The sequence below is a fragment of the Herpailurus yagouaroundi genome, unplaced genomic scaffold (assembly GCF_014898765.1).
Source record: "Herpailurus yagouaroundi ecotype Mexico unplaced genomic scaffold, PumYag 28, whole genome shotgun sequence".
In the NCBI taxonomy this organism is placed as follows: domain Eukaryota; kingdom Metazoa; phylum Chordata; class Mammalia; order Carnivora; family Felidae; genus Herpailurus; species Herpailurus yagouaroundi.
Genome location: NW_024412376.1, coordinates 95,782,175 through 95,846,494, shown reverse-complemented (window position 1 = coordinate 95,846,494; position 64,320 = coordinate 95,782,175). Strand labels below are relative to the sequence as shown.

The following is a 64,320-nucleotide window of genomic DNA, read 5'->3' as shown; positions in this document are numbered from 1 at the left end:
AGCAGTGACAGCAGCAACAGCAAATCAGATAGTGATAGCAGTGACAGCAGCAACAGCGACAGCAGTGACAGCAGTGATAGTAGTGACAGTGACAACAGTGATAGCAGCGATAGCAGCGACAGCAGTGACAGTGATAGCAGCGACAGCAGTGATAGTGACAGTGACAACAGTGATAGCAGTGACAGCAGTAGCAGTGACAGCAGTAGCAGCAACAGCAGTGACAGTGACAGCAGCGACAGCAGCGACAGCAGTGACAGCAACAGCAGTGATAGCAGTGACAGCAGTGATAGCAGTGACAGTGACAGCAGTGACAGTGCATCTGATGGTAGTGATGAGAATCACAGCAAGAGCAAGGCTGGTAATGGCAACAATGGAGGTGACAGTGATAGTGACAGTGAAGGCAGTGACAGTAATCACTCAACCAGTGATGATTAGAACAAAATAAAAACCCACAAGATTTTTTTTTGAAAAGTCTAGTGAGTAATTTACAGGAAATGAAGATTTCTAAGGAAGGAAAGAAAGGGGAGACATAAACAAAAGATGTAAACATTCACAGAAACAGTGAGAGAAATAGTCAAATTGTCAGATTTGGAACCAAGTTCCCACACCCTCAGGAGAGAATCTGAATGCATGATCTTTGGTACGTGCATGTTAAAACACATTCTGAAAAGATTCTGTTAAAAGTACATATCTAAACATAAAAGAACAATTAAAATATTCTTTAATACTTTACATAGAAACCTCAAGTAATCACGTACTACATGATAACTTTAATTTAAATGCCAAGTGCTTCAGGGAATGTAGCAAGTAAACACATCTTAAAAACAACCTGTGGCATTGCTTTAATCTTTCAGGAATTATACATTCTGGATAGATGGTCTGCTTACTGCTGAGTAAAAGATGCTGTTACCATGATATTCAGCTTGGCTACGCATTCATTTGCTTGTTCTAAGGAAGAAATAAACTTGTAACATGAATAAGAAATGCAGCAACAACTGAACCTATCTGGACCATGGGAATAATCTATCTCATTATTGAATGGAATAATTACAAATTAGAAAAAATTTAAAGAGTGCTAGTCAGAAAATAATTCAGAGGCTGGTTTACATAACAAAATCTGATGTACAGTATTTCATTCCTGCAAAGCACTGGAAATTTAGCATAATGTTCCTTAAACTATTGACAAAATTGATGCAGTACTTAGAACAGTGTCTTGCCTCCAGTAGCACTCTCCAACTATTAATAAATAAATGATACATGAATGAAGGACTCTTAAGAGCGGGTTCACTTTTTGAACTCTATGTTCAGAGCTCTGTTAAGTGGAATTAGCATTTTTCTACTTCAGTCTCACCAAGTCAAACTTGGTTCACATTTCCCTTTTAAACCCCTACATGTCCAAACTCTCAGATCAGACCCTGAGACTCCCTTCTCACTGTTAATCTCTTTAATAAAGCCAACAGTTGCTGGTAGGTAATGCTTTGGAAATTACTCTTCTTTGAGAGTCATATATGCAACTATAATCTGAGCATGGATTGTTCTACTTTTGTATGAATGAGGGTAATTCTTAGTTTTGAGGTAAAGCCCAAACCCTGCAACATGAGGATCTCAAAGATGTATGCAACTAAAAGTGTGCTATTTAAGAGGATGGAGACAGAATTTATCACCCAAGCTAGGAAATGTTTGAAAGTGAAGGGGGTGCTATCAATAGTCACTTGGCAACAGGAGGTGTAAATTGAGATTGTTCAGGAATACTGGGAGATGCAATAAACATAGCCATAGACCTTTAAGGTATTCTTCAAGATTTAGTACCGATGATTTGTAACTTCCCTCTTTTTCCATTTAGGCAATTATTTTTAGATTTGTTTAATCAAAGGTAAAAATCTAGTAGCGAAGTTCTGAATGAAACTTCTTTGATGCTAATTTTCAACCAGTCATTTGACAATTTATTTCCTAATATTACGCATATTTTATAGAGTTTCAGTAGGTTTTGTTTCTACCTTCTTTCTTCTTTAATGTAAGAGTTTCTTAGGTGAGATCAGCATTACAAGGAATACTGCTGAAGGATTTAAAAATACTACTATTCATACTCATAGTACTGTAACATTTCAAGTCCCTACTATATTATAATCATGTAAATGACTCCAAACTTCGTTCCTTAAAACATGTTCTAGATTTTTAATTCCTTTAGGCTTCAGCTTTTTGTCTTTTTTTAATTTGTAAAGTGTGGCTTCTAGTACCTGTCTCACCTATTTTTAAAGGTTGTTATGAGCATTAAGCCAGGCAATTGATGTGAAACTCTTTGTAAATTATACAAGATATGTAAATTAAAGAGAATTAATTTTGGTGTTACAATAAACCTCTATTTATGTGACTATTCACAAGGAAAACTCCCTTAATCTTAATGGGTTTACAAGTCCTTACTCCTTACATCACATTTTGAAGATTTAGCTATTTTTAATTGAAAAAATAACAAGTATATGCACAAAATAAAAATTTCAAACACTATGAAAAGGTATAAATATATTAATTCTTTCTCATCCCAGATTCCTAGTCCTCTACTTCTCTTCCTTGAGGCAAGTCCCATTACTAATAACTTGTGAAACTTTCCAGAAATATTCTATGTACATATAAACACCCATGTTCCCTCCCCCCCACCTTTTTTTTTTGAGAGAGAGAGAGAGAGAGAGAGAGAGCGAGCGAGCATGTGAGTGGGGAAGATGGGCAGAGGGAGATAGAGAATCTTAAGCAGGCTCAACACTCAGTCTGATACTGAGCTCCATCCCATGACCCTGGGATCAGGACCTGAGTTGAAATCAAGAGTTAGCTGCTCATTCGATTGAGCCACCCAGGTGCGCCATGTATGTTTCCCTTTTAAAAACACATAGAAGTGGGGTGCCTGGGTGGCTCAGTCGGTTAAGCGGCCGACTTCGGCTCAGGTCACGATCTCACAGTCCGTGAGTTCGAGCCCCGCGTCAGGCTCTGGGCTGATGGCTCAGAGCCTGGAGCCTGCTTCCGATTCTGTGTCTCCCTCTCTCTCTGCCCTTCCCCCATTCATGCTCTGTCTCTGTCTGTCTCAAAAATAAAACGTTAGGGGCGCCTGGGTGGCGCAGTCGGTTAAGCGTCCGACTTCAGCCAGGTCACGATCTCGCGGTTCGTGAGTTCGAGCCCCGCGTCAGGCTCTGGGCTGATGGCGCGGAGCCTGGAGCCTGTTTCCGATTCTGTGTCTCCCTCTCTCTCTGCCCCTCCCCCGTTCATGCTCTGTCTCTCTCTGTCCCAAAAAAAATAAACGTTGAAAAAAAAAATTAAAAAAAATAAATAAAACGTTAAAAAAAATTAAAAAAAAAATAACACATGGAAGTCTATTATACACAGTGTGCTTGTATTACTCTTTTTAACCTAAGAGTATGCCTTGAATATTGGCTCATAGCACAGAGACTGACAACTTTTTTTCCCCATAGTTGTGTTGTATTTCATTTTTTGAACTGCCATAGATATTTAATCTGTCTCTTTTTTTGAATCACGTCCTAAGCATTTCTGGTACGAGAGTCCCTGCAGGTAAATAGCCTAGGTTAATAGCTCAAGCTGGATAAATTCCCAACCAGTTCTTATAAAGACTTCACCTTGAGAAGTATATGGGGGATAAAGGAGATGCTCAGAATCTAGGGCTGATGTCAAAAATAGTGAAGGAAGACTATGATCCTGATTTTCTTATATAATATCTACATTGACCTCTGGAACTTTGAGGCAAAAATAAAGGTGACCCTCTAAAAGGATGTCTCAAGAGTAGATCTTTCGAATATAAGAAGTCTGATATTAGAAAACAGTATCTGTTTTGTGTTATTTTCTGGAATAAGATTAGTAAGCTATCTGCTAATATTGCCCATGGGAGCAGTATTTTTTAAATTACTTTTCACTTAGTAGGTCATGAAATCAATTTAGTGACTCATGCCTTACATTTTGTAAAATGAAAGAATAAAAAGGAAAAATTTAAGAGCATTATAGGTAGTGTTTTATGAAACCTAACAATATTTGCCTCTACATGCATACACACACAATATGTCTAAGTATGCATATACTAAGACATGATTTAAAATATCATTCTGACTCGCTGTAGTAAAAAAAAAAAGATTTGAGAGCCATTGGTTTAGAGAAGCATTATAAAACATTATTGCTGCTAGAAGTCATTTCATATTCACTTTTCACATTCACTTTTCTCTTTACAAACCTGTAAGTTTCTTCCCCACTTTTTAAGCAGTGGTCTAATAAGAAAGAAAGAAATAGTGGTATATGTATAGGGGGGTGGGAAGAATGGTGGTAGGGGGATAGGTTTTTGGATTTATTTGTGCTACAGTAAAAGACCTGAGGTAACACTGTCATCTTTTCAACAAGAGGCTATCATGGAAGTGATGGGGACTTTGCTGAGGATTCAAGATTTCTTTTTGGTGGCATGGGTTACTTTGTATCTGACTGAAGATGAACGACCTTAAAATTGGCTCTCAGCAATCATTTTATCCTCTCCACTTAACCTAGGAATTCCTTCCACACCTGCTCACACCACAAATCAGGGAATGCAATAAGGGTTTTGTTTGTTTATAAAATATAACCTTAAAAAAGATTATAAAAAGATAACATTTAGAGAGTCATACCTACCCATATAAATACATTTTAAATTATTAACTGAAAAGGGATTTCCCAGAAGTCAAAATTGCTTTATGGTTTGTAATGGAAGTTCTGAAAAACTTTGGACCAAAATAGCTAGGAACAATTTTCCTCTCCCTAAAAGGAGCAGGAACAGAATAGAATAGTTCAGTCATAGATGAAAATATCATTGTGTTCTCACAGTGGTCCATTCACTGCTACTTGCAAGCAAATCCTCTAGAGGACGAAACAAGTCAACAACAAGATGTTCCCAACCTCCTCCCTCTGCACAGGGACCTTGGGTTCATATGCTAAAAAATAGAAGTCAATTCCTACAGGGCTCTCATATAGCTCAGAAAAACAGTCTAAAGTGTAAAGATCACAATATGTTGGACTCTGTGTGTTTTCTAGTAGTTAGCACAGTCCCAGCTCTGCTGAAACACTGTATTTACAGAGAGCTTTCTCAGAAGGTGCTTCTCTTACTCCCAAGTCCATTATTTTGGGCTTTGCCACTGGCTATATGCCTTCTTCTTTTACCCTTTCCTTCTTTTCCTCCCTAGTAGTTTTCTCTTCAAAGAGATGAAGAAATTGTGGCAAGGAAATGCTTTGTCATTTGCAGAATTTAGTTCCTGGGTGTCTCCCTGTGTGAGGCCCCAGGCAAACCCCACAGTCAGGGACTGCCAGGCTTGAGCTTATATCATGGCCCTTTCCCCCTGCTCCCACCTTTCAGTTGCAACTAGCTGGGACCCAGCTCCGATTCCCTGGTACTTTCCTCACTTGAATCCACTGAATCTTTCCTTGCTATCCCAACTTCATCTCTCTATCTTCAGACCAATCTGAACTGAAGGCAGAAAATACTTAGGCTGTAACAGACCAACACTTGGCACCAAAGCACATTTACTTCTTGTCAATATTATCCGAATATCCCAATTCCAGTAAGCAGACTCTTTTGTCGTCCCCAAATGGCAATCCCCTTTAATCCTTCTAACTGGGCTTCTGCATAGCTTTCTCCTCACATTCTAGTATACTGACCAGAACTGTCCTAGCCCAATCAGCCTAAGATCACCAGCAAACCTGTTGTCTGACACAATGAGGCTTACTGACCCCATGTGAGGAAGGACGCTGTATGTAAGAGCAACCTCCAGTATCTTGGCAAACAAAGAAAAAGAACGAACTGTTACAGGATCTTGGGAAAGGGTGAAATTTAGGTGATATTTAAATGAAACAGTGTTTAAGAGGCTCAAAGCAAAGCAGGATTGTGGCTAAAGGATTCATCATCAGGTCGGGAGTGTGAAGTAGACCCAGGCTCTGGTGTCCTTGGAAAGTGCAGGTAAGATGGATGTGGACTGCTGCATTCAGAAACCTCTTATCTGAACCTCCGCATCTAGGCTGTAAATTGAGAATGATTCTCTGTGTCCAAGGGCCTCAGACCCCTCAGACAAGAGTGTTTTTTTTTTAAATTTTATTGATATAATTTTAAACACCAGAGTCTCTAATAATCTATAATTTTAGGGAACAAAGTTTCTCAGAGATTAATAAAGCAGAAGTAACTCACAGTAGAGGGTTGTTATGTCATTTTACAGTGTCCTTGAGAGTGAGATTTTTTTTTTTCTGTTAAGTTTTCAGCTGGCTTTATCTGTGTCTACTCTTTCCAGCCCAAGCTAATGTTTACCTTCTTAGAAGGTATATTTCTGCTAAAACCAAGACTCTGCTTATCTTGCAGCCTTTTCCCTACTCTCAATGGCTGACTGCTCTTTAAATATTCCCATTCTACATCACCACCTTTGAATAAAAAAAATTTTTTTTAATGTTTTATTTATTTTTGAGAGAGACAGAGACAGAGTACAAGTGGGGGAGTGGCAGAGAGAGAGGGAGACATAGAACTCAAAGTAGGCTCCAGGCTCTGAGCTGTCAGCATGGAGACCAACGTGGGGCTTGAACTCATGAACCCTGAGATCATGACCTGAGCCAAAGTCAGACACTTAACTGACTTGGAGCCACCCAGGCACCCCTAAATCACCACCTTTGGACTTTACATCACTCCTATGATTTCTGCTTCTTTTTTGCTGATTACTCTTTGTACCCTGAACACACACTGTTATTTCCTCTTAGTCCCAGTGTTTTGCACACAAATTGCCCCGTTTAAACCCTGCAACATGGCACTTCTCCACTGCCATTTCTCACTGCCTCATGGAGACAGGGAGATCTACGCTCTGTCTCCTCCATTTACCTATTAGAGGCCTTCAATTGTTTGAGTTCTGGTAGTTAACAGTTCTCATCTCTAACTGAACTTGAGGCCTCTTCTGGAGGTCAAATCGTTGTGCGTTAACTTTGTAGATGTTTTCTTCTCAGAAATCTAACTCTAGGTTTCTGAGGTTTGAGTCTTCATTTTTTACGTATGTCTCCTCGCCTTTTTTGGTTTGTCTGAAGAACAGTTAAAAGACTGATGTTTATAACTGGTTCTGGCTTTTATCTTTTGGTACTCAAATTGTCATCAGTCATTATCTGCCAGTTGTTAGGATTGAATTTCATTTTCAAGAAAGTAGTTAAAGAAATGCAGCCATTTTGTTCAGCCAGAGAATCTTATCATAGTCCTCTTTTCCATTCTGACTAGACCCAGGATAAACAAGATAGGAAAACTCCTACAAAAACAATCAGAAAAAAAATCCACATTATGCTTCATGGCTCTACGCTTCAGAAGAAGACTGCCACCTTGAAACAAAATGGCTGTTGATAAGTAAATTTACTCTCAACTTATCAGATAGGTAAGGAATAGTTCAGTAATATTACTGTTGTGAATACATAAATTTAGATAAATGTCTTCTTCCTTACCTCTTTTACTTATCTTCAGAGGAGTGTTTGATGGAGAAATGTCCCAATCCAGGATGTCTATAGCTAGAGCTTTGGCAACACCATTGACAACTTTAACTTTTTAGAACTTTGAAATAGTCTTATCCACTTGTAGGTGTTTACAGTATCCACATCAATGCTAATCAAAACCTGGCCAGTGGAGTAGTTACAACGTGTAAACTGTTTTGTTAGACTTTAGAAGGACAGGAATTGAGAATAAGCAATTTATAGCAACGTGACATTGCCATGAAATCCAAGTGTGATCATTTTTCTAGTAATTCATTTTCACTGTATTTATATAAGCATAAATCCAGGAAATATTTGGGAATGGATATTAAGGATGTGGGATAATAGCAGAAGGAACATAAAGTTGAATCAGGCCAAAGTTATTGATATAGGCTAAGCAGAGATTCTACATTTAATATTGCAGTTCAATGAGTTAGAAAGTGCTCTAAGAGTCTGACTTGTTGGTTGATTGAAACATGGACCAAAAGGTGGCAAACCGTGAGTGAACTGGAAATGCCTGATCTCTCTTGATTTGATGTAGAGGAAGGGATTTCAGGGAGATTGAAATTTTAGAGTGGATTTGTCATTTAAGATCTACTTGCCTATACTTGGAGAATCTAGAAGACATAACTCTCATCAATACTTTGAGAAATACATTTTTTAGGGAAGCCCCAGCATCACTGAAAAGCTCCACGATTGCTCTTATCTATAAGCCAGATCTTACAGTGGGAATCTCAGCTATTCAATTTGAAGCCTAAATGCAATAAAGGTAACTGGATCCCTAAGGTGGCAGGGGCCAAATGGTGGCACTCAACTGCCAAAGGTAAGGTGGGTATGGTTACTGTATTGGGCAGCAAAGTCAAAATAGCAACTGAAATTGTCTGACTTGTATAGATGTATGGTATTGGCTAGTTAATCACGGTGCTCCTAGAAGTGAAACTGATGGTGAGCCTAATAAATTCTTTGTCTGTATAAGCAGAAAAATTCTATGTCAAAAGTCTAATTCAAATAATAAAAACAAAGATTTACAGTCCCTCAATCAATTTCCAGACTTGAAACTGTTTATAGATCTAGAACTCCTTGAGGAAGGACCTTAAATACACTACCAGAAACTTATACTGTTGATCTTTCTTCTAACCTTCCCCAAAGGGGCCTATGGCCTTTTACCAGGCCTGTACATCACTGGGGAAAATAAAGCAATGAGATATTGTGGGGACTACAGGACACTGGCTCTAAACTGACAGTAATTCTAGGAGACTCAAAATGCCACTGTGGCCCATCAGTCAGAGAAGGGGCTAATGGAGGTCAGGTGAACAATTAGCTCCGGTCCATCTCATAGTGGGTCCACTAGGTCCTCAAACTCATTCTCTGATTATATCCCCAGTTGCAAAATGAGTAACTGGAGTAAACATACTAACAGATGGCAGAATCCCCACACTGGTTTCCTAACCTGTAGAGTGAGGGCTTTTATAGTGAGAAAGTCCAGTGGAAGCATTAGAACTGACTCTACTTAGGAAAATAGTAAATCAAAAGTGATACTGAATCCCTGAAAGATTACAGAGGTTAGTGTCACCATCACAGACTTGAAAGATGCAAGGGTGGTGATTCCCACCACATCCCTATGCAACTATGAAGTTGGTGGTGACTCCAACTTCAGCTGCTATACCAGATGTGGTTTTATACCAGATGCGGTTTCATTGCTTGCGCAGATTAACACATCTGCTGGTACTTGGTATGCAGCACCAATCTGGCAAATGCCTTTATCTACATCTCTATCCATAAAAACCACCAGAAGCAGTTTACTTTCAGCTTGCAAAGCAGTAATACACCTTCACTTTTTATCTTCACTATACCTATCAACTTTCCAGCCCTATGTCATAATTTACTTTGTAGGAATTTTTATTGCTTATGCCTTCTAGAAGACTTCACATTGGTCTATTACGCTGATGCAACTCATGAGATTCTGCTGACTGGACCGAGTAAGTAGAAACGACTCTAGATTTACTGGTAATATATTTGCAGGTTAGAAAGTGAGACATAAATCTTACTAAAATTCAGGGGCCTTTTACTTCTGTGGACTTTCTGGGGGTTCAGTGGTATGAGGCATGTTGAGATATCCCTTCTAAGATGAAAGGTAAACTGTTGAATCTGGCCCTTCCTACAACTAAGAAAGAGGCACAAGGTGCAATGGGCCTTTTTGGATTTTGGAGACAATGTATTTATTTTTTGGGAGTGTTACTCTTGTCCATTTATTGAGTGACCCAAACGCTGCTTGTTTGACTGTGGTCCAAGAGAAGAGAAGGCTCTGCAACAGGTCCAGGTGCTGTGCAAGATGCTCTGCCACTTGGTCCAAATGATCCAGCAGATCCAAAGGTACGTGAAGTTTCAATGGCAGATAGGGATGATGTTTGGAGCCTTTGGGAGGCCCCTACAGGTGAGTTGCATCATAGACCTTTAGGATTTTGAAGCAAAGTCCTGACATCATCTGCAGGTAAGTACTCTCCTGCTGAGAAACAGCTCCTGGCCTGCTACTGAGCCTTTGTAGAGATTGAACACTTGACCATGCGTTACCATGTTACCACATGACATTAGCTTCCTATCATGAACTAGGTGTTACCTGACTCATGAAGCTATAAAGTTAGGCATGCACGGTGATACTTCATCATCAAATGAAAGTGGTATATATGTGACTGGCTTGATAGAGTGGTAAAATGGTCTTTTGAAGACTTAGTACAATGCCAGCCAGGTGGCAATAAGTTGCACTGGGGCAAAGTTCCACAGAAAGCTGCATGTGCTCTGAATCAGTATCCAATATATGGTGCTGTTTCTACTGTAGGATTCATGAGTCTAGGAATCATGGAAGTAGAAATTGGAGTGGCACCATTCACTATTGTCTCTAGTGATCCACTGGCAAAATTTTTGCTTCCTGTAACTGTGACTTTATGCTTTGCTGATCTGGAGGTCTTAGTTCTAGAGGGAGGAATGTTTCCACCAAAGAGACACAACAATTATTCCATTGGACTGGAAGTTAATATTTCTGCCTGGCCTCTTAGAGCTTCTCATGCCTCTGAAACAGCAGGTAACAAGAGAGTTATGGTATTGGCTGGGTGACTGATTATGATACCAAGGTGAAATTGAACTACTACCCCATAATGGAGGTAAGGGAGACTATGTCTGGAATACAGGAGATCTGTTAGGGTGTCTCTTAGTATTACCATGCCCTGTGATTAAGGTCAATGGAGAACTAGAACTACCCAATCGAGACAAACTATAAAAGACAAGTATCAGATCTTTCTTTCTCTGACATATCTCGCTTAGCATAATGTGCTCAAAGTCTATCTATGTTCTCAAAAACGGGAGGACAAGCCAGTCACATTCCTTTTTCATGGCTGAATAATATTTCATTGTGTATATGGAATCTTTTCCACATCTTTTTTATCCATTCATTCACGATGGGCATTTGGGTTGTTTCCATATCTTAGCTATTATGAATAATGCTGTGATAAACATGGAAGTGCATATATCTTTTCAAAATCCTGTTTTGAATTCCTCTGGGTATATACCCAGAAGAGGAATTGCTGGATAGTACGGTAGGTCTGTTTTTAATTTTTTGAGAAATCTCCATATTATTTTCCATAGTGGTTGGGCCAACTTACATTCCCATTAACAATGTATAGGGGTTAACTTTTCACCACATTCTTGCCAGCACCTGTTATCTCTTGTCTTATTAGATGGTGTCAGTGAAGGTTTTCACACATTTCTATCATGACTGCTACTGGTCTGTCATTGACAATAAGATGCATCTTAAAAGGCTTATTTTCAGATTCAGCTACTCTTTTCCAGGAAAACCTTTTTCCTTTTGCAAACTAAGAGTTGACTCTTTTGCAGTTTTTTCATTGGTTGGCTCGTGGAGAGTTGTAAAAAGGAAGTCCCAAGTAGGACAACTTGGAGAACTGATGCTATGGTCTATTCTAAGCATCATTTAAGATTGGCAAAGAAAAATGAGGGACATGATGTACTCAGTGCTATCCGTTTTTATTCTACTAGCAATTTTCTCCAAGATCAGAACATTCTGAGGTCTCCAGATTGGAAAAGAATCAATTTCTGCAGCAGACTAAAATCAACCTTTTTCAAATAACTAAGTTGTGGTATTGTTAAATTCCCAAAGTCTCCAAATAGCAAGATGCAATTTTCAACTGTTCTCACAAATAGGAAAATTAAATTTTTTTTATCCACTCCCAAACCTCAATACAAAGAATTAATTTAACTACCATTATGGAGAAGAGAAGTATTTTTAAAAACTCAAAAAATTCTGGTGTAAAAATATTACAAGCACTTGTTTACTTAAGATTAGAATGGCGAAACTGCATCAGGAACTCAGAGGAGCTGACCTTAACGATCACATTCAATATTAATTTTCTAAAAAAAGAATATTTATCTAAAAGACTATATACACACACACACACACACACTTACATATATATACATATGTATATATATACGCACTTACCTAAAGACATAAAACAAATGTACAACTTTAACAAAATTTACAAAGCAAATGTGTATGTAGCTACCAAGTTACAAAACAATACTGCTTAGCTCCTCAGGAGCTTCTCCCACACCTCTTCCCCACCTCTATCCCCTCCCTGCTCCCAAAGGCAGCTCTCATCCTAATTATGTAATCACTTCCCTGCTTTTATGCATTCTAAAATACTATCATTATAGTTTTGCCTACTTTCAAACATTATATAAATGATATCGTACAATATGGCTTCTTCCGTTTTTGTATTCTTTAACTCAACATTGTTTTTCATTATACATATTGGTATATATCTTGTTTTTGTTTTTTTATCCCCCCCCACCCCAAACCCCTCCAGCAACCCTCAGTTTGTTCTCTGTATTTAAGAGTTTCTTATGGTTTGTCCCTCTCCCTGTTTTTATATTATTTTTCTTTCCCTTTCCTTATGTTCATATGTGTTGTATCTTAAATTCCACATATGAGTGAAATCATATATTTGTCTTTTTCTGACTAATTTTGCTTAGCATAATACACTTTAGTTCCATCCATGTTGTTGCAAATGCTAAGATTTCATTCTTTTTGATCTCTGAATAATATTCCACTGTATGTATATACCACATCTTCTTTATCCATTCATCAGTCAATGGACATTTGGGCTCTTTCCATACTTTGGCTATTGTTGATAGCACAGCTATAAATATTGGAGTGCATGTGCCCCTTTGAAACAGCACTCCTGTATCCTTTGGATAAATACCTAGTAGTGCAATTGCTGGGTCGTAGGGTAGTTCTATGTTTAATTTTTTGAGGAACATCCATACTGTTTTCCAGAGTGGCTGCACCAGTTTGCATTCCCATCAGCAGTGCAAAAAGTTCCTCTTTCTCTGCATCCTTGCCAATATCTGTTGTTGCCTGAGGTGTCAATGTTAGCCATTCTGACAGGGGTGAGCTGGTATCTCATTGTGGTTTTGATTTGAAAGAATTGCCTACTCTTCCTCTAAATCTGTGCTGCACCATGTGGTAGCCACTAGCCATGTGTTAACTGAGCACATTTAAAGTTAAATTAATTAAAATTAAATAAGAGTAAACACTCAGTTCCACACTTCCTTTGGCCACATTTTAAGCTCAGTAGCTATGTACAGCTACTGGGTACCACACTGAACCATCTAAATATAGAACATTTCCATGATCCCAGAAAGTTCCTCCAGAGCCCAAACTATAACTTATTCATTTTATGTCTCATGCCCACCACAGTACTTGACACAACAGGCTTTTGACAAATGTTTCCTGAACTAGAGGAGGTTTACAGTCCAGTGGTGAAAACAGAAAACACAACATGCTATTAAATGAGGTTTCAAAGGCTGAGAACATTACAATAGGGGCTGATATAATAGTTCCCTAACATCCTAAAGATGTGAAGAGGCAGCTCATCTATGTAATGCAGACCTAGAGACTATGAAACAAGATGACCCACTTCCAGCTTATAAGGGAGAGAGAGGAGAGGAAAGGAGAGATTTTTTTCTGGAGAGAGTTGCAATACACTTGCATTACCCCCACTCCCTAATCACAAGGTAAAGGGGGGATAAGGAGACAGTTGCTTTCTCCTCAAAATATCCAAGTGAGAAAAGTATTAAGAAGACCATTTAAACAGCTTGCTGGTGGAAACTAAAGACTTCAAAAGTACATAAAATCCCTGCTCTGTCATTTGTTGACTATGGGATACTGGGCAAGCTACCTAACCTCTTGAAATTTCAGTTTCTTCATTTGTAATTTTGAATAATGAGAGTGCTTATTTCATAGGGTTAATGTAAGAATTAAATGAGTAAACCAATGCAAGGACCCATAATAACAGCTTATTTAATTTTATTTGAGTTGGATGTTCTGGTTGACAAATTCCTTTTACTGCATATCTTTCAACATATTTTTTTTCAATGTTTATTTATTTTTGACAGGGGTGGGGTGGGGAGGGAGACAGAGCATGAGTAGGGGAGGGGCAGAGAGAGAGGGAGACACAGAATCTGAAGCAGGCTCCAGGCTCCGAGCTGTCAGCAGAGCCTGACGTGGGGCTCGAACTCACAGACCACAAGATCATGACCTGAGCTGAAGATGGATGCTCAGCCAACTGAGTCACCCAGGTGCCCCTCTTTGAACATATTCTTAAGCTCAGAAGCTTTTAGCAGACAAGCAGAAAATCTAGCTATCCACTAACCATGTGTGCTCTTTCTTCTACAATGGGGAGAGTTGTCTCTGGGAGGCACTTGTCCAGCTCAAGACCACATCCTCTGCACTTTTGCATTCAGATATGGCCATATCATTCATTATCATGAATGGAGTAAATTCCATTGATGGAATGTGAGTGAAAATGATATGTAATAATTCTAGGCAGTATTTTCCTTTTTTCTTCCTTTACATATTCTACCTTATCCACTGCTGTTTTGCCTTAGGTAGCAGACAACTGAGTTATTAATTATTTTAAGCTAATGGTAGGCTATTATTTTATTATTTTTTTTCCTTTTAGCTTCAATCCCCACACTCTATCTCTTCTCCATTCCTCATATTCTGCAGGCAGCTGAAATCTCATATTTTGCTGTATGTCTTTTAACGTAAGGATAACTTAGAAAACTCTGTTGTGTTGTTTTGGGTATGTGTTTTTTGAATTCATACAAAAAATATGGTGCTAGAAGTCTTTTTAATACATATGTATAGATTAAGGAACTGTATTATCTATCAGAGCCTATTAATTCTTTAAGATGTGATGTTATATTGTATTAATACTTTGCATGTGTTTTTTTTATTGGTAGAATCTAAGGTAGTTGCCAGTGCCTAAAACAGTTTCTAACACAAAGAAAATATAAAAATCAACAGCTGAGCAAATGTTTGACAAATATACAAATGCAAACTTAAAAAACGTAATTGTTTCAAAGAGCAAAACACTAATGTGAAAAGATATATGCACCCCTATGTTTACCGCAGCATTATTTATAATTGTCAAATTATGGAAGAAGCCCAAGTGTCCACTGATAGATGAATGGATAAAGAAGCTGTGGTGTATATGGACACATACATACAGACACATAGATGCATGATGGAATACTACTCACCCATAAAAAAGAATGAAATCTTGTTATTTGCAATAATATGGATGGATCTAGAGAAGAAATGCTAAGTTGAAATAAGTCAGTCAGAGAAAGACAAATGCCATTATATTTCACTCATACATGGAATTTAAGAAACAAAAGAAATGAACAAAGAAAAAAAGAGACCATCCAAAAAACAGACTCTTAACTATAGAGAACAAACTGATGGTACCAGAGGGGAAGTGGGTTGGGGGATGGGTGAAATAGGTGAAGAGGATTAAGAGTACACTTACCATGATGAGCACTGAGTAATGGATAAAATGTTGAATCACTATATTGTACACTTAAAACTAATATAACACTGAATGTTAACTATATTGGAATTTTAAAAAAGTTTCATTTTTTCCCCAGAAAATAACCTTACTTTACCTAAATTACATGTTTTAAAATGAAAACAAGACACTAATTCATAAGAATATTGCCTGGAGAAAGATGCCACACTATTTAGTGTGTTTTATTTCACCCATTTAAATTCAAAACTATAATATCACATGAGTAAGGAAGAAGCGATAATTGTAATCTTTAATTTATGTATCTTATCAGGACATCTTATTGAATGCTCATTGTGTTGAGTTTGCATTTTAATAAATATAATTCACATACAATAAAATGATCTATTCCATCTGCACTTCATACACTTAAATTGTATAGACTGTCCTTTAAATTCTATTTTTATTTTTATTTTAGAGAAAGAGAGACACAGTGTGAGCAGGGGAGAGGGCAAAGAGAGAGAATCTTAAGCAGGGTCTACGTTCAGCACAGAGCCCAATGTGGGCTCACTCCCATGAACCTAGGATCATGATCTGAGCCAAAATCAAGGGTCAGATTCTCAACTGACTGAGCCACCCAGGAGCCCTCTACTTTAAATTATTAAGTAATGTTTCTAATAATCATAATTTTGTAATTTTTATAATGTTACCCTTTAATTATAAAAAATCTGAGTTTAGTATTGATAACATAAAATAAGGAAACAGATTTCCTAGACAATAAAACATTTGATAACCCTATGCATGCTGGAGGCCTGGTTAAGTATCAGGCATAATTTTTTCCATAACTTTTTAGAATGGAAAATTTCAAAATATATAAAATTAGAGAAATAGTATAATATAATTATTGTCCATACTTAGCTTCAGGGGTGATTAATTCATGGAAAAGTTGGTTTCATCTGTTTCCCTACCCACTTATCATCTTTCACTTATTTTGAAGCAAATTCTAGACATCATAGTATCTCAGTATCTTTAAGTTAAGAATGCTTAAATACAATAGTCCCATTATCATGCTAATAATAATAGTTCTTTAAAATCATAACATTTCAAGTCAGTGTTCACATCTCCAATTTTTTAATAAATTTCATATTTTCCAGCATGTTTTTTGGAATTAGGATACAAATAAAATTAATACATTATTACACATGGTGGTTGCTATGTCTCTTAGGTCTATTTGAATCTATAGGTTTCTCTCTCTTGCTCTCTTACTTGAATTTAGTTGTTGATGAAATCAGGGTGTTTGTCCTATAAATGTTCCCAGTCTGGGTTCTGCTGACTGAGTCTGCAATTTCATTTGGGTTTGCAAAGTGATGGTGTTCTAATTATATCCTTCCTTCTTCATTCATGTCTATAAAGAGAAACTTCCTTATCTGTTACTCAGTGGCATAGTTCATAAAGAAACACAGAATAAATGTTTAATTATCTTCTTTTATATAAAGTTTTAAAATAATGAATTTTGTAGTGATCAGGATGAGAAATTAAGAAAACAATGCCTCTCACAATTGCATCAAAATGATTAAAACACCTAGGAATAAATTTAAGCAAAAGGGTGAAAGACCTGTAGTTGAAAACTATAGAATGTTTATGAAAGAAATTGAAGATGACACAAATAAATGGAAAGACACACTATATTCATGAAATGAAATAATTAATATTGTTAAAATGTCCATGGTGCTCAAAACAAATCTACAGATTCAATGCAAACCCTATCAAAATATTGATGGCATTTTTCACAGAACTAGAACAAATGACTTAAAATTTGTATGGAACCAAAAATACCCTGAATAGCCAAAGTAATCTTGAGAAAGAAGAACAAAGCTGGGGTTATCATATGTCTCTCTGATGTCAAACTATATTACAAAGTTATAGCAATTAAAACAGTATGGTACTTGCACAAAACCAAACACATAGATCAATGGAACAGAATAGAATTTAGAAATAAACCCCATGCTTATGCAGTCAATTAATCTTCAACGGAACAGCTAAAATACGAAAGAATGAAACCTTCTTATACCATATAAAAAATAAACTCAAAGTGGATTAAATACATGCAAGACTAGAAATCATAAAAATCCAAGAAAACATAGGTAGTACGAGACATCAGTCTTAGCAATATTTTTTGGATCTGTCTCCTTATACAAGGGCAAGAAAAACAAAAGTAAACAAGTGGGACTACATAAAACTAAAAAAAAAAAAACAAAAAAAACTTTTGCATAGAGAAGGAAAGCAATAAAACATAAGGCTTCCCTCTGAATGGGAGGAGATATTTGCAAATAATGTAACTATTAAGGGTTAATATCCAAAATATGTAAAGATATACGAACAATTATTTTCACTGCAGCATTATTTATAATAGCCAAGTATGGAAGCAACCTTAGTGTTCATCAATAGATGAATGGATAAAGATGTATATACACAATGGAAGATGTATATACACAATGGAATATTACTCAGCAATAAAAAACAATGAAATCTTGTCATTTCCCCGAACATGGATGCAGCTAGAGGGAATTATGCTAAGTGAAAAGAATCAAAGAAAGGCAAATATATTATTTCACTTATATGTGACTCTAAAAAATAAAACAAACAAAACAGAAATAGACTCATAGATACAGAGAACAATCTGGAAGTTACCAGGGGGAATGGGTTACAGGGACAAAATAGAGGAAGGGGACTAAAAGACACACACTTCCAGTTATAAAAGATAGGACATGGAGAAACAATGTATAACATAGGGAATATAATTAATAATACGTAGTAATTTTGTATGGGGGCCAATGGTAGCTAGATTATAGCGATCACTTCATAATGTATATAAATGTTGAATTACTATACTGTACACCTGAAACTAATATAATATTGTATGTCAACTACACTTCTGTTAAAAAAATAATGAATTTGTTAGCATCTTCCAGTGTTGGGCAATTAGGAGTTTTTTGTATTGCTTTGATTTTGGTATTGTTACGAATGCTTCCTTCTGCTTACTCATGCATAGGGCTTGCTTTGGCAGAACATATACTGCTTACTCCTGCATAGATAACGTAGGTCTTGTGGTAGTTGGCAGTTTGTCCTCAGCCACTTTGTTTGGAGTTTGTGGGTATAACCTATCATGTAGTGTTGTAACCGGTCTCCAAAATGGCCTGAACCTTTCCTCTGTTCCCTGCACATTCATTCTGATCCTCACACCAAAAGGCACAGACTTTTTCTCCTTCTGAATCTGGGATGGCCCTGTGACTGATCTGACCATAGAATATAGAGAGTGATATTTTGGGCAGCTCTTGGACCCCAGCCACCATGTGAGAAGGCCAAGCCACAAAAAGAGGCCATGTAAAGGAGAACTGAAGTGTTCAGAGTAAGAGTTTCAGCTGAACTCCCGGAAGACAACCATATGAGCGAGTTATCTTGAATTCTAAAACAATGTCCTATAACATCCTCCACCAAAATCTTCCCAGGATCAACTCTGACATATGATTAAAAGGTTCTTATATGATAGACCTCAGTCAAGACCCATGAAACCACCTGGGAGTGTAACTGAGAACCAGAACAGAACATTGGGAATTTATAGCTTCCTCATATTAAGTCTGGTCTTCTAATCAACCTTATATCAAAGTAGACTCCTTTCTCCTCATTTTCTGCCCCCTCCCACCTCACTGAGTTCACAATGAATAAGTTGAGAATTCATATATTTGACATTTGTTTTCTGGATAAAGTTGCATACCCCAATTCTCTAGAACCAGCTTGGTAGGAGTATCAACTAACACTTCCAACAGCCAGGGGTGTCTGAGTGGTTCAGTCAGTTAAAGCGTCTGACTTTGCTCAGGTCATGATCTCACTCAGGTCATGTTCTTGCAGTTCGTAAGTTTGAGCCCTACATCGGGCTCTCTGCTGTCAGCGCAGAACCTGCTTCAGATCCTCTATCCCCCTCTCTCTCTGCCCCTCCCTGCTCATTCTCTCTCTCTCTCTCTCACTCAAAAATTAACATTAAAGAAAACTTCCAAAAGTCATCAACATGTTCAAAAAATTAGAGTGAGTCACGCAAACTAATAGATTGGCCCATTTTAAAGCAATCTATTAAGTTATTCATAAAAGTCTTTATTGAGTATTTATTATGACTCAGGAACCTAGGTATTAGGGTCCTGGATATACACCAGTAAACAAAGCAAATATCTCCACTCTTGAGGAAGTTAAATTTTGGTAACTTATATTCTTTAAATAGTTGTTCAGTGATCATCCCATTGTTACTTAAGCATTCTCTTTGGGAGGTGCCAACTCACTTCCAGCTCCCTCCAACAATCTTCAGTACTCCCCTGAAGAGTCCTGGCAATTACTATTTTATCCGTTTCACTACATTTCCAGTAATGGCAGAGTCTCCTGGAACTTGATTTTTCCATATGCCACCCATCTAGGCTTCCCCTTTATCCAATTCTGATTTCAAAGAGTCACCAGAGTTATTTTTTATAACCATTTTTTAATGTTTATTTTTGAGAGAGACAGAGACAGAGAGAGAGCGAGCGAGCGAGCAGGGGAGGGGCAGAAGGAGAGGGAGACAGAAAATCCAAAGAAGGCTCCAGGCTCAGAGCTGTCAGCACAGAGCCCAATGCAGGGCTCGAACTCATGAACTGCGAACTGCGAGATCATGACCTCAAAGTCGGATGCTTAACTGATTGAGCCACGAAGGAGCCCCAGAGTCACCGGAGTTAAATCCAAAATGTGGCAAGAAGTTGGAGGGAATAATGAAGTGTTAGATTTAAATTATTTTTGGTTAAAAACAAAAATTACTTAGGGTGGTAACTTAACATTTCCAATCACCACAGAATTCTGTAAGTAATGCTTCATTAGATTACCAAGAATTTTGGACTTTTGTGTGTATATAGGGGTTAGGGAGATGGGAGGAAAAGGAGGTAAGCAGTAGAGGTTGTTAAAAGATAAGAAGGGAGAGGATAAAAGCTTATATTCTCAACACCATCAATTTAGGCAAATCTAGTATTTTAGAAGTTTCCTCATGTACAACCTGGAAATGTACATCAACAGGAAACTTTCTGCCCACTCCTTGCCTCTCCTTTTCCCATCCATGTGTCTGCTGGGATCTGTCAGTAGGTGGAAAACATTGTCATTGTTTATAATGCTCATAAGCCTTCATGGATGTGAATGACATATATTTAGAAATCAAAATAAAGCTTTAGGAAGATCTTCAATTTAATGGAAACTAGTCTAGTCATTTGGGAACCACAAGAGCTTTTTAGGGAAAATCTGCCTCTGCAAGTTGGAGGAAGTGTGGGTGTATTGGAGTCCCGGTGACACCTTGTGATGTCAGTCACCCCCTGCCTGAGGTTGATTGGCTATGAAAAGCTGAAGCAGAGTTTAAATTCCTGCACCATCAGAGAAGTGAACATCAGAACATCAACACAAGAGTGGCTTCATTGGGCATAGATTTCCTCTGTGAGAACTTCAGACTCATTGTTGAGACTTTTGGGGAAAAGTCTTTGCGAACTGAAGAGGGTAAGAAATTTTCATTTTTGAAAAATTTTAAAATGACTTCTGCTATGTTTGGAAAATATTAAACATGTATACATGTTGAGAGGCATTATGCCATGCAGAAGAAAGATGGGGAGAGCTGAGCCTTGGGTTAAAATGATTCCCAGTTTTGTGCCTGATGTTTATGCCACAGCAAATAATGATATTCAAGTGACATGTTAAGTCAATAGAACCAGATGTTCTCTATATTACTCTAATTAGACCTCTGCATTCAGGAGGCCTATGGAGAGTCATTTTGAAGATTAGCTTTAATTAGCAAAACAAAATTTTACATTTAGGTTTTATGGATATAATGACATTCATGGCCTACAAAACATTATGAAAGAATCTAAAGTAGACTAGCAGGACTTCCAAAATATAGTCTTTTAAATTAAAATCATTTAATGCTATTCATCTAGATAGTATCCAATAATATTCATTATGAACTGAGTAACTGAAAGAAGATGTTAAGACTACTGAAATAAACCAAGGATGTGATAATTACAATGCTTTTGTATTGTCTACTTAGGTATTTGTGTTAGCATGATGCCTTGCAAACAGAATGCAATAAAATGTTGAGTATAACTATCTTTTAAAAACATTTTCTAGCGTAGAAGACTTAAGAAATATATATTCCAATCCATGTGTATTTTTATTTACTGCATTTATTCCACTTCATCTATATCAGAAGTGTCTGTCCTCCATAATAGAAAATGGGAATTGTGGTCAGGCAATGCATTCTCTGTTACATCTAGAAAATCCCACATGTAATAGCAGTACTTCAAGCAACCTGTCTTTTCTTTAGGAGCAATAGCTTCTAGTGAACCATACTTTCTGTTTACCTGAGGGCCAAATGCACTATCCTACTTTGATGTGGTTGGTTGGTTAAAATGTGTGAACAGTTTTCTAAGGGCATTAGTCCACTTACCTACCCCAAAATGGTAATGTGGACCAATGTGCCTCAAATGCTTAGACACCTTCCAAATTTGAATTTGAATTTTAGGGCACCTTGGAGTTATTTTATTGTGGTTGAAGGCATATGATGGTGGGATTGTAACTGACCTCAAGACAAATATAATTGGAAGGATTTGATATTTTTATTGCCTTATTTGTTTGGTTCTCTGAAATCCTGATAATCATATCCTGGCCAAATTCCATTTTATTTTAAAAAAGTAATAATGAGGGGCACCTGGGTGGCTCAGTCAGTTAAACGTCCAGCTCTTGACTTTGGCTCAGGTCATGATCTCATGGTCTGTGAGTTCAAGCCCCATGTTAGGCTCCAGTGCAGAGCCTGGTTGGGATTCTCTCTCTCTCCTTCTCTTTCTCTTCCCCTCCCCCACTTGTGCTTTCTCTCTCAAAATAAATAAATAAACTTAAAAAAATAAAATAAAAAATAAAAACACTAATTGAAAGCCTAAATTAGGGTTAAAGATCTGACTTCTTTTAATGCTTGATGGCAGACTATATATTCTATGAGAGGCAACTTCAGCTCTTACAGGACCCCAGGCTGTCTTTTATTTTTGTTCAGGAAATTATTGCTTTAGGTCAGGGTGCTAAATGGTATTTCTAGAAGCACAAGCAAGTTACTGCATCTTTCTTATGTTTCATAATATTCTATCCCTAAGAAACCTGAACACTGGAAACACATACTTTCTTTGCAAAAATACATAACATTCATTAGTTTAGGGCATCCCTTAAGTTTTTTTTCCTATTTAGATAAAAGAGAATCAACAAAACAAAACAAAAACAAGAGGAGAACTCTATTGGCCTTTATCAAGTCTGGAATATTGCTAGCTTTCAGAAGAATATCAGAGATTATCACCCTACTCAAATTTCACTTTGAAAATTAAAATGGTGAACAATCTAATTTTCATTCGACCTGTGACACCAAAACCATTAGCATGTAGTTATTTTGAGAATATCACATTTAAGGGAAATGTTCTTTAAAAAATGAACCTATGAACTTAAAAAAACAAATCAAAAAACAAAAAAACTTTGATTGTGGGAACTAAGGGGAAATAGAGTGGAGGAAAAATTGTCCTGTACTCTTGTAGGGTCTCCAGCTGGGTTTAAGAATTAAACTGACATAAATCAGATTAGCTGAGGAAAGCAAACATGTTTCATTAACATTTTTACATCTCCATGAGAGCCTTCATAAGAGAATGAAGACCTGAAGGAGTGATCACAGAAGGCTTAGAAAAGTAGAAACCTTTTAGATAAAGGAACAATACACCTGTAAAGAACTGACAAGACAAGGGGCTTTGGGCTGGGATGTACATTACAGGGAAGTGATTAGGAAGACAGGATTAGTTTAACAAGGTTTGTACAGATTTCTCTCAGCCTTAACCTTTCTTCTCTCAGGATGAGAATGTCTTCTTTCCTCTTGGTATAGTGAAGCCAACTTTCACGTGGGAGTTTCTTGCTTTCAGGAAGATAAAGGAGGATCAGAGCATCTTTCTTGCATTTGCTGTTTCCCAAAGGCCTTTAGCTCAAAATAATTTTTATGTCAAGGAAGCATATTTGGGGATGCAAGATATTCCGGTTTCCTTCAGAAGTAATATCTTTTTGAATTAGGTTTGTTTTTGATGGAGTTGAGCATTTTCATATGTTTTTCTGTTAATTTTAGGTAGAGGATTTGAAAAAGAACTAAAAATATCAAAACACAAAGACTAATATGAACTATGCTGAATTAGAATAAAGAAAATAACACAAATGAAGAACAACTATGTTGAAGTGAGATAATGCTCATGATATAAAATGGGAGAATCTATTGGACCATTTGAGCTGAAAGTAGAAATGAGCAACATTCTCAGTTTCCTTCGGATTTCTACTGTTTTCTTGAATAAATTAAAAAATAAGATTAGAGGACTTCTAGAGCTCAATGTTACAGACATTATTCAGCATATCCAGACATTAGTCAGCAATGTATTCTTATTTCTTAGATCGGAGATTAAAATCATTCAGAGTATCTTAAAAACAAAAGTGAAGTCTGAAATAAACCTGCAGGATTTTGCACAAAATGTATGGAAATCCATCTGACTAATTTATTAGGGCAACTACAAGGCTAACAAGTGCCGGGCAAATAATTTTTCCTTTAGATCATTTCAATAACCTTTTGCATTAGCATGTAGTACATCTATTTTTAGATACAGAACAAGTTGTTTTCCAAACCACCAGCTCTTGAGGTGTGAAATGAAGCCACCCTTCAGGAAAATACAGTTTGATTTGGCATGTTTCTCTCAGCGTAATTCACAAGTACATCCCAAAGCTCTAATCTTCCTGAGATCCTTCAGTAATGCAAATGACTGAATTTAGTCATTTAAATGAAAGAATTTAGTATAATCTATGTATAATATATGACCAATTGTAGCACAGTAGATATTAAGAGCTTTCTGGAGCTGTACTATGTAAGCTGCCATAGTAAACCTCTGCAGATCAGGAAGACAAAAGGCAAAAACAATCTATGTTGTCTCAATATTATTTTGAAGTTATAAATGTGACTGAGAAGCAATGTGTGTATGTATATATGTGTGTATATAGACAAATGCTGATGACCCATCGATGGTATCAGTACATTTTGGTTTAGGTGTATATTTGCCAGGTTGCTGTGCCACAATAATGTGCATAATTATCATAAAAGTGAATTGATCAGAAATTTCTCGATTCCTCTTTCTGTACTTGTTCCTCTATTTGTCCTATTTTGTGTGTTAGGGAAGAAGCATTTATAGACCTTCTCACTGAAGTATTTCCAATTTGTCTCTTAGAAGTGAGGTTTCTTTTTAACCGGTTTACTGAGATATAATTCAATATATACTTTACACACTTGAAGTGTACAGTTCATTAACTTTTAGCCATTGCATAGAGCTGTACAACCTTCAGCAAAATCAGTTTTAGAACATTTTCATCACCTCCAAAATTCATTCCTTAACCTATCACTCTCAAACTCTCCTCCAGTCCTGGGCAAACACATCCTTTCTATCTCTATAGATTTGCTAATTTGGGACAGTTCATACAAAAGGAATCATACAATATTGTGCCTGGCTTCTTTCACTCAGTATAATGTTTTCAAGGTTCCTCTGCTTTGTAGCATGTATCAGTACTTCATTCCTTTTTATGGGTGAATAATATTCCATTGTATAGATACAGTACTTTTTATTTATCTATTCATCAGTTGATGGACATTTGGATGAGTTGTGCTTTTCAATAGGAAGAAAATGTCAAAAAGTTAAAGCTATATTTCTTTAGCATTAAGAAAAACATCTTCTGTCCTTCATCACAGGCAGAGTTGCCACTGCCGGCTATGAAGACCAGCATCCTGCTTTTGTTCCTTTGGGGGTTGTCCTGTGCTCTCCCAGTAAGTATCATGGCAGAGATATATGAAAAAAGGCCATTTATACCTAAGATTCCACAATTTGCATTGGCTATAAGCCAGATGGCTGGCTCTAGATGAAAACAGTAGTTTCTTAGGAAGCTGTTTTCTTTAAAATATCATCTGAATTATTCCTTATGCTGTTTATTCACATAGCTAGGATTCTCATTTTTCTTCATCATCAATGGTTCTCAAAGTGTCATCCCCTGAGCAGCAGCAGCATCAAGTAGGATTTTGTTAGAAATATAAATTCTCAGGTCCTGCCTCAGACCTACTGAGCTGTACTCTCTAAGGATGTGGCAATTTTTGGTTTAACATGGCATCTAGGTGATTCTGATTCATGCTAAAATTTGACTATCACTGCTCCTAAGTGTCCATAGCTACTGCCTTGTAAATTTCTCTGTGGGCTAACCATGTATACTAAATTTTCCAGGTAGCCAGGTATCATAATACTGAATCTGAGAGCTCTGAAGAATGGACGGTGAGTAGAAATAAGATTAAAAAATATTTTTAATTTAATATAATAGTATAACCAAATTGGCTCCACTGCAAATGTTGAAACTGCTAATGATTTAATGAATACCTTAATCTAAGATATAGGGCTATAATTTCTAGTTCATATGAAAAAAATTAGTTCATATAATGCTTCGACTTCAACTTAATAGTATAATTTGGTAAGGAGGCATTTTTTCCATTTAGCTTTATTTTCATAATGGATGTGTGCAGTAGCAGAAGGGGATGGATGACAGTGAACCAAGGCTGCTCTTTGGAGTGCCAGCTGGCTCAGCTGGTTAAGCGTCTGACCCTTGATTTCAGCTCAGGTCATGATCTCACCGTTGAGAGACTGAGCCCCATGTCATGCTCTGCACTGGGCATGCAGCCTGCTCAAGATTCTCTCTCTCCCCCTCCCTCCCCTGCTCATGCTCTCTCCAAAAAAAAAAAAAAAAAGACTGCTCTTAAAGGATTAGGATGAGAGATCTGTTTTACCAGGAGTTGTCTGGAAGGCAAGAGGTCAAGTCTTAGAAAGTGAGAAGAGAAAGAAGAATGAGAGGATACCAGAGTCTCTGGAATAACACCTAAATGTTGATTGCGTGTTGACTCTGAATGGCTCAAGAACCACTGCCAGGCTGTTCTGTGCTTTACATGAAAACACTGAGACACAGGGAGTAACCTAGTCTGTCTAGGCTACACTGTTAGTAAGTGTTAGAGCCAGACTTTAAACCCAGGTCACCCTGGCTCCAGAACCCACATTCTCTATCAGGGTGTTATATCCCTCTCAGGAAGGGGCCAAGTCTAGAAGGCCAGTAGGTTCTCAAGATTGAAACTACAAATAATGCTTAAAATTTTATGCTAAGTCAGAGTGTTTTGCTCATAACCTTGTTTCCTGCTGGCTCTTGCACATGACGCAGCTTGGGCACAACACTATTAGTGGTGGCCAGATAATGTCAGAGGCTTGAGATGGGGTCCTGCCCCTGCCTGAGATTAGAATAGACATTGCAGGATTTCTTATATGAACTTTCATCAGAGATGTCTTACTGCTGGTTAATTGAAAAGTAGCCACTGCAGATCCTCCCTCTTATTCAACCAAACACTCTAGAGTACCGCAAACATTTGGCATGAGAAAAATACCAATGTCTTGCTCCCTTTCATCCCTTAATTCCAAATGATAACTGACAGAGTTATCTCTGAGAGCCTGCCATTGTGCCTGCCTGCAGAGTCACAGGGCAAAGACTTAAGAGTGATTATATCTCCTTCCTCTGGGGAGATACCCCTGCCTAGCATAGCTGAGAGGCTTGTTAAAGACATGTTGATAGCAGCTCCAGCGCTGTACTCTGCAGCTCATAACCATCACTTAGCAGCTTGGAACCAGGAGGGATTTGAGGATTTTGCTGTGCTTGAGGGAAAGGGGGAGTGTAGATGAGGAGAAGGCACCAGGATTAAAAAAAGTGAAATAAATCAGAACTATGCCCTGATTAAGTTTCAGACTTAGGTTTTTGGTTGTTTTTTTTTTCTTTTTTTTTCCTCATGGAGGTGATCTTATGTGATTCAAGAAGTGTTTAGTGGCTTTCTCAATTCAGTTTTATCTACTACTGAATTTTATGAAGTGATGTTCTCAAAATGCATTGTTTCTTTATATCATACTGAAAAATTCTCAAGATGTTTCCAATTTCATCCTCACAGCAAGTCTGTGGAGTATGCACAGTTGTTGCTAATATTCTTAATTTATAAATAAGAAATTGACATTGGACAGGTGAAGGGAATTGCTCAAATTCACAGAGTGACCAAACATTGCAGTTTACCCAAGACTTAGGGGTTTCCTGGAATATGTGAATTTCAGCACTAACATCAGATAGTTTGTTTTCAGGGATAAAACCAAAACCAAGGAGCTAATTGAGACTTATATCTAGGTTCTAAGCTTCAATGCTGTTTTTCTTTCCTATGTTACATTTCATCCAGGTTGTATGAACAAACAGCTTCAAAGAAAGTATATTTTTTCTCTAAGTGAAGTATCAGAAACACAAAAACCTTCCCACAAGATCTTTTCCAGGCCATTGGGTCACCTCACATTCACTTTTTTTTTTTTTTTGCCATTTCACCATAAAATGTCATACCTCATGTAAATGTAAAATATATGACAAGAAACTGAAAAAAAAATCCCTTAAAATGACTTTAAATATTTGCAAGACATGGTCCATCTGTGAAGGAGTAACTTGTTTTTCTTCCTTTTTTTACAGGGTCATTTGGCTCAGACACCACCACCACCCTTGGTAACTATCTTGTTCATTTTTTTGGTCATAAACATCTCATAAAGTAAATTTACTTTAACACTCTTCTCATCACCTTAGGCCATTTGGACAGCAGTAAATCCAAACCGCAAGCAACTGATGTATATCATATATTTTTCTTTCCTTGGGAATTACTAACAGAAAAAATAAACAACTTCTTTTTCCTTTTAGGAGAGCAGTGAGTCATCTGAAGAAAGTAAAGTTAGCTCAGAGGAACAGGTAATTAAACAGACCTTTCTTAACTTTTCAGACTACTTAGGAGTTGAAGGAAATGATGTTAGATTAAATTACCTGGCAACAATTCTAAATGTAATATTTTCTAACCTTTGGTTATGCTAGCTAAATAGTCCCAGAAAATAAGAAAAGAAAAATGAGTGGGAGAATTCAGATGTTCATTCCATATATATCACTGGGGCCAGAATGTAGACATTGTGGCTCATAGTTAAAAAGAATACACATACAAACAACCACACACATACACACACACACACAAATGGTCATAAACCATGATAGACAAGTAATTGTTCATTTATCACTCTAAAATGTTGCTTTTATAATTGGAGTAGTTCAGATCAGGCAGAGAAAGCCTTCTGGCTCACATGAAGCACTTGCTGGGTCTAGAGACCTCCTCCATGTTAAGTATCTTGTTGGAGGAGAGAATAGGAAATCCCTGAAGAAAGTTTAATAAAACAGCTTCTTTAGTAATGACTTGTCTGAACAGTCTCAATGGTGATTCTGGGAATGAGAAAAGCTGACTTAGTTTATAATTATATCCCTTTAATAAAAAGCTGGCTTTCTTTCTCTTGTGTGCACACTTTTTTTTTTTTCATTTTTCTAAGACTAAATGTCATTACTTTTTTGGCTCTTCTATTATTTTGACTAAACTCAAACCTGTGGGGCTCCAGAGATTCCAGGAACCAGGTTTCTCCCTGAAGCTTTGACTCATGTTGCACTCTACCTTCAACCAGTTAGAGGATGAATTATTTGGGTTTTTTTTTTTTTTTTTTTTACCATTATTTACTAAAGGTTTGTCAAAGCAACAGTCTAGAAATTTACAGGCATAGAATTGGGGCTGTTTTCTGGAGATGTGATTTATTGCCTCCATATTCTCTGAGCTCTCAAATGAAAGTAATAGTCCCAGTTTGAGAAGTGTGCAATATGTGCCATTGAATTATGGGAACTAAAAAGATGCTTAGTTCCAGCACACCAGTGTAAATCTAGCAATGGGAAGACATATCATATAATTGTACTCCCAATGTACTCCCAAATGGAAAGTCAGACATTGATCAGTAAGGGCAGGTGGAAAAATAAAAAAACAAAATTGGCAAGGATGCTCTGCTATGGGGTATGGTAGAGAGAACAGATTTTTCTAGAGCATAATGAATGAAGACTATCTTTCCTTGTCTGTGTAGAGCATACAATTGTTCGACTTATGGGGATAATCTCTCTGAGCTCACACTTAGAATAAGCTTCCCTGGTGGTCTCACTAGTTGCAGTCTTTTAGCTAAGCCTTCTACGGGCAACTCTGCCTGTGTGGGTGAAGTATAAATACGGTTTGGGTGAGATGTATATCTTACTATAATATTTTACTATCATTTTAGCTAAAGGTTTCATTATACTGCCCTAGTAAATTTTTCCCCCCAGAGTTGAGAAAAAAATATTTGGGTCTTTTAAAAATCACCCAATATTTTTTAAAACTCTGTTTTAAACCAAACAATTTGATGAGTATTACAAACCATCTCTTTAATGTACAAAAAAAATTCTGAGAGTTTCTTCCCGGGATCAGACTTACAATATGATTTGAGTTTCATAAATGTGATTTCTATAAAGGTTTTTGAGAAAATTTCTACAGCATTGAGTGAACTGTGTCTATATAAAATGGAATGACTTGAGTTTCAACTCCTCTTCCTTCCTCTTTAACCTCTGGTAGAGATGTTATTGAGCAGTAAAACTGATCATGGGCTAGAAGGAGGGACATAAGAAGAAGAAAGTAGGAAGAGCCTAGATAATACCCTCTGTATCAGCTCCTGGAGTACTGACATGTTTGTTAACCCCAAACTCCAGGCCAATGAAGACCCTAGTGACAGTGTTGAATCAGAGGAGGGCCTTGATGATCATCAACATGTGCATAGACCAGCTGGTGGCCTCTCTAGGAATGGAGGAAAAGAAGGAGATGATAAAGATGATGATGAAGATGACAGTGGAGATGACACTTTTGGTGATGATGACAATGGGCCAGGACCTGAAGAGACACAAGAAGGAAACTCCAGACTCAAAAGTAATGAAGACTCGGCTGACATCACACAATCCAGGGAAGACAGTGCACCGCGAGGGGAAGACAGTGCCCAAGATACTACCAGTGACAGCAGGGACCTTGACAGTGAGAATGAGGTGAAGAGCAGGTCTGAGGGAGGTGGCTTTGCTCAAGATAGTGAGAGTGAGGAACACTGGGTGGGAGGTGGCAGTGAAGGGGATAGTAGCCATGGGGATGGCTCTGAGTTTGATGATGAGGAAATGCAGAATGATGATCCAGACACTATCAGGAGTGAGAAAGGCAACCTCAGAATGAGCAGTGCTAGTGTCGAATCAAAAGGAAAGAGCGATGAGCAAGCAAGCACTCAGGATTCAGTTGACAGCCAATCAATGGAGTATCCAAGGAGGAAAATTTTTAGAAAGTCCCGCATTTCTGAGGAGGATGACATAGGTGACCTTGATGATAGCAACATAATGGAAGATGTCAAGAGTGACTCCACAGAAAACACCAATTCCAAAGATGCTGGCCTCAGCCAATCCAGGGAAAACAGCAAAAGTGAATCTCTAGAAGACAGTGAGGAGAATCAGTCTCAAGAAGACAGTCAAAATGTACAAGACCCCAGCAGTGAATCTAGTCAAGAGGTTGATCTGCCATCCCAAGAAAATAGTAGTGAATCTCAGGAAGATGTAGTGAGTGAGTCCAGGGGTGACAACCCAGATAATACCACCAGTTACTCAGAAGATCAGGAAGATAGTGACTCCAGTGAAGAGAACAGCTTGAACAATCCCTCTAGTTCAGAAAGTGAATCAAGAGAGGAGCAAGCTGACAGTGAATCCAATGAAAGCCTCAATGACAGTGAATCCAAGGAAAGCCCAGAGTCCACTGAGGACGAGAACAGTTCTAGCCAGGAAGGCCTCCAGTCTCACAGTGCCTCAGCAGAGAGCGAAAGTAAAGAAAGCCAGTCCGAGCAGGACAGCCAGTCTGAAGAAGATGAGGTCAGTGATTCTCAGGACAGCAGCAAATCAAAAGAAGACAGCAACTCTACTGAGAGCAAATCAAGCAGTGAGGAAGATGGTCAGTCAAAAAACACTGAGATAGAAAGCAGAAAATTAACAGTTGATGCTTATCACAACAAACCCATTGGGGATCAAGATGACAATGACTGCCAAGATGGCTATTAGCATCAGCATCAGCATCACTAGCTTTCCTAAGAAGTGGCTCTCACATACAGGAGTCTCGGGGGTTGGGGAATAGGGAAATCATTATAACTATAATTTATTGATGTTTTTATCAGAAGGACAACCAGAGGCCATTTCTTTCTGAAAGGAAATGCTGGATATTATATTTGTTTCTAGAGTGTCACCAATTTATAGGGGTTTAAATACTGTCAAATGATACCAGAACACACTCAATGAGACTGGAAGCAAGGAAAGATGTACAGCTTCACAACTGAAATAGTTACTAACTCATTAACATAACAGTTATTGAGGTTCTATTACGTACCAGGTACTGTGCTAGGTGCTGGGATATAATGAAGCTTAAGCCTTGTTTCTTGCTCCTGAGGAGCTTATAGAGGGATAAATAAAGTTCAAAAGCTAAAGAGGGATACATATGAGGGAAACAAGAATTATAACAATGCAATGTGGTGAGTGCTGTAAGAGGCATGATCAAAATACATGGAAGCACAGAACATGGGACTGCCTTGGATAATCAGGGAGGGCTTCAAAATAGGACACTAGAGTTGGAGCACTGCATAAGATTTCTCCATTGAAGACAAGAGAATTCTGTTTATCCTTGGGATAAGCAACAGTGAATCCTATATGATGAAATATTTAGTTTGTGAAAACACTTTCAAATTACAGCACAGGAGGTATTTTGGATAAACAAAACTTTGTTTTGATGTTTTTTGCGGAATTCCCATGAACACTGCCTCACTCACAACTGGTGATATGATATGGAAGGCTGGGTGGGAAGTAGTAGAAAGAGATCCCTCTTTGAATAGATAGATAACTTTTAGCTTTATTTTTTCCCTAAAGTTAGTCTATGTGCAATGCTGGAAAACTGTTCTCTGAGTCTTTTACATATGTTGCACATAGCGAAATTGTGTACATAGAATTCAATTGATTTTTGCCAAATATCTTTTGAAATGTTACCTCAACATAAAATATGTTTTGTAATAAAGACAATAATATCTAGAAGAAATGTGTGCTTATTTTATAGTGATATTAATTATTAGGAAACATCGGTATTAAACAACTCTTCCTTTAAAACATTAAAGAGTACTTTCCTTTCTTCCATTAAAATAAATGATTTTCCTAAATTATTTCATGAAAATTTTATTTATAATTCAGGTAGAATTTTGATAAAATTACTTTATGTGTTGCTTATATTTTATTAAATATACCTGTTAGAGATAAGGAAAAAAGAAAATGAAGCAAGCTCTCAACATTGCTTAAGGCCATGCCAAAAGTTCATAATGTTTGGGTTTAACATTAGTTCTTGCTGGTATCCCAGACTGTTATTTGTGTAAACTCTGGAATCTACAGGGAAACATATTTCTTTTATTTTTTAATTATTTGAAAGAAACTACTGTACATCAGCACTTTTACTTTTCAAATGTGTCCATTGGAATACATCAGAATTTCCCTACAAATTTATTAAGAGAATCAGGAAGATTTTCTAACCTTCAGTCTGACCCTCCCCATCCTTCCATAAGCTCAATTCCCTTACAATGTCAAAGCTGAGAATATTAGAATATTCTCTAATCCTATCTCCTGAGATTTTAATTTAGTAGGTCTAAAGTGAAACCCAGAATTCTGTTTTTAAAAGGATCCCAGGAGTTCTGATGCAAGCCCATCCACATACTTGTATTTGAGTTCTCTAGCTCAATGGATTAATTAACTGGTTCTAATTAAATTTCCAAGGGTGTACATGCGAGGAAGTAATTAACCTCTTTAGAGAGTTTAAGAAGTTTTGGGACAACTGAGGTAAACTTTGGGGAGTGACTAAGAAAACAGGGGACAAGCACATTCCAAGCACAGGGAACAAAAGAGTAGATGTACAAAATTGTTCATGGCATGTTAATGTATGACAAAAATATCCACTGTTACCAAAGCATTGGGAAGAGAGAAGGAGAAAGGGGAAGTGATAAGATAAGAGATTGCTGGAAAGGTGAGCTGGGATCCAACATGAAGGTCTCTGAATGCCAGATTAAGGAGAACAGCCTCATTAGTGAGTACCTGCCTAGAGCTAGGTTTTCATATATGATATACATATCAAAAACATCTTTGACATCGATATTATAATTTCTCTACTCACTTTAAAAATATATATATAACAAATAGGAGCAGATGAAACACAGAAAAGCTAAGTTAAGTATCCTACTCCAAAATCCAAGAAATAGCAGAGTCTGATTCCATTTCCGTTCAATGATGAACCACTGAAAATTTTAAGCAGTGAGCATTCATGAATATATGAATATGGTCTTATCTGCTTGAAAAATGAGCAAAGAAATGCTATATTCTCTAGTTTCTCTCAGCATGTAAAGAACCTAAGAAAGTGACTGAGAAAGTCACTTTCTAATGGCTTGTTTCCCTAAACCTGTTATTTTGAGAGTCACATTAGTGGATAATTCATTCTTACTTTCCCTAAAGATTCCCATTAAAAATTTATATGTATATATATGTATATATATATAAAATATATGTGTATTTTCAGACCGAAGATTACTATTGAAGATTTTGTAAAAAGAAATGCCATGGTATGTTGGAGAAACTAGCAATACTGATGTCCAAAAAAGGAAGCTTATACTGAGCTCTTTAGCAAGCATGGCTTAATGTGAAGAACTCATTCAGCCTGGAAGCCACTGATTGCCACAAGGCACTAGACACTGGCTTGTATTGCTGATATCACTGGCAATGACTCTAGATGCTGCTAATAATACTGGTACTACTGATTCCAGCTGTCACTGCTGCCAGAGACCATTCTCCATGAGCCCTGCTTCACTGTATCACAATGAAGTTCTCAATTCAAAGTCCATGATAGATGCATAAAATTGTCAGATCCTACACTAAATGCTTATGTACTAGTAAAGGGACCCTAGAAAGAAAGTATCTTCATTTTCAGTTTCTACAACATAAGATGAATTTTATCTTTTAACCAGACATGTAAGGTGGGAACGTATGTGCCATATGTAAGAGGAGGTTCAGATGCTGGGTGAGCAAAAAGAATGAAAGATGTCCTACTGATGGGGAGAAGATCCATGTCTACACCCAAAGGGAAGTAAGTAACATTAATGCCATGGGAATGACCAAGTCAACTTTCATGGCTGTGCGTGAGATCCACATTGGTGAACATAAGAGAAATAACACTAATACCAAAGGGAATGTATGGAACACCAAGGGAATTTCTCATGAAATACAGGGGAACTAACATTTATTGAGCAGACACTATGCTCTAACTCTGCACTAGGTGTCTTACTTTGGATCAGAGCTATAAGAATTCCAATGATGGGCTGGACTGGAGGCTATCCTCCTATATATAGTAAACGAACTCTAAAACTGAACTTCATGGAGGTTATATCCCTAAACCCCCTAAAATTATTTGAAATGCTGATACATGTGGGTAGAAGATCCACAATTTTCATCAGATTCTTAAAAGAGTTTATGACTAACCTGCTAGAATCCAGTCAAACAAATAAAAGAAATAACACTGACATTCATAAGATCTGCCTGGATTTTGTTTTGTGAAACTATTGTTTCCTGTAAAAATCTAAGTCAGTGCTGAGGAAAAGCTGGGAGTAGAGCTTGATTCATGTTATATGCATTACTTGCTATGGTTAGCAGCTAAAGCTATGTAAGAAGGAAGATTATGTACCATAAAATATCTTTTTGTTCAAGAAATATTTTTTTAGAGAGAGTGTGTGCACATGCACATGCATGTGAGCAGTGGGGGAGGGGTACAGGGAGAGGGAGAGAGAGAGAATTTTAAGCAGGTTCCACGCTCAGTGTGGAGCCCAACACAGGGCTCAATCTCACAACCCTGAGATCATTACCTGAGCTGAAATCAAGTTGGACGCTTAACTGACTGAACCACCTAGGCACCCCAACAAATACAATTTTTAATGGAAGTATAACTGACATGTAACATACTAGTTTCAGGTATAGAACATAACAGTTCAACATTTGTATACACTGTAGAATGATCAGTAAGTCTAGTTACCATCTGTCTCCATGCAAAGTTACAATTTGTTTTCTTGTGATCAAACTTTTATTTATTTATTTATTTTGTTAAATGTTTATTTTTGAGGGAGAGATTGACAGAGCACAAGTGGGGAAGGGGCAGAGAGAGGAGAGACAGAATCCAAAGCAGGCTCCAGGTTCTGAGCTGTCAGCACAGAGCTCCATGCGGGGCCTGAACTCACAAACTGGGAGATCATGACCTGAGCTGAAGTGATGCTTAACTGACTGAGCCACCACATGCCCCATGAGAACTTTTAAGACTTACTCTTTTGGCAACTTTCAAATGCGCACCACAATGCTGTTTATTACATTACAGGACTTATTTTAAAACTAGAAGTCTGTACCTCTTGACCCCCTTCACCTATTTTGCCCATTGTACAAAACAGTGCCCTTCTGGCCACCACCACTCTGTTCTATGTATGTATGTATGTATGTACATACTTATTTATTTATTTTTAAGATTCCACATAGAAGTAAAATCATATGGTATTTGTTTTTATCTGTCTGACTTACTTCATTTAATACCCTCTAGATCAATCCATGTTGTTGCAAATGGCAAGATTTCATTCTTTTTTTAATGTCTGAGTAGTATTCCATTGTATATATACACCACATCTTCTTAATCCAGTCATCCATTGATGGAGATTTATGTTATTTCAATATCCATGCTATTATAAACAATGCTGTGATGAGCATAGGGATGCATATATCTTTTTTAATTACTATTTTCATTTTCTTCAGATAAATACCCAGAAAAGGAATTAATCATATGGCAGTTCTATTTTTAAGTTTTTGAGGAACGTCTATACTTTTTTCCATAGTGGCTGCACCAATTTACATTCCTACAGTTTATGAGGGTTGCCTTTTTTCCATATCCTTGTCGACACTTATAATTTCTTGCCTTATTGATCACAGCCATTCTAACTGATACGAGGTGATATCTCACTGTGGTTTTGATTTGCATTTCCCTAATGATTAGTGATGTTGAGCATCTTTTCATGTCTCTGTTAGCCATCTGAAAAATGTCTGTTCAGGTCCTTTGCTCATTTAAAAAATTTTTTTTAAATGTTTATTTATTTTTGAGAGAGAGAGACAGAGCTTGGGTGGGGGAGGGGCAGAGAGAAGGGGAGACACAGCATCCAAAGCAGGCTCCAGGCTCTGAGCTGTCAGCACAGAGCCTGATGCAAGGCTCGAACCCACTAACTGTGAGATCATGACCTGAGCTGAAGTGGGATGCTTAACCAACTGAGCCACCCAGGCACCTCTAGATCTTCTGCCCATTAATCAATTTTTTGCTTGTTTGCTACAGAGTTGTAAGTGTTCTTTATATATTTTGGGTATTAACCCCTTACTAAATATGTAATTTGCAAATAATTTATTACATTCAGTTAAGTTGCTTTTTCATTTTCTTGTTAGTTTCCTTTGCTGTGCAGAAACTTTTTAGTTTGATGTAAACCCACTTGTTTATTTTTGCTTTTGTTGCCCTTGCTTTTAGAGTCAGAATCAAAAACTCATTGTCAAGACCCATGTCAAGGAGCTTACTCCCTATGTTTTCTTCTAGGAGTTTTATAGTTTCAGGTCCTACCTTCAAATCTTTAATTCATTTTGAGTTAAATTTGTGTATGGTGTAACACAGTAGTCTAGATTCATCCTTTTGTATGTGGTTGTCCAATTCCCCAACACCATTTACTGAACAGACTGTCCTTCCCTAATTGTATATTTTTTTCTGGCATTAATTAATTGAACATCTGTGCCTGGATTTATTTCTGGTCTTTCTATTCTGTTTCATTAATCCATGTGTCTATTTTTTATGCTAATACCATACTGTTTTGATTGCTCTAGCTTTGTAATATAGTTTGAAATCAGAGAGACATATGATAATTCCAGCTTCGCTCTTCTTTCTCAAGACTGCTTTGGCTATTCAGGATCTTTCATGGTTCCATACAGATTTTAGGATTTTTTTGTTCTATTCTTCTGAAAAATGCCATTGGTATTTTGATAAAGATTGTACTGAATTGAGGTGGCTGGGTGGCTCAGTTGGTTTAGCGTCTGACTTCTGCTTGGGTCATGATACCATGGTTTGTGAGTTTGAGCCTTGCATCAGGCTCCTTGCTGTCAGCACAGAGCCCACTTCAGATCCTCTGTCCCCTTTTCACTGTCCCCCCCCATTTAAAAAATAAGTATTAAAAAATGAAAAAAAAATAGATTGTACTGAATATGTAGACTGCTTTGGGTACTATAGACATTTTAACACTAATTCTTTGAATCCATGAATACAAACTATCTTTCCATTTATTTGTATCTTTTTCAATTTCCTTTTAATTTTTGTTTTTACATTTATTTATTTCTGATAGAGAGAGACAGAGTCCAAGTGGAGGAGGGGCAGAGACAGAAGGAGACACAGATTCTAAAGCAGCCTCCAGGCTCCGAGCTGTCAGCACAGAGCCCGACAAGGGGCTTGAACCCACAAACCGTGAGATCATGACCTGAGCCGAAGTCGGACGTTTAACCGACTGAGCCACCCAGGTGCCCCTTTTTCAATTTCTTTCATCAATGTCTTATAGTTTTCAGAGTATAAGCCTTTCACCTCCCTGATTAAATTTAGTCCTAGGTATTTTATTCTTTTTGATATAATTTTAAACAAAACTGTTGTCTTAATTTCTCTTATAGTTTTAGTATATAGAAACACAACAGACTTTTGTATATTGATTTTGTGCCCTGCAATTTTACTGAATTTATTGGTTCTAATAGTTTTTTTGGTGGAGTCTTTAGAACTTTCCATATATAATATCATGTCATCTACAAATAGTAACAGTTTTACTTCTTCCTAATTTGAGTGACTTTTTTTTTCCTTGTCCATTTCTCTGGCTAGGACTTCCACTACTATGTGTAATAAAAGTGGCAAGAGTGAGCATCCTTGTCTTGTTCCTGATCTTAGAGGGAAAGCTTTCAGCTTTCACCATTGAGTATGATGTTAGCTGTGGGCTTGTCATATATGGCCTTTAATATGTTGTGGTACATTCCCTCTATACCTACTTTGTTGAGGGCTTTTGTCATAAATAGATGTTGAATTCTCTCAAATGCTTTTTCTACTCTATTGGAATGATCATATGATTTTTACCTGTCATTTTGTTAATGTGGTATATCATGTTGATTGATTTGTAGATGTTGAACCATCCTTGCATCTTTGGAATAAATCCCACTTTATTATAACACATGATCCTTTTAATGTATTGTTGAATTTGGTTTGCTAATGTTTCGTTGAGGATTTTTGCCTCTGTGTTCATCAGGGATATCTGGCTGTAATTTTTGCGTGTGATGGCCTTGTCCAGTTTTGGTATTAGGATAATGCTGTGTCATGAAATGAGTTTGGCAGTATTACCGCCTCTTCAATTATTTGGAAGTTTGAGAAGGACAGGTATTACAGCATCTTTGAATGTTTAGTTGAACTTACCAGTGAAGCCATCTGGTCCCAGGCTTTTGTCTGATGGGAGGTTTTTTATTACTGACTCAATTTCCTTACTAGTAATCAATCTATTCAGATCTTCTGTTTCTTTATGATACAGTCTTAGAAGATTGTATGTTTCTATAGATTTATCTATTTCTTCTCGGTTGTCCAATTTATTGGTATATAATTGTTCACAATAGTCTCTTGTGATCTTTTGTATTTCTGTGGTATCAGTTGTTAACTTTTATTTGACTCCTCTCTTTTTTTTCTTGGTGAATTTTTCAAGGAACTAGCTCTTAGTTTCATTTATCTTCCCTACTGTCTTTTTGGTCTCTGGTTTATTTCCACTCTGATCTTTATTATTTCCTTCCTTCTACTAACTGTGGGCAACCAGAGCCATGTGATCAAGGACTGTTCTCTGTGTGGACTGTGTGTGTCTGCCAACTTAGTGGGGTAGTGGAAGAGCATAGGGCTGGGGTGCTCCCACTGGCTTTAGCAGAGTAGCAGGAAAATGCAGTGACTGTGCATGTCCCAAGAGCCAACAAGGAAGAAGGATTGTGCAAAAATGGCACTGACCAGCACCTTTGCCCCTAAAGAGAGTCCTAACAGACCCTTGCCCATCCAGTAGACACTTTAACATTATCAAATGAATCTCCTTCACATATAATATAGGTGCTTTTTAAACTGCTGCTTTTGCACTGGGCGCAGGGCTAGTGAATCTTCAATGCAAGCCCTTTAAGAACAGTATCTCAGTACCTCAGAGCTCTCTGGGTCTCCTGGACATAAGCCTCATTGCTTTTCAAACTCACATGTCTTTCTGGTGAGGTTCCAAGAATGGAGGTGCCTGATGTGGGGCACGAATCCCACACTTGTCAGCGAAAAGCTATGGGTTTGTTCGATCCCTCTTAATTGTGATCAGAGGTGGGGTTTTTGGTGAGACTGCATCTTTGCCTCTCCTACCCATCTCAATGTGGCTCTTTTATTCTTTGTTGTGAAGGAGGTTTCAGCTACTTTTCAGGTCTTTTTCAGAGGGACTTGTTTCATATGTAGCTGTAGATTTGGTGTGTCTGTGGGAGGAGGTGTTTCAGGACCTTCCTATGCCACCATCTTGGACAATATTCCCTCAAAGAGATACAATTTTTTAAACTTAAAAAAAAATTAAGTTAGCTAACATACAGGATAGTATTGGTTTCAGGAGTAAAACCCAGTAATTCATCACTTACATATAACACTCAGTACTCATCCCAACAAGTGCCCTTGTTAATGCCCATCACCCAGTTAGTTCATCCTCCCATCCACCTCCCTTCTAGCAACCCCCAGTTTGTTCTCTGTATTTAAGAGTCTCTTATGGTTTGCCTCCCATTCCACCTTTATCTTATTTTTCCTTCCCTTCCCCTATGTTCATCTGTTGTGTTTCTTAAATTCCACGTATGAGTGAAATCATATGGTATTTATCTTCCTCTGTCTGACTTATTTCACTAAGCATGACATACTCTAGGTCCATCCACATTGTTGCAAATGGCAAGATTTCACTCTTTTTGATCGCTGAGTAGTATTCCATTGAATATATGTATGTGTGTGTATACACACACACACACACACACACACACACACACACACCACATCTTCTTTATCCATTCATTCATCAATGGACATCATTGGGCTCTTTCCACAATTTGGCTATTGTTTATAGTGCTGCTATAAATATTGGGGTGCATGTGCCCCTTCAAATCAACATTTTTGTATCCTTTGGATAAATAATACCTAGTAGTGCAATTGCTGCGTCGTAGGGTAGCTCTATTTTTAATTTTTTGAGGAACCTCCATACTGTTTACCAGTGTGACTGCACCAGTTAGCAAGGAATAAAAATTTTACATTTCTTAAATGTTAATAGGAAACATAATAAAAATAAATATTCTCTAAATACAATTTTAAACCATATAGTTCCTATGTATTCCAATTATATTTAGATTCTGTGTAGTATGCAGATACTGTAGAGATTGAGAATTATCCCAGTGCCCATTCTCCTCTTCTTTGTGTTAGTAACAGAAATCTTTGGTTTTCAATTAGGTACATAGGTGTTCCGTTCTCCTTCTCAGCGTCCTTGCAGCTAGGCACGCACATGTGGCTGAGTTGTGAACAACAGAACATTAACAGAAGTGGTGTGCTTTGCCTCCTTCCTTTCCTCTCTTCCCACTGACTGGAAACTGGCAGCTGTTGAAATAGCCTCTTTGTAACAAAAGGCACCCTCATCTTAGTTGTTTCACGAGAAAGAAATGAAGTTCAATCTTATTTATTTATTTATTTATTTTAATATATGAAATTTATTGTCAAATTGGTTTCCATACAACACCCAGTGCTCATCCCAAAAGGTGCCCTCCTCAATACCCACCCTCCCCTCCCTCCAACCCCCCATCAACCCTCAGTTTGTTCTCAGTTTTTAACAGTCTCTTATGCTTTGGCTCTCTCCCACTCTGACCTTTTTTTTTTTTTTCCCCTTCCCCTCCCCCATGGGTTCCTGTTAAGTTTCTCAGGATCCACATAAGAGTGAAACCATATGGTATCTGTCTTTCTCTGTATGGCTTATTTCACTTAGCATCACACTCTCCAGTTCCATCCACGTTGCTACAAAAGGCCATATTTCATTTTTTCTCATTGCCACGTAGTATTCCATTGTGTATATAAACCACAATTTCTTTATCCATTCATCAGTTGATGGACATTTAGGCTCTTTCCATAATTTGGCTATTGTTGAGAGTGCTGCTATAAACGCTGGGGTACAAGTGCCCCTATGTATCAGTACTCCTGTATCCCTTGGATAAATTCCTAGCAGTGCTATTGCTGGGTCATAGGGTAGGTCTATTTTTAATTTTCTGAGGAACTTCCACACTGCTTTCCAGAGCGGCTGCACCAATTTGCATTCCCACCAACAGTGCAAGAGGGTTCCCGTTTCTCCACATCCTCTCCAGCATCTATAGTCTCCTGATTTCTTCATTTTGGCCACTCTGACTGGCGTGAGGTGATATCTGAATGTGGTTTTGATTTGTATTTCCCTGATAAGGAGCGACGTTGAAGTTCAATCTTATTTAATCCACTGTATTTGGGGATCTCCTAATTATAGTAGCTTAATCTATATTCTCACTAACATGTACGTAGCAGTGTATAATCAGAGACTATGTGAATATAATTTTAAGTGCATAGTATTTTAGATTTCTTACCAGAAACACTGGGTAATCTTTCCTTTACTTAACTGAAAAAAATGTGTTCTTTAATTGTGCTCTCATGATATTTTTATGTGTACTCCATAGGCTTTTATATTATTTAGATAAAATTAACTTTTAGACTATAAATTATTAATTTGATATAGAAAAAATACACAATAGAGTCAGTTAAAATAAATAAAATATTTAGCCTTTGCCAACATGGGTAATGAAGAAAATGCCACAGTGCATAAACTATTCCTTGAGAACAAATGGTATTATACCAATGTTTCATGAAACTGCTAGAAACCATTTGGTAAATTTCCACATCAAGGACTAAAATTATTGGTCAAATTTTCAGTTTGAGACATTGATTATTCAAGTACAATTTGCAAATCCGGCTATTGTGAATGAGTGTAATGAAAATGAGGTAAGGATGTAGATCTGCTTCTATTTCATTGTAAGCTGTCTACTGGTTCTCAGCCCTGGTTGCACATCACCTGACTAGTTAAAAAAAAAAAAAAAAAAAAAAAGGCTTTACTTAGACTCCATACCAGAGATTCTGACTTAAGAACTGGTCTAAGTTTGGGCTTTGACACTGGTAGTTTTTGAAGTCCAACATAATTCTAAAGTACAGCCAGCACTGAAAACTCCTGTGGTAATATAATAGCTAATATAATATAATCGTAACTGGGCCATTCTTGGGACCCATTTGTAGGTCTAATATTGGAAACAAAGCACTAAACAAACTCCAATCCCATTTTATATAATGAGTTGAATTCTTACATCAGTTACACAGACTTCTCTGCTTCCTCTGTCAACACATAAATAGGCCCAACAGTTGAGTAACTGGAGCATATAGTTATCACCAACTTACAGATGGGAACTGCTCAAGACAATAAGTTATCATAAAATATGTAAGGATATTTTTGCTTTTTGGTCAACTGCCCATTCCAAGGCCAGTCAGAATATAATATCTCTTGAGTTTCACTCTCATTGGCTTTCTATCAACATTTGTCTTGTCATCAAAATTAATCTTGCTTAAGTTCATGAATGGTTTCCCCCTGTGCTTGCACTGCAATACATATTGCAGATATATAAACAGATACAACAGATGGAAGAAATCAGAGCAGGAGAAATATCTACAGACTATATAGATCTCATGGTGAGACACACAAAGCATAAATCCTGGCTTTCCCTTTTTGGCACAGATTATAACTATTATTTTAAGGAACTGAATATAAATGTAGTGTTTGGTCAAAGACTTTACTTTGTAACTGACATGAAAGAGACCATTACCATTCTGTTCTGTAACACAAGCTATCCTTTATAAATTTTAAGTGTGGTAGATTTCCTGGAAGTCCCCCATGGGAAAGAAGGAAATTAACAGAAGGGAGGGTGCAGGAAGCCTAACTGGGATATTGTTGGGTCCATATCCACGTCCACCTCAAACAGAACTTCAGAGTTCTCTCATCTTCTTGGCGTGGTTGTTTCTCTACCCCATCTTGTCCCTCCACAAGTCGATATAAAGCTAGGGTAAGGAGTTTACATAGGAAGAGAAAGGATAAACTTTGCTATGCTTTAAAATGGTGACAATATTAGTAAAAGAAAGTTTTGCCCTTAAATGTTTCACTCCAAGGATGGACCTCAAAGTATCATTTGTCCTTTTTCCTGCCCTACACAGGACTTGAAGAATATGAATTACTCTCTCCACTTACCGTGGCTTCAGCTTCACTAAAGGGAAAGCTTGAAGGAATCAAATGACCCCAAGGGATAAGAACGGAGGTGATAAAATAATGGAGGTTATAAAAGGTGAGAAGAGGAGAAAGAACAGGACAGAAAAGAGGCAGCTGAGAGAAAGGACCTTCTTACGTCCATGAGAATTGGATTCCCTATGGGTTGGTAACTGTTGTGAGGGGCAGAGTAAAGAACTGTTTTCACTGTCTCCTAGAAACTGTGTACTTGAAAGGCAATGTCAAAATTTTCTTTCTGAGACTAGACTGTACCTTCCTGACTTTTCAAATATTAAGGAAAAGAGTAAAGGGATTGAAGCAATTCTGAGGGATTATGGCAAATTGAAGTCTGACCCACATAAGGTCAGAGGCCAAGGAAAGGCTGTATTCAAGAAAGTGGGACATGGGGCACCTAGGTGGCTCATTCGGCTGAGCATCGGACTCTTGATTTCGGTTCAGGTCATGATCTCATGGTTCATGAGTTCAAGCACTGCATCAGGCTCTGTACTGACAGTGCCCTTCTCCCACTTGCATGCTTTCTTTCTCTCTCTCTCTTAAAATAAATAAACTTAAAAAAAAAAAAAAGAAAGTGGGACAGAATGCCTCACAGGTTGGCCAAAACTACATTCATGTTGTTCATAATCAGATACAGAACAGGAGTACCACAGAGAAAATGCAAGCATTTCACCCTACCATGACTTGACATGAAGAGTTCCATCAGTGGATACATAGCTTGATATCCTGGCCACCACTCTGTAAGTATGCATATTTTCCATAGTTACAATTATAGTGATTTATAACTTTCTCATTTAATGTATGTCTTTTTAATGTTTTATAGTTTTCAAGTTATCATAAATTACTTATATATCTTCCTTTCTTATATATCTTACATATATATAAATTACTTATATATCTTCCTTTCTTCTTTTTGCCTTTTATTAAGGGAAATGAAGCACTGAAGAAGTTCATGCAAATACCATTTTGCTACTTATCAACCTTAGATTATCCACTCTCAATTTATTAAAGACCAATCCTTACCAAAAGCAGAAGTGAAAAATCTTTCTGGCTAGATACCTTTTAATTTAACTACATATACTTCTCCTCCCAGTCTGAATGGAGAACCACATGTATCTTTTTAACCTCCTTCTACTGCAATAAACATATACCAAGGCTGTAAGTTGCTTAATTTAATGGCACCAACTAGAATAAAAATGTAAATTACTCAACAAGAACAGCAATTCCTAATATGCATCATTCCAGAGTTCAGATCTGAGAGTCATAACTGAACAATAGCACTGTGACCTAGAAGATAAGAATTATTATTAAATACAACTGGAATTTATGTTTAAATTTCTTAAAACAAACAAACAAACAAACAAAAAAGGATTCTTTAAGGTAGTTTCAAACCCTGGAGTTCAAGAATATTTCAATAGATAACCCAGCTCTGCAAATTCTCTAACTCCCAGCAGGTGGCAATGTTGCTCGTTGTTGTGGTCCCTGAGAAGCTGAAGAGTGGAATTCAGAGCATAGGTGAATGCATCAAGCTCAGACAGAAATGTGGGCAGTTCTTGCATTACAGAGATGCAATCCCTTGTTTGCCACTAATAACGTTTCAAACTATTTCTTATACTGTAGTTAGCTTTACCTTCGAAAAATGTAACTATCCGCGCCCCCCCCCCCAACCTCTCCAGTGGAACTGCACATTAAGAACAGGGAGAGACAGGAAGCAGGAAGAATAATTAGGGGACTCCCACAATGTTTAGTTAGGGCTATTTAAATTACTAAAGAAATTTAAAAAGGAATTCATTAGAAGAAAGTCAAAGGACCGGAATGCAGCAGGCCTAAGCAACTATGTTAAGCAGGAAGGTGGCCACGGCCAGACTTCTGTCTCTGACTTTTGTCTCTCCTGTGAATTTGATTCTGTCTCTCCCTCTTGAAGACAGGGGCTCTCTCTGTGGGGGCACAGCCCAAACTTATATTTTCTGCCACCACAGAAACTTACTTTTTGTCAGCCACAGGGAAAAGATTTATTGGCCTAGTCTAGACCAAGCACCTGAGCCCAGTGGAAAAGGATCAAATTGTTTAAAACGGATGTGCCCTAATGCAGACAAAAGAAGCAGGTCAGTTTCTGGGAGATAGGGGTTGAGCTGCACAGACCTAATAATGCATCTAGTACATAGTGAGACCTAGGCTTAAGGTAATGGTAGAGAGTAACCATGGTAATGTTGAAGGAATAATGAAAAGGCACATGGATAAGGAATAATCTGTAGAACATGGAGAATGATTAGAGAAGGTGAAAGGATACATCAAAAACAAACAAAAAACAAAACCCAAAACACCTCAAATGCAACAGTTCCACACAAGAAAATAGAGAAGTAGGATACTGGGGAAGATACTGATGATGACAGTGACTTGACACAGACCATCTGAACTGGCTGGAAAGTCCACTGGTATCACTGTAGCAGATTAGAATATAGGTCAAGAAAGGATTTAAATTTAGTTTTTTATTTTCATATAATGGTTACATTATTTTTGAGAGAAAGAGAGACAGAGCGCAGGCAGGGGAGGGACAGAGAGAGAGAGAGAGGGAGACACAGAATATGAAGCAGGCTCCAGGCTCCAAGCTGTCAGAATAGAGCCTGACATGGGTCTTGAACTCAACGAACCGTGAGATCATGACCTGAGCCAAAGTCTGATGCTCAACTGAGCCACCCAGGTGCTCTAAATTTAGTTTTTATATACTCAGATTAATAGCTTGCGAAACTGCTTTAAATTTCAAAACTTAATTTTCTTTTTTTTTCTTTTAATATATGCTTATTTTTTGAAATATGAAATTTATTGTCTAATTGGTTTCCATACAACACCCAGTGCTCATCCCAAAAGGTGCCCTCCTCAACGCACATCACACACTCTCCCCTCTCTTCCACCCCACAACAACCCTCAGTTTATTCTCACTTTTTAACAGTCTCTTATGCTTTGGCTCTCTCCCTCTCTAAACTCTTTTTTTTTTCCTTCCCCTTCCTCATGGACTTCTGTTAAGTTTCTTAGGATCCACCTAAGAATGAAGACATATGGTATCTGTCTTTCTCTGTATGACTTATTTCACTTGGCATAACACTCTCTAGTTCCATCCACGTTGCTACAAAAGGCCATATTTCATTCTTTCTCATTGCCACATAGTATTTATTCCATTGTGTATATAAACCACAATTTCTTTATCCATTCATCAGTTGATGGACATTTAGGCTCTTTCCATAATTTGGCTATTGTTGAGAGTGCTGCTATAAACATTGGGGTACAATGGCCCTATGCATCAGCACTCCTGTATCCCTCGGGCAAATTCCTAGCAGTGCTATTGCTGGGTCATAGGGTAGGTCTATTTTGAACTTTTTGAGGAACCTCCACACTGTTTTCCAGAGTGGCTGCACCAGTTTGCATTCCCACCAACAGTGCAAGAGGGTTCCCGTTTCTCCACATGCTCGCCAGCATCTATAGTCTCCTGATTTGTCCATTTTAGCTACTCTGACCGGCGTGAGGTGATATCTGAGTGTGGTTTTGATTTATATTTCCCTGATGAGGAGCGGCGCTGAGCATCTTTTCATATGCCTGTCGGCCTACTGAATGTCTTCTTTAGAGAAGTGTCTATTCATGTCTTCTGCCCATTTCTTCACTGGATTATTTGTTTTTCAAGTGTGGAGTTTGGTGAGTTCTTTACAGATTTTGGATACTAGTCCTTTGTCTGATATGTCATTTGCAAATATCTTTTCCCATTCCGTTGGTTGCCTTTTAGTTTTGTTGATGGTTTCCTTTGCTGTGCAGAAGCTTTTTATCTTCATGAGGTCCCAATAGTTCACTTTTGCTTTTAATTCCCTTGCCTTTGGGGATGTGTCAAGTAAGAAATTGCTGCGGCTGAGGTCAGAGAGGTCTTTTCCTGCTTTCTCCTCTAGGGTTTTGATGGTTTCCTGTCTCACATTCAGGTCCTTCATCCATTTTGAGTTTATTTTTGTGTATGGTGTAAGAAAGGGGTCTAGTTTCATCCTTCTGCATGTTGCTGTCCAGTTCTCCCAGCACCATTTGCTAAAGAGGCTATCTTTTTTCCATTGGATATTCTTTCCTGCTTTGTCAAAGATTAGTTGGCCATACTTCTGTGGGTCTAATTGTGGGATTTCTATTCTACTCCATTGGTCTATGTGTCTGTTTTTGTGCCAATACCATACTGTCTTGATGATTACAGCTTTGTAGTAGAGGCTAAAGTCTGGGATTGTGATGCCTCCCACTTTGGTCGTCTTCTTCAATATTACTTGGGCCATTCGGGGTCTTTTGTGGTTCCATACAAATTTTAGGACTGCTTGTTCTAGCTTCAAGAAGAATACTGGTGCAATTTTGATTGGGATGGCATTGAATGTGTAGATAGCTTTGTGTAGTATTGACACTTTAACAATATTTATTCTTCCAATCCATGAGCACAGAATGTTTTTCCATTTCTTTGTATCTTCTTCAACTTCCTTCATAGGATTTCTATAGTTTTCAGCATACAGGTCTTTTATATCTTTGGTTAGGTTTATTCCTAGGTATTTTGTGATTCTTGGTGCAATTGTGAATGGAATAAGTTTCTTTATTTGTCTTTCTGTTGCTTCATTATTAGTGTATAAGAATACAGCTGATTTCTGGACATTAATTTTGTATCCTGCAACTTTGCTGAATTCATGTATCAGTTCTAGCAGACTTTTGATGGAGTGTATCGGGTTTTCCATGTATAGTATCATGTCATCTGCAAAACGTGAAAGGTTGACTTCATCTTTGCCAATTTTGATGCCTTTGATTTGCTTTTGTTGTCTGACTGCTGATGCTAGGACTTCCAATACTGTGTTAAACAACAGTGGTGAGAGTGGACATCCCTGTCACATTCCTGACCTTAAGGGGAAAGCTCCCAGTTTTTCCCCATTGAGGAGGATATTAGCTGTGCGCTTTTCATAAATGGCTTTTATGATGTTTAAGTATGTTCCTTCCATCCCGACTTTCTCAAGGGTTTTTATTAAGGATGCTGAATTTTGTCAAATGCTTTTTCTGCATTGATTGACAGGATCATATGGTTCTTATCTTTTCTTTTATTAATGTGATGTATCACATTGATTGATTTGCGAATGTTGAACCAGCCCTGCAGCCCAGGAATGAATCCCACTTGATCATGGTGAATAATTCTTTTTATGTGCTGTTGAATTCGATTTGCTAGTATCTTGTTGAGAATTTTTGCATCCGTATTCATCAGGGATATTGGTCTGTAGTTCTCTTTTTTTGCTGGGTATCTGTCTGGTTTGGGAATCAAAGTAATGCTGGCTTCATAGAATGAGTCTGGAAGTTTTCCTTCCCTTTCTATTTTTTGGAATAGGTTGAGAAGGATAGGTATTAACTCTGCTTTAAATGTCTGGTAGAATTCCCCAGGGAAGCCATCTGGTCCTGGACTCTTATTTGTTGGGAGATTTTTGATAACTGGTTCGATTTCTTCACTGGTTATGGGTCTGTTCAAATTCTCTACTTCTTCCCACTTGAGTTTTGGTAGTGTGTGGGTGCTTAGGAATTTGTCCATTTCTTCCAGGTTGTCCAGTTTGTTGGCATATAATTTTTCATAGTATTCCCTGATAATTGCTTGTATCTCTGAGGGATTGGTTGTCATAATTCCATTTTCATTCATGATTTTGTCTATGTGGGCCATCTCCCTTTTCTTTTTGAGAAGCCTGGCTAGAGGTTTATCAATTTTGTTTATTTTTTCAAAAAACCAACTCTTGGTTTCATTGATCTGCTCTACAGTTTTTTTTAGATTCTATATTGTTTATTTCTGCTCTGATCTTTATTATTTCTCTTCTTATGCTGGGTTTGGGGTGTCTTTGGTGTTCTGCTTCTGTTTCCTTTAGGTGTGCTGTTAGATTTTCTCTTTGGGATTTTTCTTGTTTCTTGAGATAGGCCTGGATTGCAATGTATTTTCCTCTCAGGACTGCCTTTGCTGTATCCCAAAGCATTTGGATGGTTGTATTTTCATTTTAATTTGTTTCCATATATTTTTAAATTTCTTCTCTAATTGCTTGGTTGACGCACTCATTCTTTAGTAGGGTGTTCTTTAACCTCCATGCTTTTGGAGGTTTTCCAGACATTTTCCTGTGGTTGATTTCAAGCTTCATAGCTTTGTGGTCTGAAAGTATGCATGGTATGATCTCAATTCTTCTACACTTATGAAGGGCTGTTTTGTGACCCAGTATGTGATCTATCTTGGAGAAGGTTCCATGTGCACTCGAGAAGAAAGTATATTCTGTTGCTTTGGGATACAGAGTTCTAAATATATCTGTCAAGTCCATCTGATCCAATGTATTATTCAGGGCCCTTGTTTCTTTATTTATTTTCTGTCTAGATGTTCTATCCATTGTTGTAAGTGGAGTATTAAAGTCTCCTGCAATTACCACATTCTTATCAATAAGGTTGCTTATGTTTGTGATTGTTTTATATATTTGGGGGCTCCCATATTCGGCGCAAAGGCATTTATAATTGTTAGGTCTTCCTGATGGATAGACCCTGTAATTATTATATAGTGCCCTTCTTCACCTCTTGTTACAGCCTTTAACTTAAAGTCTAGTTTGTCTGATATAACTATGGCTACTCCAGCTTTCTTTTGACTTCCAGTAGCATGATAGTTCTCCTTCCCCTCACTTTCAATCTGAAGGTGTCCTCAGGTCTAAAATGAGTCTCTTGTAGACAACAAATAAATGGGTCTTGTTTTTTTTTTTTATCCATTCTGATACCCTATGTCTTTTGGTTGGAGCATTTAGTCCTTTTACATTCAGTGTTATTATTGAAAGATATGGGTTTAGAGTCATTGTGATACCTGTAGGTTTCATGCTTGTAGTGGTGTCTCTGGTCCTTTGTGGTCCTTGCAACATTTCACTCACAGAATCCCCCTTAGGATCTCTTGTAGGGCTGGTTTAATGGTGATGAATTCCTTCAGTTTTTGTTTGTTTGGGAAAACCTTTATCTCTCCTTCTATTCTGAATGACAGACTTGCTGGATAAAGGATTCTTGGCTGCATATTTTTTCTGTTCGTCACATTGAAGATTTCCTTTTATTCCTTTCTGGCTTGCCAAGTTTCAGTAGATAGGTCTGCTACTACCCTTATGTGTCTACCTTTGTATGTTACAGCCCGTTTATCCCTAGCTGCTTTCAGAATTCTCTCTTTATCCTTGTATTTTGCCAGTTTCACTATGATATGTCATACAGAAGTCGATTCAAGGTATATCTGAAGGGAGTTCTCTGTGCCTGCTGGATTTCAGTGTCTGTTTCCTTCCCCAGATCAGGGAAGTTCTCAGCTATGATTTGTTCAAGTACACCTTCAGCACCTTTCTCTATCTCCTCCTCCTCTGGAATCCCAAATATGCATATTTAATTGTGTTTCATAGTATCACTTAGTTCTCTACTTCTCCCCTGATACTTCTGGACTTTTTTATCTCTCTTTTTCTCAGCTTCCTCTTTTGCCATAATTTTATCTTCTAATTCATGTATTCTCTCCTCTGACTCTTCAATCTGTGCTATGGCCGCCTCCATTTTATTTTGCAGCTCATTTATAGCATTTTTTAATTCCTCATGACTATTTTTTAGTCCCTTGATCTCTGTAGCAGTAGAGTCTCTGCTGTCCTCTATGCTTTTTTCAAGCCCAGCGATTCATTTTATGACTATTATTCTAAATTCTTATTCTGTTATATTGCTTAAATTGGCTTTGATCAATTTGTTAGCTGTCGCTACTTCCTGGAGTTTCTTTTGAGGAGAATTCTTCTGTTTCATTATTTTGACTAGTCCCTGCGGTAGCTCCACACTGCAGGGCACTTCCCATGTGCTGTCTGGAGAAACTTGTGCTGGTGGGCAGGGCCACAGTCCACCCCGATGTCTGCCCCCAGGCCACTGCTGGGGCCACAGTCAGACTGCTGTGTACCTTATCTTCCTGTCTCCCAGGGGCAGGACTCACTGTGGAGTGGTGTGGCCCCTGTCTGTGCTACTTGCACACTGCCAGGCTTGTGGTGCTGCTTTGATGGGATTTGACCAAAGGCATATTAGAGGGGTGGATCCGCAAGGTGCCCAGGGGTGGGAGGGGCAAGCTTAGCTAGCTTTGCTGTGGGTGGTCCCCTGTGGGAGGGGCCCTGCAGCACAGGGAGGGAGGCAGGCCTGTCGGAGGGATGGATCCACAGAAGCACAGCATTGGGCGTTTGAGCAGTACAAACAAGATTGGTGATGGGAGCTGGTTCCCTTTGGAATTTCCACTGGGGGATGGGAGAGGAAATGGCTCTTGCCAGTGCCTTTGTTCCCCCACTGAGCTCTGTCTTTCGGAGACTCAACAACTCTCCCTCCTGGTATCCTCTCGCCCTCACTGCTCTCCAAGAGCAGAGCTGTTGACTTTTAAAATGACAGATGTTGAGTCCTGCTGGCTGTCAGAACTCACACAGTCCAGTCCCTCCACTTTTGCAAGCCAGACTTTGGGGGCTCTGCCTTGCCGGGTGGGCTGCCCCTCCACCACCCCGGCTCCCTCCCGCCAGTCTGTGTAGCATGCACCACCTCTCTGCCCTTTCTATCCTCTTCCATGGGCCTCTTGTCTATGCTTGGCTCCAGAGAGTCCATTCTGCTAGTCTTCCGGCGGGTTTCTGGGTTATTTAGGCAGATGTGGGTGGAATCTAAGCAATCAGCAGGACAAGGTGAGCCCAGGGTCCTCCTACGCCACCATCGTCCCTCCTAAAACTTAATTTTCTTAAAGCCAGATATGAACTGGCTTCCTTTTTCTGGCAGAAGCACAACAGTGAATCATATAACCTTAAAAAAGAACCAAAGAGTGGCTATTTTCTTTCCAGGAGCATTAGCTCTATTGCTAGTAGGCAATTTTTCCTACACCCAGTGTCACAAACTATAACATGAATCATAAAGATATGTAATACTCAAAAAGGAGATTAAAAGGGTCCCTTTAAGTAGTGAAAATATAATGAAGCCAGGATTTCAGTCCAATATTCTGCCCTTTTCTTTGTAAAAGTACAGACAGCATGGAGGACTAAATCAAGGAGTTCCTGATTCAAGTCTAATTTGGCTCCCTTGAACTCTTCACCTCTGTATTTAACTTTTTTAAGAACATTACCTTGATAAATGGATGAAGAAGCTGTGGCATATATATACAACGGAATGCTATTCAGCCATAAAAAACCAGGAAACTCTACCATCTGCAATTATACAGATGCACCTTGAAGACATTACACTAAGTGAAATAAGTCAGAGAAAAACAAATGCTACATGATCTTGCTTATATGTGGAATCTCAAGAACAGAACAAAATAGCAAACACAGAAAGAGAGATTAGATGTGTGGTTACCAGAGCCAAGAGGCAAGAGGTAGGAGGAGGGCGAACTGGAGGAAGGTGGTCAAAAGGTCAAAAGTTTTTCCTTCCAGTTATGAGATAAATAAATACTAGGGATGTGATATACAATATGATGGCTACAGCTAACACTACTGTATGACATACAGGAAAGTTGTTAAGAGAGTAGATTCCAAGAGTTCTCATCATATGGATAATTTTTTTTCTTTTTGTTGCATCTATGTGATATGATAGTTGTTAACTAAACCTACTGTGGTAATCATCTCACAATAACTGTAAATCAAACCATCATGCTGTACACCTTAAACATATACAGTGATATATGTGAATTATTTCTCAATAAAACTAGAATAAAAGGAAATAAAAACAATAAATATTACCAATATTATTCAGACTAAGAAATAAGAGATAGAAAGGAATCATCACTGTATGCAATGTGAAGATATACTAAATGTCCTATATATTCTATTAAAATTGAAAGAATTGATGTATCGTTATTGTTGCACTAAAAGATCTTGCGGTTTAGTAGAACGAAGGCACTAAAGAACTTGATCCAATGCTCTATTCCAACAGAAAGGCACTATGCTATCTTGAGCATTGACTTGCTTCTACATCACAATTTACTATTGCTGCATGCATTGTGAAGTCTCACCTGGTATGTGGTAAGCATTACTCATTCAGCCCTTCCTTCAAAAAGCATTAAGTACCTAGCTTAATGCTAGGGAGGGTTTGGTCCCATCTGCCTACATTTCTTTTGTTCAAAACCATTCTATTTTTCTCCTTTACTCTTTTGCTCTTATGCGTTAATTTTATATCCTAAATTGGTTCCCACAAAGGTGAGTTTACCGATTTGTACCACCCACTTTTCCTTTAACTCTTTTAATGTCTATTTATTTTTTGAGAGAAAGAGAGCATGAGCTGGGGAGGGGCAGAGAGAGAGGGAGACACAGAATCAAAGCAGGCTCCAGGCTCTGAGCTGTCAGCACAGAGCCTGACATGGGGCTCGAACTCACAGACCACGAGATTGTGACCTGAGCCAAAGTCGGACGCTTAACTGACTGAGCCACCCAGGCACCCCTACTTTAAATTTCTCTTCCATTTCCTACTCTGTCCTTGACCATCCTAAACATGTATTTATTTTGTTGTCACTACAGAAAATATTTCAGAACATGGGATAATGTTTTATTATTTGAAGGTGCCTTTAGACTTTAGAAGCAGAAATTTAAAACCTCTAATATTATCTATTGCTGAGTAACAAATCACCCCAAATGTACAGGCTCACAATAAAAATATTATCTTATAGTTTCTGTTGGTCAGGAACCTGGGCTTGCCTGAGCTGAGTCCTCTGCTTTAGGTTAGGGGTCTCACACATCATGACAAAGGTATGAAGCAGTCACCTCAAGTCTGAACTGGGGAAGGATCCACTTCCAATCTCACTTGTGTGCTTGTGTGGTAGCATTCAGTCCCTCACAGGTTGTTGCTCTGAAGGTCTTAGTTCCTTGCTGGCTATTGGCTGGAGGCAACGCTCAGTCCTTAGTCTTTCCTTACCTGTCCTTATATATCTTCTTTGCTGAATTACCTGCTATTGCCCAAATTTACCATGCATTTTCTTTTTTTAAATTAAAAAAAAATTAATGTTTATTTTTGACAGACAGAGCATGAGCAGGCAAGAGGCAGAGAGAGAGGGAGACACAGAATCTGAACCAGGCTCTAGGCTCTGAGCTGTCAGCACAGAGCCCAGTGCGTGGCTTGAACTAACGAACTGCGAGATCATGACTGGAGCTGAAGTCAGACGCTTAACTGACTGAGTCACCCAGGAGCTCTGGCCATGCATTCCTCAATTTTGTGCCTTTCCACAGGATATGTTCTGTATTTGAAGAACTGTGTTCTCACTTTGTGCTTTTCCATGGGTTATTTTCTGTACTCTGTACTCCCTCTACCTCTTCACTCAGCAAACTCTCACCTACCTTTCAAAATTCATCTTAGTCATCTTTTCTATGAAGTTTCCTCTGAATTTCTTTTGCAAGAAAAGTGTTCTTTTGTTGGCTGGTGTAGTATCATAGACTATAATGAAATAGCTATTTACATGTCTGTCTGTCTAACCAGGTTTTTTTGGGCACTAATTATGTCTTCCTCATCATTGTATTCCTACTACTCAACACAGTGTTTGGCTTATAATACGTGATTAATTAATGTCAGAATAAAGAAGAAAGGAAACATGCATACTCTGGAAGCCTATTGTGTCAGTTTAGCCTCTACTCAAAAAGCTTCTTAAAAGGTGTAAGTTAGAAATAAAGGGAAAGAGCAATAGGATATTTGTAGAAATTCAATGGAAATTGAGTGGAAATTCAAATAGAAAGATTTGTTGTGTTGAATTTGTCTCTTTCTTATAAATCCTCAGTTGATCTCTTATGAAGGCAGGATGGCAGTTAGTCAACCACATGCCTTGGTTTGGGCTTAACATTCACAGATGCTGGAAAATCTATTTGCCATCATTTAATTGATAATCAAAGCATATGGCTTAGTTCAGCAACATCAAATCTCTACCCCTCTAGGTTATTAAATTAGATCATAAGAATACTAACTTGAGGGGCACCTGGGTAGGGCACTTGGGCACCTTGGTTGAGTGTCTGAGTTGACTGCTGCTCAGGTTGTGATCTCACAGTTTGTGAGGTTGAGCCCAGCGCTGGGCTCTGTGCTGACCACGCAGAGCCTGCTTGGGATTCTCTCTCCCCTTCTCTGTCTGCCTCTCTCTCACACACAAAATAAATAAAATTTTTTTAAAAAGAATACTAACTTGAATTCTTTGCTAATTCTTAAGGGTGGATATGTATTACATTTCTTTTTTCTAGGTGTTCTAATTTTGTTCTACTACCAAACAAGACCACACATACCCTATGAACATTGACTATATCATTTGACCTTCATAGAATAACTTACTGAATGTATACAGGAAAGTTACATGCAATAATTACATGAGATGAAACTCACTCTCATAATTATTGTAAGGAATGCTGTGAAAGATAAAATTTCCTGTAGTCCACCTTATGTTGATTCATAGACAAATTGCTCTCAGTTTTCATTAATGGGAAATGCTATGCCTCCTGCACAACTGATTTATTTTAAACCTATCCACTTTGTGAATCCTGTAACCAGTAATGTTTCTCTCTCTTTTCAGCTATCAGAAAGTTTAGAGAAATACTTAGGGCCCAATGTTAATAAGTGCAGAGTAATTTATGACTTAGATTTTTAAATACACTAACTTTTCCCTTGGCTTTATTTTATTTTCCTCTTTTGTAGTGTCAGGGAAGAGCTAAACTAAATTAAATAAAAATGTAACTATCTTATTGGGCTTTTGTGGTTCTTTAGGGGGTAAATAATCCTCTACATACATCAAAGTGAGTATAGATTTTATCAGCAGCCAGCCAATTGCAAAGCACACGAGGTAGAAACTTGTTTATCTGGAGTGTCAAGGACCCACCTCTTCCCAATTAGTTATTGCCACAATTTTCATATTTTAACTACAAGAAGAATGATCAAAAAATGACTTGGTAAAACATGTAAAAGAACAAACATGTTCTTTATAAACTCTCTCATATGTCATGCTTTATAGCCAGATAACCAAGATATCACTGACTTCATCCACTGTGATTTCCACCATACTGTGAGGATAGCGTGGATTGTAATACTGGATGGCCCTTTGCAGTCTGGTAGAAATTCACCATTACCATGAGAGATGTGCCATAGCAACTTCTTCAGTTATTAGACTGCTGTGATTTTTTTTTTAAATGAGTGATCATAAAGCAAATGCTTTGACAAAGATTCCATAGTTTGAATGTTTCCAGTGTTTAGATCCCTGGATAAATGATCCTCTACTGTTCTTCTATAGGTAATGAAATAAAATTTATTACATACACAGTATTCTAGGTGCCTTATATATTATTACACATTGTTTAATTTAATCAGCTCAATGACTTAATGAGATACTATTATTTTCTTCATTACAGAGTAATAAGTTGAGGTATAAACAGGAAAGGAATTTACCCAAAGTCAAATAATGACTCTGGGTGTTAGATTTTAGAATATGTAATTCCAGAGATCATCTCCTTCCCACAAGAGCACATTATTTCTCTCAACTCATCCAGCTCCTTTCCTTCCTGTGGCATAAATAATCTTGGATAAGGGGAATACTCTGTGTGTGTGTGTGTGTGTGTGTGTGTGTGTGTGTGTGTGTGACTGTGTATGAGAACTCACATGCTCATGCTTATGTATGTATTTTGTGCAGTGACTCGATCAGAGTCCCAGCAAGTAGCAGATGTACTCACTCAAAAGAATTTAACTGAAGAGAATGTAGTAAAGAAATTACCTACAAAGGTACAAGCAGGGCTAAGGATCCCAAAAGGCTGGTGAGGTATACAGGGACTAGCAATAGTGGGACATCATTGTCATTCTTAGGTCTGAAGGCTCCAAGGGAGAGTGTTTTGTTACCAGAACCTACTGAGATCCTGAGCCACCTGCTTATGGAATTTCTTTGTTCTTTATGCATACCTGGTCTCATATACCATTTCCATGTAATAAGAGGACAATGTTCTACAAATCCAACTTTATGTTTTCTGGAGCAGATAACATCAGTTCATGACAGGAAGATCAGGTTACATAGTTGCCTCGTGTGCCAGGCATTTGATATCTTCCAGTCCTAGTGGCAAACCAGACCTCCTGCTCTTCAAATATGCTAGTGCTACCTTTACTAATGAAGGTCTTAGTGCAGAAGGGTCTCCTAAACCTTCTGGACAATATCATTAGAGAGTGGGTGAGCAGATTGAACATAATAGGTACCTTCCGATATTCTCATATCTTTAAGTCTTATCTTACACTCCTTTCTCTAAAGTATGTCAGAGAAATTCTGGCATCTCAGCCATATTATCTATAGCCATTGAGTCAAGGATTAATTTAAAAACATAAAACTACAGGCATCATTGCCAAATGCTTGCAGCAACACATTAAATTCCAAATCTCAGATGTGTGCATCCATATTGATAAATTTGGTTCAATCCAATGTATATTTCATTCTCCTTGTTCTAAAACCCTAGGAATCCATTTCTATGCAAGGCCTCGGGAATTGCCACCACAAATTAGTAGACCCTACAAATTTCCTACAAAAGACCCTATGATTCCTTTAGTGTCTGTGCTATCTCCTCTGGGAGAAGATCTTCTCTACCTGGACTACACTGGTTTCTACTATGGATCTGGAAGCAAAGCAGGTGGTAGGAGGACCCTGAAGAGAATCAGTACCCCTTCTTGAAAGAAAAAGCTATCATTAAATTCTTTGAATTATTTTATGCAGGGGAGGTCTGTTCCCATAAAGAGAGTGAAAATCTGCTTCAGTTGGTAAGGAAGATTCAGAGAGATCAGGTTTCTGAGTTCTCGGTATGGTCTGTTTCTGCCCAAATGTTCCCATTCTGTTTCAGAGTTCCACTTCTTCCCAGCCAAGGCCCTCACCTAGTATCATTTGATAAAATTGCTTATATAACTGTTTTTACAACTCTGCAGCCTATACAGTCAGGTCTTGGGTAGGATCCTTAGCAATGTTTTTCTTACAGCTACATGGAATAAGGAATTTTTTAAAAAGACATCATAGAGGCATTGTGATGCACCCCTCAAACCTTTCCTGGGATTATGCCTAGTACCACACTTTGTCAGTCTGTGGTCAAGGAGGAAACAGATGGCACCCTTAAAAAGATGTAACTGAAAATAATGAAAAGATTTTTTTAAAGTTTATTTGTTTATTTTGAGAGAATAAGAGCATGCAGGGGAGGGGCAGAGAGAGAGGGAGGAGCAGAGACAGGGAGAGAGAAAATCCCAAACAGGCTCTGCACTGTCAGCATGCAGCCTGACGTGGGGCTTGCTCCCACAAACCATGAGATCATGACCTGAGCCGAAATCAAGAGTCAAATGCTTAACTGACTGAGTCACCCAGGTGCCCCTTAATGAAAAGATTTTTTTACAGAGGTAGGGACATGGGTAAAATACAGAGATGGTGAGGTAGTCACGTTTTTGCAACAGTGAGAAATTGTTACCATTCATAGACTTGAAGGGTCCACAGGAGGGAATAGTGTTGCCGAACCTGGGAAGAGATTAAACTGTCTGAGGCTCTCTGACCAGGGGCTGCCTGGTAGGCTTTGGCAATAACAACAAGACATGGGGCAGGGAGAGGGGGCAGATTAATACCCTGACCTCTCCTCTCACCATTTGATCTCCTGATATGCTGCTTCCCATTGGTCAAAACCAGATGGTAATAGAGCAAGGATGATGCCGAGACTATCAATTATAGACAACTTATTGCTCTTCCATTTCTAGGTAAGACAAAATGGAGAATATGGCTACTTGAAAATATTTTGCTAAGGCAAAAGCCTTCCATTCTGTATGTGGAACATATTTTAGGTACACTCTTAAATTATTAAACCTGATATATTTTCATCAAAGTCTATTAAAGTTCTTAAAAATCTGCAATATTGATAGATTAATATAATCTTTCTTTGATAGATTAATATAATCTTGAAGGACAATATAGAATAGAGAAGCAGGAGAACGTAAATAAACCTCTAGGGAAAAATCTATTTTAAAATGAGATCTGACCAAGTTACAACTCTGAATTAAATAATCTTACTAGAACTTTGATCTTTTTACCATTACTTCCTTAAGGGGGAAAGCTTAGGAGAAAATATGCATTTGAATATAAACATGAAAGGCTTCATATTGCACTTAAAATGCTCATGTATTTAAGGGAGTTAAGATATACAAGTTGGGAGAAAACATGTTTTGAATTTGATTCATGTTTGAAAAACACTTCAAGAAGGTCACCCTCTATAATCCAACGAAACCACTTGTAACAATAGTAATTATAATAGGTTATTGCAAGTACCTCTTTTAAGTCTCTCATCTAAATATAGATCTATGCTGTTTTTCTTTAACCTTGACTGACAGACACATTTTGATGAGGTGGAGAGAAAAACTGATTTGGAAAAGATTAAAGAGAAAATGTACATCTGGGGTACATCTCCTCAGACAGATGAGGAGAGTATATTTCCACTTGGTACTTCTGCTTTATAAATAAAATATTACACTTATTAGCAAAGTAATATGTATTAAAAGGATAGGATAAATTAATTTGGAAACTCAAATTACATTTTATTATTCAATATTCTAATATTTGTGACTCTACTTAAAACAGTGATCTTGGGGGCGCCTGGGTGGCACAGTTGGTTAAGTGACTGACTCTTGATCTCAACAGAAATAAGCAGTTGTGAGTATGGAAGCATAGGGTTTCTATCCCAGATCTGTTTTATACTAAACACAGGAGTAATATTTCCATTCTTGCCTGCAAAATGGGGCTAATACAGTCTAGCATGTTGTGTCTCACTCATACAATTGTTCAAAGGGTTAAGAAATACAATATTTTTAAATTTAGAATTCTAGGTAAATAAGAAAATAAAAAAATAAAAATAAAAAATAAAAAATAAAAATATAAATTAATTTTTATAAAATAAAAAATAAATAAAAATAAAATAAATAATAAATAAATAAAAAGTAAAATAAAAATAAAAAATAAAATAAATAAAAATAAAAATAAAAAAATAAAAATAAAATATAAAAAAATAAAAAAACAAATAAAATAAAATAAAATAAAAGATAATAAAAATAAAAAAAATAAAAAAATAAAATTTAAAAAAACAAAATAAAATAAAATAAAATAAATAAAAATATAAAAAATAAAAAATAAAAATAAATAAAAAAATAAAAAAACAACAAACTGAGAGGGCCAAGATGGCAGAATAGCATGGAAATTTTTTTTGCATCCCTCATCCCTGAAATGCAGCCAGATCAACACTAAACCATCATGCATACCTAGAAAACTGCTTTGAGGATTAACACAACAATCTGCACAACCTGAACCACAGAACCTGGCAGTTATGTTGCGTGGAGAGGTGAACTGGAGGAGAGAGAAGGCACAGAGGGCAGGGAGCTGTTTCTGCTTACAGACAGAGGACGAAGATGGGGGGTGAATACGGGAAAAACACCTCCCCTCCAAAGCAGCTAGAGAGAAAAAGGAAAAGTAGAAACAGCTATGAGGGACTGAACAAAGAAAGGGAGAAAGGAGAAAGGAGAGGGTTTAAATTCCATTAAGACTCTATAAACAGGGAAGTGCAGAGTCTGAAACTCGGCAGCTTGCTACCTGGCAGTGCTCTGGTGGGAAGGGCAAATCCCCAAGATCAGATGGCCAGAGGCAGTTCCCCCGCTGGGAGGACATTTGGTAGAGGCAGTGCAACCACCCCACAGGCAAAGGTCCCAGCGGATTCCATAGAACTGCCACATTCGCTGGTGTTGGAGAAAGGATGTTAAGGGGGAAGCCGGGCACCAGACGTGTGTTGTGATTTGCCATAATCCCTGAACTGCTGCTGTTACACCACTGTGTGAAGTTTTTCTGGGGTGGTTTGGTGCCCAGCTGCAGTCTCTGGGAATCAGTAGCAGCATGGTCTCGTAAACATTCCCGGGGGTGGCCAGCACCTGGCCATTGCTCAGCAAGACCCTTCCCCACAGGGTCAGAATGGGTCAAAGCTGCAGTCCCTCAGATGTGAGGGGTTGGCAAACAGCCACATCTGAGATAAAACTCTGGAGGAAGGAGCTGCCTAGCAGACTGACAGCTTGGTCACGGACAGTGTAGAAGCAGGGAATGGACGGAAGTCAGAGACAAAGGAGGGGTGCTTGACTGCAGGTTAGGGACAGCCCAGGGTTCTGCTACTAAAGACTGGGTAGCTGAGTGATACCATTTTTACCCCTCCCACACATGTGCATACATGCCTACAAGTGCCACACCAATCCACCCCAGTAAGCTAAGCAGCACAATCTAGTGGAGAACAGAGTTGTTACACTAAGCCCCATCCAACTGGGCCAACCATGCTCTTGAGGAACACCACAAGTCTCTCTTCCTGCACAGTTTATGGACTATAAAGTACTTCATAGTTTGACTTCTAGGGGAAACTGATGTAATTTCAATCATATTTCAATCTGTTCACTGGTCCATCTATTCATTTTTTTTCTTTTTCTTGTCTTATTCTTGAATACAGAAAGAACATTTATTTTCATTACCCATTTTTATTAAAAAGATTTTCCTTTAATTTTTTCTACTCTATTTTTACTTTTTTGTAATTTTTAAAAATTCTATTTTACTTCCATCATTTCATTTTATTCTATTTTATTGTATCCATTTTTTCAAAATTTCAAATGTTTTCCTTTTTTTTTCCTTTTCTTATCTTTCCCATTTCCTCTAATCTATCAAGCTTCTTTCTTTTTTTTTTTTTAAATTTTTTTTTTCAACGTTTATTTATTTTTGGGACAGAGAGAGACAGAGCATGAACGGGGGAGGGGCAGAGAGAGAGGGAGACACAGAACCGGAAACAGGCTCCAGGCTCTGAGCCATCAGCCCAGAGCCTGACGCGGGGCTCGAACTCACGGACCGCGAGATCGTGACCTGGCTGAAGTCGGACGCTCAACCGACTGCGCCACCCAGGCGCCCCTATCAAGCTTCTTTCAACAACCAGACCAAACACACCTAGGACCTAGCATCCTTTATTTGATTTTTTTGCATTGTTCTTAATTTTTTAATTTTTATTTTTTTTACTTTAATTCCTTTCCTTCCTTCAAAATGATGAAATGAAGGAATTCACCCCAAAAGAAATAACAGGAAGAAATGACAGCCAGGGACTTAATCAACAAAGATACAAGCAAGATGTCTGAACCAGAATTTAGAATCACAATAATAAGAATAATAGCTGGGGTTGAAAATAGATTAGAATCCCTTTCTGTGGAGAATAAGAACTAAAAGCTAGTCAGGATGAAATTAAAAAACGCTATAGCTGAGCTGCAATCTCAAATGGATGCCACAGCAGAAGTGGAGCGACAAATCAGCGATATAGAGGACAAACTTATAGAGAATAATGAAGCAGAAAAAAAGAGGGAGACTATGGCAAAAGAGCACAAAATGAGAATTAAAGAGCTCAGTGACTCATTAAAAAGGAATAACATCAGAATCATAGGGGTCCCAGAAGATGAAGAGAGAGATAAAGGGGTATAAGGTTTATGTGAGCAAATCATAGCAGAAAATTTTCTTAACCTGGGGAAAGACACAGACATCAAAATCCCGGAAGCACAGAGAACTCCCATTAGATCAACAAAAACTGACCATCAACAAGGCATATCATAGTCAAATTCAAAAAATACTCAGGCAAGGAAAGAATTATGAAAGCAGCCAGAGGAAAAAAGTCCTTAACCTACAAGAGAAGAAAGATCAGGTTCACAGCAGACCTTTCCACAGAAACCTGGCAGGCCAGAAAGGAGTGGCAGGATATATTTAATGTGCTGAATTGGAAAAATATGCAGCCAAGAATTCTTTATCCAGCAAGGCTGTCATTAAAACTAGGAGGAGATAAGAAGTTTCCCAAACAAAAATTAAAGGAGTTCGTGACCATTAAAGCAGCTCTGCAAGAAATTTTAAGGGGGACTCTCTGAGGGGAGAAAAGATGAAAAAAACAAAACAAAAACACAAAAAGATCAAAAGCAACAAAGAATAGCAAGGACCAGGGAACACCACCAGAAACCCCAACTCTACAGGAGACATAATGGCAATAAATTCATATCTTTCAGTACTCACTGTAAACGTCAATGGACTAAATGCTCCAATCAAAAGACACGGGGTAACAGAATGGATAAGAAAACAAGATCCATTTATATGCTGTTTACAAGAGACCCATTTTAGACTTAAAGACACCTTCAGATTGAAAATAAGGGGATGGAGAACTATCTATCATGCTAATGATCGCCAACAGAAAGCCAGAATAGTCATACTTATATCAGACAATCTAGATTTTAAAATAAATACTGTAAAAAGAGATAAAGAAGGGCATTATATCATACTT

General features: G+C 37.9%; 2 protein-coding genes across 3 annotated transcripts in view; both read left to right on the top strand.

The window, feature by feature from the left end:
- The window catches only part of DSPP (dentin sialophosphoprotein), a 4,874-nt gene extending 4,439 nt beyond the window's left edge, over window positions 1-435 (top strand). The window contains exon 4 of the mRNA XM_040488627.1: window positions 1-435. This exon is cut by the window's left edge and continues 1,062 nt beyond it. Coding sequence (XP_040344561.1) covers window positions 1-435 — 435 coding nt within the window.
- Window positions 436-9,382: 8,947 nt separating this feature from the next.
- Window positions 9,383-32,600, top strand: DMP1 (dentin matrix acidic phosphoprotein 1). 2 transcript variants are annotated; one of them, XM_040478688.1, is made up of 6 exons: window positions 9,383-9,473; window positions 25,207-25,281; window positions 25,730-25,777; window positions 28,032-28,064; window positions 28,254-28,301; window positions 30,147-32,600. In XM_040478688.1, exons 2-6 carry the CDS (start codon window positions 25,228-25,230, stop codon window positions 31,515-31,517), a joined length of 1,554 nt encoding a protein of 517 aa, XP_040334622.1. In that variant the 5' UTR covers window positions 9,383-9,473; window positions 25,207-25,227; the 3' UTR covers window positions 31,518-32,600. The 2 variants fall into 2 exon arrangements, with proteins under 2 accessions (XP_040334622.1, XP_040334614.1); XM_040478680.1 differs by lacking the exon at window positions 9,383-9,473 and adding an exon at window positions 20,708-20,912.
- The last annotated feature ends 31,720 nt before the right edge of the window (window positions 32,601-64,320 follow it).

Coding starts and splice junctions, on each gene's coding strand:
- DMP1 (XM_040478688.1), top strand. CDS start 25,228: ATGAAGACCAGCATCCTGCTTTTGTTCCTTTGGGGGTTGTCCTGTGCT. Junction 25,282..25,729: donor GGTTGTCCTGTGCTCTCCCA/GTAAGTATCATG, acceptor TAAATTTTCCAG/GTAGCCAGGTATCATAATAC. Junction 28,302..30,146: donor AAGTTAGCTCAGAGGAACAG/GTAATTAAACAG, acceptor CCCAAACTCCAG/GCCAATGAAGACCCTAGTGA.